This window comes from Diplotaxodon limnothrissa, linkage group LG12 (assembly GCF_057381915.1).
Source record: "Diplotaxodon limnothrissa isolate DT_005_m linkage group LG12, D_limnothrissa_male_GT1.1, whole genome shotgun sequence".
In the NCBI taxonomy this organism is placed as follows: Eukaryota; Metazoa; Chordata; class Actinopteri; order Cichliformes; family Cichlidae; genus Diplotaxodon; species Diplotaxodon limnothrissa.
In genome coordinates, this window is record NC_140607.1 from 8,410,761 (window position 1) to 8,482,849 (window position 72,089).

Here is a 72,089-nt window from a genome sequence, read left to right on the forward strand (position 1 = left end):
TAGACACCTTATTCATTGTATCAATGTGTAATTATGTATCTTTGATAAATAAATAAAATATTTAATCTTGTATTTGTGTACTTTCTGGTGATTCAATAAAAAATTAGTCACATATCGCTCTGATAAACACAGATGGCTGAAAGAAATGTTTGATGGAACAAAGGAAACAAGTGTCTTGCTGCTAAACTTTTAAGTCACCATGGTTTAAATGAGAAAGTCTGTATGTAAAACATGAAAAACTCCATATCAGTGATATCTACAAAGGTGTACTCATTTCTTTGTAATGGTACTTTACTGTTCCAATGAAACAAAAAGAAAATCTCATTTTTAAAGTACATTTTTCGGCCACCCTGACCTATTTTCAGGGGCAAGAATGTTGATGTTAGACTGTGTTTTAAATCAGGTTGTGATCTTAAACTAACTATCACAGCACTGATTTCAGTTGTAATGTCAATTAGAATCCCAATTTGGCTTTTCTCCAGTCAGTGTTATGGTGAAATTTAACTTGTTCTTTTGTGTAATTGCACATGGCCCAGCAAAGGACCCCTTAGTAAACTGTACAGCATAAGTTTTCAATTCACTTTTGTCAGAAAACTTCACAGTATGAGAAGTTACAGCACAGTTTCTCCAAACGTGTGGTTCTTTTTCAGCCAGCGTGCTTTTAGAGCATCTACATTAGCTCATGTAGTAAAAGTACAATCAGTAAGTGTACTTTAACATTTGAGATTCCGAGTCACTCTTGCTTAGATCATGTGAACTATATCATGAACCTTTTTTTGTATAATGCATCAAACGTGTTCAAATCAGTTTATTTTCAATTTATTTTAACTAATCTAGAGACAAGCAACTCCTTTTTAGCTTCTGTTATGTATTTACCTCTCACACCTTAATCTAGATGTTAGTGTTCTCAGAGTTAACATGTCTCATGTTGCCATGTTGTATTTCTAATACCCAGCCTCAGTGTTCGCCCTGTTGACCCTCAAATCCAAACACCAATGATCTAGATATTCACAAAATTCATAAGGAGATTCTTAAGGTCTTAAGTTTTGTTGTTTTTATGTTTTACAAAAAAAAAACTTCACATTTTTTATATTTTTAAACGAAAGTGACATGCAAGGATATTTTTCTTTAGTGATGTTGCTTCAGCAATCTCAAATACTAATTATTCTGGGAATTTTTATGGTCAAACTATGTGATTTTCCAAATGTGTGTGTGTGGAGTAAAATGACCTTGTTCTTATGATGTTGTCACCGTGAATCATTTAGGATTAACAACACAAATTGTATCGATAGCAGAAACAGTCTTATAACTTATAATTCTCACACGTTACCGCTAGTTTTACAAACGCAGTCTTCTTCAGCTCTGTTTATGTAGCTTTTATGAAACTGATTTTCCATAGTACAAGTAGAATTTAATTTTTCTTTGCTCTCCAGTATAAATGCAATAATTTGCAGGCTTTTTACTGAAACTCTCACAATGCAACACTCAATGCTCAGAGCTTCATATATCAACAGCTCTGAAAATATCTTCTTTTTTAAAGTAATGTAGGACAGGATCTCTCACTCTCTGTGTCTCAAAAAAACCCCAACTAAACTGGCAATCACCACTAAACAAATGAAAGTAGTTTATGGCTTTTTTATCAGCTGCATTTCTTTCATTTATGTATTGATCCCATTGTTTATTGGTAATGCTTTTAGGTCACTGTTTTAGCATGTCTGCCTCACACTCCATTTAAACAGTTTAACAGATAGTGGGGTCTGGTAAGGAAGTTGGGGGGAAGCAGACAACTCCACAGGAAGAGTCTTTTTGTCTTTTCTCCACTGTAAAAGATAGCAAGGCAGTGTGAAACTTTCTTTGCGGGAAAGACAAAACTGAGAGCCATGCTAGGCTCAGTGAGAGACTCTGCTCACCCTCTGCCCCAGCGATGACAGTCCCTCACCAAGCTTGATTTCTGTTCTTTGTCTTGATTAAAGAATGTTAGCTACCGCTCATCGCTTGTCTGCAGGCTTTATTAAACGGAAAACTTCCACAACAACCTCTAAACAGTGGTTTATGGCTTTTTGTCACCTGCAACACCATGTAACACTTGGATGTTAGATTCTTTTACCAGTCAGTGTTGTTAGCCCCAACCCCCAGGCTCCAGGTGTCTGAGCTCTAACCCTGGCTGCCAAATGTCCCCCTGAGGCCTTTGTGCCTTTTACCACCAGACTAAGTTTGTAGTCCTATCTACTAATATTATTTTATTTTTTTATTATAGCACAAGTTTCAGTTAGGTTACTACTTTGACTTCCTCAATTTGAGCACATTTCTGACCCGATACTTTATCAAGCTTTTACTCGAGTGTTTTTGACACTAGCAGCTGTACTTCTACTTAAGTGAAAATTGCCTGCAATTTTGCCACCTCAGTTGCCACTTTTCTGGAGTTTGTACACTTTTTATATTGAAACGTTCAACGTTTTACGTGTTATCCTTGATCACAGTTCTAAACAAGTTAACTTTCTTCACTTCAAAGTAACCCAAAAAAGAAACTATATGTCCAGTTCTCTTTACTCCAAACCTGGTTTAAGGCTATGCTGTTGTTGTGATATGGCCATACAAATAATATTACGTTTAATTAATCTTTTAAAAAAATGGCTGCTTCATGGCTACCTGTTCAGAGAATTTGCAGACTTTTATGGAAACTGTCACAATGTAACACTCTCACTGTCAAAACAGGGTTGATCCATGTTTCTATGAACACTGATTAATATATCAACAGCTCTGAAAATCCTTTTTTTTTTTTTTAAGTAAAGCAGAACAGGATCTCTGTATCTCTAAAAATCCCAACAAAACTGGCAATCACCTCTAAACAAATGGAAGTAGTTTATGGATCTTTATCACCTGCAACACCATGTAACACCTAGATGTTAGACTCTTTTACCATCACATTTGCAAGGGTTTATGTGTTATCCTTGATCACAGTTCTAAATAAGTTAACTTTCTTGACATAAAAGTAGCCCAAAGAAGACAAATATATGTCCAGTTCTTTTTTACTCCAAACCTACTGATCGGAAAACATTATGTGATGCTGGAAGTTTTCATCCTATCCATCTGCAAAACAAGTTTACCTGTAAGCCAACACATTAGACGTAAGCAAATTTGTGAAATTCCTGAACAATGTGCTTTGTGGAGTAGCAGTAGTACTAGAACTAGTACTAGTAGTCCTAGTATTCTGCAGCAACCAGGCTTCAAGAGTGATCACTCTTCTGGCTTTCAAATGGTGAAAACATGTCACAGTCTTAACCGCAAATCAGAAATGTTGGTAAATTTAAAAAGGAATTTAAACGTCAGCTTTGACATAGACACAGACTTTATTAATGCCACACTCAGGAAATTCACATGTTACACATGATTTAGCTCACCTGCTAAATCCCCAGAGCAATAACCACATCAGCATCATTAGCCTGAGTGTTGATCCTCCAGGTGAGTGAGTGGAGTTGAGTGTGTGTGTGTGTGTGTGTGTGTGTGTGTGTGTGTGTGTGTGTGTGTGTGTGTGTGTGTGTGTGTGTGATCAGAGGTGAAGCTGCTTTCTGCAAAGTCTCATCAACAACCAGGAAGAGTCTAAAAGCGCTAAATATGAAACAGACCATTTACCATACCCAACACTGAGCTCCTGCACAGTCAGATGGAGTGAAACATAATGTCCCAGTGGTGTTCTGTTGGATTTAGCAGGTGAGCGTTGTTGCCAGTCAAAACCTTTTTGGAAACTCTTTACAAGAATCAATGTAATTATTTGTTTTACTTGAATCAAATGTATTGGTTTATATACCTGAAATAAAACTTTTTTTTGGAAACCCGTTACATCAAATAAAACTTTCTTGGAAAAGCATTGCAAGAATCAATCGAGTTATTTGTTTTACCCCATTCAAATCTATTGGTTTCATTACATCAAATTAAATAATTTTGGAAACCCGTTACATCAAATAAAACTTTCTTGGAAAAACTTTACAAGAATCAATGTAATTATTTGTTTTACTTGAATCAAATGTAATGGTTTATATACCTGAAATAAAACTTTTTTGGAAACCCTGTACATGAAGTAAAAGGTTTTTGATCTTGTAAGTTCTGGCTTTAATATTTTCAGCTGATAAAGTGAACTTCATACAAACTCTGTGTTAGAAAAATCAAACTGTGTCTCGTGCGGGTGTATTGTGACTGCTCCATCACAATGTATAATTTGACTTGTGAGGTACACACAACAAGGCCAACAAGAAAAAGTGAATTAGAGATTCATTACAAAATACAAAAAATAAAAATAAATAGTGCACAAATTTAAAACAAGCAAAACACCTATGCAAGAGTAACTACTAATGATTTACAAATACTTGTCATATACAACCAATACACTCAGAGAATTTTACCATATCAGTATAAAGCTCTCTGTAATTCCTGGACAGTTCGTGAAATAATTTAAAATTAAATCTGCACTTCAGTTAACTATTCTTTTTTAACAACAGGTTTATGTCTTAGATCTACGGATACAGCTAAAACACTCTGCTTGTATAATGCTGTATTCTCTCCCAGCTTATCCTTTTCTCACAACAGGGTGATTCCCAAAGTACGAGTCAATAAAACAATCACTCTAAAAACCAGAACAGAAAGATAAAGTTGCAAAATAAAAGATTAAGGATTGTGTTTTTATAGCATGTAGTAAACTATCCCCTTTTTCTAACACAGAGTTTGTATGAAGTTCACTTTATCAGCTGAAAATATTAAAGCCAGAACTTACAAGATCAAAAACCTTTTACTTCATGTACAGGGTTTCCAAAAAAGTTTTATTTCAGGTATATAAACCAATACATTTGATTCAAGTAAAACAAATAATTACATTGATTCTTGTAAAGAGTTTCCAAAAAGGTTTTGACTGGCAACAACGCTCACCTGCTAAATCCAACAGAACACCACTGGGACATTATGTTTCACTCCATCTGACTGTGCAGGAGCTCAGTGTTGGGTATGGTAAATGGTCTGTTTCATATTTAGTGCTTTTAGACTCTTCCTGGTTGTTGATGAGACTTTGCAGAAAGCAGCTTCACCTCTGATCACACACACACACACACACACACACACACACACACACACACACACACACACACACACACACACACACACACACACACTCAACTCCACTCACTCACCTGGAGGATCAACACTCAGGCTAATGATGCTGATGTGGTTATTGCTCTGGGGATTTAGCAGGTGAGCTAAATCATGTGTAACATGTGAATTTCCTGAGTGTGGCATTAATAAAGTCTGTGTCTATGTCAAAGCTGACGTTTAAATTCCTTTTTAAATTTACCAACATTTCTGATTTGCGGTTAAGACTGTGACATGTTTTCACCATTTGAAAGCCAGAAGAGTGATCACTCTTGAAGCCTGGTTGCTGCAGAATACTAGGACTACTAGTACTAGTTCTAGTACTACTGCTACTCCACAAAGCACATTGTTCAGGAATTTCACAAATTTGCTTACGTCTAATGTGTTGGCTTACAGGTAAACTTGTTTTGCAGATGGATAGGATGAAAACTTCCAGCATCACATAATGTTTTCCGATCAGTAGGTTTGGAGTAAAAAAGAACTGGACATATATTTGTCTTCTTTGGGCTACTTTTATGTCAAGAAAGTTAACTTATTTAGAACTGTGATCAAGGATAACACATAAACCCTTGCAAATGTGATGGTAAAAGAGTCTAACATCTAGGTGTTACATGGTGTTGCAGGTGATAAAGATCCATAAACTACTTCCATTTGTTTAGAGGTGATTGCCAGTTTTGTTGGGATTTTTAGAGATACAGAGATCCTGTTCTGCTTTACTTAAAAAAAAAAAAAAGGATTTTCAGAGCTGTTGATATATTAATCAGTGTTCATAGAAACATGGATCAACCCTGTTTTGACAGTGAGAGTGTTACATTGTGACAGTTTCCATAAAAGTCTGCAAATTCTCTGAACAGGTAGCCATGAAGCAGCCATTTTTTTAAAAGATTAATTAAACGTAATATTATTTGTATGGCCATATCACAACAACAGCATAGCCTTAAACCAGGTTTGGAGTAAAGAGAACTGGACATATAGTTTCTTTTTTGGGTTACTTTGAAGTGAAGAAAGTTAACTTGTTTAGAACTGTGATCAAGGATAACACGTAAAACGTTGAACGTTTCAATATAAAAAGTGTACAAACTCCAGAAAAGTGGCAACTGAGGTGGCAAAATTGCAGGCAATTTTCACTTAAGTAGAAGTACAGCTGCTAGTGTCAAAAACACTCGAGTAAAAGCTTGATAAAGTATCGGGTCAGAAATGTGCTCAAATTGAGGAAGTCAAAGTAGTAACCTAACTGAAACTTGTGCTATAATAAAAAAATAAAATAATATTAGTAGATAGGACTACAAACTTAGTCTGGTGGTAAAAGGCACAAAGGCCTCAGGGGGACATTTGGCAGCCAGGGTTAGAGCTCAGACACCTGGAGCCTGGGGGTTGGGGCTAACAACACTGACTGGTAAAAGAATCTAACATCCAAGTGTTACATGGTGTTGCAGGTGACAAAAAGCCATAAACCACTGTTTAGAGGTTGTTGTGGAAGCTTTCCGTTTAATAAAGCCTGCAGACAAGTGTAACCCTGGTAAGATTTACAGCAATCAGAAGTACAGGGTTCTTTGAATGCATCGTAGTCCTTGTCTGATAGTTTAATTTCCGGGCTTGCCCTGAAGGCACCATCTGCAGCTCCGTGCGCGTGAAGGTGTGGTGTAGAGGAAAAAGGACGGCAAGGAAAAAAACTCCATGCTGCCGCGGAGCACGGTTTTTTCCAGTTGAAAGAGAGGAAAGAGGTTTAATTAACATTTGTGAGAGAGCTGTCGTTAGCGGTGAACCACAGATGGGTACCTACCTGAAAGGAGTCGGAGTATTTCTTCGAACTTTTTTGAACTATTCTGACTGGTTTTTTTTTTGAGGTACAGTTCCATGGGTGCCAAGTGAGGAGCTGGTATCGTGGGTCTAAGACACTGTTGCTGCTGTGGAGGCCTTCTCTGTGTCAGGACGCTACACGTTGATGCCTGCCGTACCAGGAGGGCGGTAGGAAAAAAAAACCAAAAGGAAGCCCACCTGAGAGATACCTTATCATTTTCTTTTGCTACTTTTTCTCCGCCTGAGATTCAGGTCGTTTTCAGTTCTTAACCCAGGACAGTGGGTAACTGAATAAACTGACACCATAAGGAACTGGACACTCACATGCTATTTTCTTTTCTTTTTCCTTTTCTTTGGGGTGTTGAAATATTGTGTTTCTTGTCTTACATCTATTTTGATTGTTTCAATTATTTTGTGATGCATTTGAGATGGTTACTGCATTTGGAGGTATCCCTACATTGAGGATGAGCAAAGGGAACTGATCCAAAAGGAAATATATAAAGCAAACTTTGTTTCATAAACCTGTGGTCGTGCGTGTTATGTGGGTTGGAAGTCTCATTGCTCTTACAGAGTTGCTACCGCCAATCTCCTTCCCAAACCTAGATTCGGATATTGTAGACATTGCACTTGGGCGAGCAGTATAGATCATCTCTTTATAGATAGAGGGACACACGTCCAGGTTACATAAAAAGTGGCGAGCCAGCCAGGAGATTGGTTAATAGTAGCTTTCTGATCTTCCACCCCACACTACGCACGTTTGAGATTTTTGAGATTTGTTCCACTGAGTCAGGTATGGATATTTGCAATCGTTTTGAGGTTAATGGTCAAAACTCCCTGTATGTAACAGGTATAGGACCAGAATACACAGATGAGGAAATAACTGCTGTGTTCAAAGTTAATGGAGATATTTCTAAATTAGTGAGGATCCCTGACGAATCAGGACAACCAGAGGGTAGAGCCCTGGTCCAGTATGCATCTGACAGGTCTATCTCTAGAATCGACCCCATTACTTTGGGTACCGTACCAAGTCCAAAGGACCCAGCTGTGATGTGGTTTGCGAGGACCATTAGAGATGTTTGTCAGGAAGTGGTGGGGAGGGAGATAGCTTGCAGATACCTGGACGAACTAAAGTCTGTCGCAGGCAGTGGCAGGAAAGGTTTCTTGAATGTGCTTCAGGAGGAACTGCATGGGAACCAGGGCACATCACATGACGTACACAGTAATGCTACACAGCCCTATGCAGCTCAAAATGCTAACACACCTAATAATGATCAAAATGAGCCTGCAGAGCCCACACATGTTTATAGTGCATCTGCTAGTTTACCAACGAGCCCAGTCCACATCAGTGAGGATGTTTTTAACCCCCCCCAGATCCAGAGAGTGATTGTGGAGCATGTCATCCGAAGTGAGTCCACCACTTCACCATCCCCACAAATAAGGTTGCGCACCTTCTCTGGGCGGATGCCAAGGCCAAACGGTGAGGTGGACTACGAAACATGGCACACCCAAGTTGATCTTCTCCTTAACGATCCTTCCTTGAATGATGCTCACAAGGTGAGAAGGATTCTTGAGAGCTTGCTGAGTCCAGCAGCTGATGTTGTGAAGCCTCTTGGCATCTCTTCACCACCAAGTGTCTACATCACTCAACTTGATTCTGCTTTTGGTGTTGTGGAGGATGGAGAGGAGTTGTTTGCGGCATTTCTCGGCTCTAACCAAGATAGTGGAGAGAAGCCATCAACATACTTGAACAGGCTCCATAGCCTCCTCACAAGAGCAATTTCTAGAGGGGGAGCCTCAGCTGGAAATTCCAATGATCATTTGCTCAGACAGTTTTGTAGGGGCTGTTGGGATCAGAGCATCATCATCGGCTTACAGTTAGAGTGCAAAAAGGGAAATCCACCAACATTTCCTGAATTCCTCCTCATGCTGAGAACTGAGGAAGACCGCCGTTCCACAAAGCTAGATAGGATGAAAAAGCATTTAGGTGCTTCGAAAGCTAACATGTATGCCCACCATGTTTTTGATATGCCCTCTTATGACTGTGAGCCTGTCCCACTGCCTAACTCAAAGCCGAATGAGACATCAAAGCTTGAAAAGAAAGTAAATGAGCTAACTAAACAGTTGGAAAAGCTAAACAAAAAGCCACCGAGCCTCACTCATGATAGTAATCCTCCCCTAGTGGTAAAAGCAAAGCGAGATGAAACCTCTGATATTGAGAACAAGATAGCTGAACTGACAAAGCAAGTTGAAAAACTAGCACAAAATCAGAGAGAGAGTACTGAAAAGACCGACTGCTTTGCAATCAGTAGTAGTAACATGAAGAGGGGCCTTAAGGTGCCTGGAATGCCGAGGCCGTGGTTTTGTTTTAAGTGTGGGGAAGACAACCACATTGCTGCTCACTGCTCCAATGAACCCAACCCCGCACTGGTTCGCAAGAAAAATGCAGAACTCCGGGAGAGGCAGGATAAGTTTTTAGCTCAGCAGGCTGCTTCCCCATTCACTTTAAACTAGTAGCAGCTCCTGTTGTGGGACGTCCAGGAGCTGCAGTTGATGATAACCCCTGTCCCAACAGATCAGTTGATGGTGCTGGAACACAGAAGAAAGTCATAACCCACACAATGACTGAAACCTACCGTTGCACAGAGCGATCTATACCTGCAGGGCTTGTAGGTCCTCGTTGTGCGGCTTCTGTCTTTCTTGAGGGTGTACAGTGTGAGTCCATAATGGACACCGGCTCACAAGTTACAACAGTGTCCGAGTGTTTCCATAAGAACCATCTGTCTCACTTACCTATACATCCAATTCATGCCCTTCTTGAAATCGAAGGAGCAGGTAGACAGCAGGTCCCCTATCTTGGTTACATAGAAGCGCGTGTCACTTTCCCGCTGTCTGTTCCTGGCAGGAAAGAGGAGCTAGTCGTGTTAGCACTTGTGGTGCCAGAGTGTCAGTTCAACAGCAGGACCCCCCTGTTGATTGGTACCAATGTGTTATTACGACTTTATGAACAAGTACTTGAACAGGATGGTCCAGAGGTTGTTTGCAGACTCTTCTCTAGAGATTTTGCAGTGATCTTCCAGCATATTGCCCAGATCCATGACCTCAACAACCATGCTCATCCTGTCAGGTTACATGGTGGAAACCCCATCACCATCCCTGCAAAACAAAAGTGCTGCATCACAGGTGATGTCAGGTTGAAAAGGAACAGTCAGACCACATTTGTGCTTGAACCCAATGAACATCACAGGTTGCCAGGTGGCGTGTTCCTTGAAGCTGCTCTGATGGACATTCCATTTAAGTCTAGCTGCAAGGTCCCGGTCGTCCTGCGCAATCTTAGTGACCATGATGTTACGCTGCAGCCAAAATGCATCATTGCTCAAATATGTGCAGCTCAGCAGGTCACATCACTTGGACCAGTGAAAGGTGACTCTCATCACAATAAGCCTGACAGTGACAACCTCGAGTTCAATCTTGATGATTCACCAATATCTGAACAATGGAAAGATCGTATCATCACCAAGCTTAGATCTATTCCAGAAGTCTTTGCTGTGGATGACCTGTCATATGGTCACACCACTGCAGTGAAACATCACATCAGGCTACATGACGAGACTCCTTTTAAGGAGAGGCCAAGGCCTATTCATCCCAGTGACAGGGAGGCAGTCAAGGAGCATCTTAAAGAACTGCTTGATGCAGGAATCATTAAAGAGTCACAGAGCCCTTTTGCATCCCCAGTGGTCTTGGTCCGGAAGAAGAATGGTTCTATCAGGTTATGCATCGACTACAGGAAGCTAAATGCTCGAACCATCAGAGATGCATACGCTCTTCCGAACATTGAGGAGACCTTTGCTGCCCTTAGCGGTGCTAAATGGTTCTCCGTCATGGACCTTAAATCTGGTTATTACCAGGTTGAGATGGCCGAAGAAGACAAGCCTAAAACCGCTTTCACGTGTCCCCTCGGCTTCTTTGAATTCAATCGCATGCCTCAGGGTGTCACGAACGCACCAAGCACTTTTCAGCGCCTTATGGAAAGGTGTGTCGGTGACTTGCATCTCAATGAGGTATTGGTGTTTCTGGACGACTTGATTGTCTTTTCAGACACATTGGAAGAACATGAAGCACGACTCATGAAGGTGCTGAACCGTCTTAAAGATTTCGGTCTAAAGCTTTCTCCGGAGAAATGTCACTTCTTTAAGACGTCAGTAAAGTATCTTGGTCATGTCGTGGATGCACGAGGAGTTCATACTGACCCTGACAAGATATCCGCCTTGAGAGACTGGCCTCGTCCTTCAAATAGGAAAGAGCTTAAATGTTTCTTAGGCTTCGCTGGGTATTATCGGCGGTTTGTCGAAGGATATTCCCAGATAGCCAAACCTCTTAATAGCCTGACAGCAGGCTACTATCCACCAAAGAAAAGGGGCAAAGTGTACAAGAGGGAACGCTTCACGACTCTTGTGAGCCCTAATGCACCGCTCGGTGAGGAGTGGACTTCGGAGTGTGAGAGTGCATTCAGAACCCTGATCAAGAAACTGACGTCTGCGCCCATCCTTGCTTTTGCGAATCCACAACTACCATATGTTGTACATACTGACGCTTGTCGCGATGGATTGGGGGCAGCGCTCTATCAAGAGCAGGAGGGGAAGCTCAGAGTTGTCGCGTATGCCAGTCGAGGTCTTTCCAAGAGCGAGAGAAACTACCCTACGCACAAACTCGAATTCTTGGCCTTAAAGTGGGCCGTTTGTGAAAAGTTCAGTGATTTCCTTTATGGGTCAAGTTTCACTGTGCTTACCGACAACAACCCCCTCACATACGTCTTGACATCTGCGAAGTTAGATGCTGCTGGTCATCGCTGGTTAGCCGCTCTTTCTACTTACCAGTTTACCATCAAGTACAGAGCAGGGCAGGCCAACCGCGATGCAGATGGGTTATCCCGGCGGCCTCAAGGTCCGCCTCTTGAGGATGAAGCTTTCACTAAAGAAAGAGAGAGAATAGAGGACATGAAAAAACGGTTCATGGAAGCAGGAGATGACATGGATCATGAGGTGTTCTCTGCATTATGTCAACGTCATCTTGTGATGGTTAAAGATGAACGTCACCCTCATTCAGAGCAGCCTGTCATTGCGGAGTCTCTTGTTGTCGACCCTTCTGTAGTGCCTGATGTTTTCGATGAGGACACTTTACCATCCATGGCTAACTCTGACTGGTGTAATGCTCAAAATAATGATCCGTCTCTCTCACGTGTCATCACCTTTGTGAGGAGAGCTGTAAAACCCAGTTTCAGAGAGACAAACCTTGAACATCCCGATGTCAAACTTCTTTTTAGGGAGTGGAAAAAACTTGAACTCAGGGATGGTGTCCTGTACAGGAAGTGGTCTGAGCGAGGCGAACTGGTGTATCAGTTGGTCTTACCCGAACAGTTCAGAGAGAGGGCACTGCAAGGAGTGCATGATGATGTTGGCCATCTCGGTTCTGAGCGTGCACTTCAGCTTGCTCGTGCCAGGTTCTACTGGCCGAGAATGGCCAGAGACATCGAGGAGAAGTGCAAAAAGTGCGAACGCTGTTTCAGGCGGAAGGCTGTGCCTCAGAGGGCCGCGCCTTTGGAAAACATTTCTGCTACTTATCCACTTGAACTTCTTTGTATGGATTATCTATCCCTTGAGCCGGATGATAGAGACACGAGAAACATTTTAGTCATCACCGACCACTTTACAAAATTTGCTGTGGCGGTGCCGACTAGGGATCAGAAAGCCAGAACTGTTGCGAAGGCTTTATGGGAGAACTTAATTGTTCACTACGGGTTCCCCAGTCGTCTGCTCAGCGACCAGGGCAGGGACTTTGAGTCTAAGACGATCAGAGAACTCTGCACACTGATTGGAGCAGACAAAGTTCGTACCACCCCGTACCATCCCCGGGGAAACCCAGTGGAACGATTTAACCGGACCCTCCTTGGTATGCTAGGGACCCTGGAAGAGAGAGACAAATATCATTGGAGAGATTTTGTCAAACCTCTGGTCCACGCATACAATTGCACGAGAAACAGTACAACAGGCTATTCGCCTTACGAACTAATGTTTGGTAGGCAGCCCAGACTGCCAATTGATCTTGTCCTGGGAATCCAACCTGATATGGCAAGTCACAAGACCCACTCAGAGTATGTCAAGGGCCTTCGCCAACGCCTACAGGAGAGCTACTCATTAGCTGCTAAAAATGCCAAGAAGATGGGAGAGAAGAACAAGGCTAGGTTTGACAGGGAGGTCAGGGCAGCTGAACTCTTAGAAGGGGATAGGGTCTTAGTGAGAAACGTGAATATCAGGGGGAAACACAAACTGGCAGATCGGTGGGAACAGAAAATCCATGTTGTTGTCAGACGGATTAGCGACAGTCCTGTTTATGTAGTCAAACCTGAGACAGGGGAGGGGCCACACCGTACGTTGCATAGAGACCTTCTTTTGCCGTGCGGGTTCCTACCTGTAACTGAGATCAGAGAGCAAAGTTCTTCCACTGACGCATCGAGGAAAATGAGACTGAGGGGCAAAACAACAAAAGGCGTGCAAGGGGACACTGATTGTCAGGAGGACGAGTCGTACAGTGATGAAGATGAACTGTATCCTAATACATGGATGCCAGAAATCATCACGAAGGGTCCTTTCCTGCAGAGGGAAGGAGGCTTCAATGAGCCTCAGCCAGTTTCCAGGGTATTAAACCCAGACACCCCTTCTTTTGTGCCCCAAAGTTCCGCACACTTACCTGAAAGACCTACTCACGAGCTTCAACCAGGAACTCCTTATGTTAGCTCTGAGAATAGTGGTTCAGTTACACATCCTACTTCACACTGTAGGATTCCGGACCATATTGTCATTGATATTCCTGAACCTGATGTGACACAAATCTCACCTGATGAAGAGAACACAGATTTCATCACCACAGACCCTGTAGTTGCAGACACTGACAATGTAGTATCTGAGAGTCAAGAGTCCGAGAACGCAAGTGTCCGGCGTTCTACTAGGGAGAGACGTCCGCCTCGGAAACTCACCTACGATGAGCTGGGGGAGCCTTTAACCTTGGCCATTAGTTCATTCTTTCAGGCTTTAGGGGCTGCTATTTCACATGTGTCTGTACCGGTAGGGGCAGGTATGCATGCTGGGACTCATGCAGTCTAGAGGGGGAGAATGTAACCCTGGTAAGATTTACAGCAATCAGAAGTACAGGGTTCTTTGAATGCATCGTAGTCCTTGTCTGATAGTTTAATTTCCGGGCTTGCCCTGAAGGCACCATCTGCAGCTCCGTGCGCGTGAAGGTGTGGTGTAGAGGAAAAAGGACGGCAAGGAAAAAAACTCCATGCTGCCGCGGAGCACGGTTTTTTCCAGTTGAAAGAGAGGAAAGAGGTTTAATTAACATTTGTGAGAGAGCTGTCGTTAGCGGTGAACCACAGATGGGTACCTACCTGAAAGGAGTCGGAGTATTTCTTCGAACTTTTTTGAACTATTCTGACTGGTTTTTTTTTTGAGGTACAGTTCCATGGGTGCCAAGTGAGGAGCTGGTATCGTGGGTCTAAGACACTGTTGCTGCTGTGGAGGCCTTCTCTGTGTCAGGACGCTACACGTTGATGCCTGCCGTACCAGGAGGGCGGTAGGAAAAAAAAACCAAAAGGAAGCCCACCTGAGAGATACCTTATCATTTTCTTTTGCTACTTTTTCTCCGCCTGAGATTCAGGTCGTTTTCAGTTCTTAACCCAGGACAGTGGGTAACTGAATAAACTGACACCATAAGGAACTGGACACTCACATGCTATTTTCTTTTCTTTTTCCTTTTCTTTGGGGTGTTGAAATATTGTGTTTCTTGTCTTACATCTATTTTGATTGTTTCAATTATTTTGTGATGCATTTGAGATGGTTACTGCATTTGGAGGTATCCCTACATTGAGGATGAGCAAAGGGAACTGATCCAAAAGGAAATATATAAAGCAAACTTTGTTTCATAAACCTGTGGTCGTGCGTGTTATGTGGGTTGGAAGTCTCATTGCTCTTACAGAGTTGCTACCGCCAATCTCCTTCCCAAACCTAGATTCGGATATTGTAGACATTGCACTTGGGCGAGCAGTATAGATCATCTCTTTATAGATAGAGGGACACACGTCCAGGTTACACAAGCGATGAGCGGTAGCTAACATTCTTTAATCAAGACAAAGAACAGAAATCAAGCTTGGTGAGGGACTGTCATCGCTGGGGCAGAGGGTGAGCAGAGTCTCTCACTGAGCCTAGCATGGCTCTCAGTTTTGTCTTTCCCGCAAAGAAAGTTTCACACTGCCTTGCTATCTTTTACAGTGGAGAAAAGACAAAAAGACTCTTCCTGTGGAGTTGTCTGCTTCCCCCCAACTTCCTTACCAGACCCCACTATCTGTTAAACTGTTTAAATGGAGTGTGAGGCAGACATGCTAAAACAGTGACCTAAAAGCATTACCAATAAACAATGGGATCAATACATAAATGAAAGAAATGCAGCTGATAAAAAAGCCATAAACTACTTTCATTTGTTTAGTGGTGATTGCCAGTTTAGTTGGGGTTTTTTTGAGACACAGAGAGTGAGAGATCCTGTCCTACATTACTTTAAAAAAGAAGATATTTTCAGAGCTGTTGATATATGAAGCTCTGAGCATTGAGTGTTGCATTGTGAGAGTTTCAGTAAAAAGCCTGCAAATTATTGCATTTATACTGGAGAGCAAAGAAAAATTAAATTCTACTTGTACTATGGAAAATCAGTTTCATAAAAGCTACATAAACAGAGCTGAAGAAGACTGCGTTTGTAAAACTAGCGGTAACGTGTGAGAATTATAAGTTATAAGACTGTTTCTGCTATCGATACAATTTGTGTTGTTAATCCTAAATGATTCACGGTGACAACATCATAAGAACAAGGTCATTTTACTCCACACACACACATTTGGAAAATCACATAGTTTGACCATAAAAATTCCCAGAATAATTAGTATTTGAGATTGCTGAAGCAACATCACTAAAGAAAAATATCCTTGCATGTCACTTTCGTTTAAAAATATAAAAAATGTGAAGTTTTTTTTTTGTAAAACATAAAAACAACAAAACTTAAGACCTTAAGAATCTCCTTATGAATTTTGTGAATATCTAGATCATTGGTGTTTGGATTTGAGGGTCAACAGGGCGAACACTGAGGCTGGGTATTAGAAATACAACATGGCAACATGAGACATGTTAACTCTGAGAACACTAACATCTAGATTAAGGTGTGAGAGGTAAATACATAACAGAAGCTAAAAAGGAGTTGCTTGTCTCTAGATTAGTTAAAATAAATTGAAAATAAACTGATTTGAACACGTTTGATGCATTATACAAAAAAAGGTTCATGATATAGTTCACATGATCTAAGCAAGAGTGACTCGGAATCTCAAATGTTAAAGTACACTTACTGATTGTACTTTTACTACATGAGCTAATGTAGATGCTCTAAAAGCACGCTGGCTGAAAAAGAACCACACGTTTGGAGAAACTGTGCTGTAACTTCTCATACTGTGAAGTTTTCTGACAAAAGTGAATTGAAAACTTATGCTGTACAGTTTACTAAGGGGTCCTTTGCTGGGCCATGTGCAATTACACAAAAGAACAAGTTAAATTTCACCATAACACTGACTGGAGAAAAGCCAAATTGGGATTCTAATTGACATTACAACTGAAATCAGTGCTGTGATAGTTAGTTTAAGATCACAACCTGATTTAAAACACAGTCTAACATCAACATTCTTGCCCCTGAAAATAGGTCAGGGTGGCCGAAAAATGTACTTTAAAAATGAGATTTTCTTTTTGTTTCATTGGAACAGTAAAGTACCATTACAAAGAAATGAGTACACCTTTGTAGATATCACTGATATGGAGTTTTTCATGTTTTACATACAGACTTTCTCATTTAAACCATGGTGACTTAAAAGTTTAGCAGCAAGACACTTGTTTCCTTTGTTCCATCAAACATTTCTTTCAGCCATCTGTGTTTATCAGAGCGATATGTGACTAATTTTTTATTGAATCACCAGAAAGTACACAAATACAAGATTAAATATTTTATTTATTTATCAAAGATACATAATTACACATTGATACAATGAATAAGGTGTCTATAAAAATTACACATGGTGTAAGAAAAACATTATAACATACAAATAAGTGTTTTAAGATAATCTGACATACTTTAAAAGCATAAGAATAAAAGTTTTTTTTTTTTTTAAATCATGTTCTTTGATGATCACATTACATGTATCACATTTTTTAAAGCATAACGTAGGGTGTTCACAAAAACAGTTTTATGATTACTTTTTCCACAGTGCTTGTATGCCTCTTGCAAAACTATGTACTTATCACCATATGACATAATAACTCACGATTATGCAAGACCAGCCATGAAATGTCCGTCGCTTCATTACAATCATTTGTCCCCGCTGCTGCCCTCAGACCCAGTCTGTGGGGTAAAATTGCTTTTTTGGTGGTTCATAAAAAATATCTCAAAAAGCGATGTTAGTGAGGGGACCAGAAACACTGGGTTGCAGAGCAGTTGGTAAGGACTTGTATATTTCTGGAGAGTCTGCAAAAGCTGTCTTGCTCGTGCTCCTGATTGGATATGTGGAGCCCGGCTCTGATATCTCACTGGTGGCAGCTAAAGGTAGGCATGCCTTGGAGGCGGAGTTGGTCTCGGGCGCAATCTTTCAAACGAGCCTCAAGGCATTTCAGGCAACCTCAGGCCGGAAACAACATCCGGTCACTCGCGGTCAAAATCCACGCAGAGCTGGTGTTTCGCAGGGATCAGGTTAACACATCTGGGTCTAAAAATATAAAGAAAAACAAAAAGAGTTTTAAAACACGCAAACTAGCAAAATATCAAAGGAGCATAACATAACAATAACAAGATGATATGAGATACCCGATGAGGCCATGATAGGTGATGTAGACATGTAATGTATAAACTTTTACGGGAGTTAAAAGTGGAGCTTATATATATTTTAAAGTGTATTGTACGTGGGATAGGCTCCAGCGCACCGCGCGAGCCTGAGAAAAGGATAAGTGGAGGCGAATGGATGGATGGATGGTGTATTGTACCTGTTACAAACCATTGTGATATTTATTTATTTTTTAAATGAAAGGATTGACAGAATGGTAAAAAGGAAAATGCAAAAATGTAGTTAGAGAGGAAGATTAACACTTACCGAATGATATGCGGATAAGGAAAGAGACGCAAGTTGCTGTTGAAATCGGCTGCTCCCTATGCGAACTCGCAAACAGTCTGAGCGGTTCCAGTTGTTGATATGGCTGAAGGCAGGGGTCTTCTGGGAGCTCGGGGGTAGTCTTAACCTGAGCGGGAGATCATAAAAATCGGACCTGGAGCGGATTGGCTAACCGGGGTGCGAAGGGAGCGGTGCAATAGTTATGTGATTGGCAGCGGGGCGAAGTAAGGGGGGGAGTTGGTCTCCGGCGCAAATTTCGAACGAGGTAAGCAGCGCATTCGGGAGCAGAGCGGGGAGCGAACAAGCAGGAAAAAATTGTGCTCTGCAAGAAGTTGTGGATCGGAGATTAAGAGCGAGGTAGAACTTAGAGTGTGCGTTGAATTTTAGAGCTTGCTAGTAAGAGGGAAGTTTTTGAAGAAAAAAGAGTAAGGAGCTTTCCCAATGTTTTTGGATTATAGCGCTTTTTTTTTTTGGGAATAGAGGGGTAGCTAACAAGTTATTCTAGGGTTTTGGAGAAATCGCGGAGAATTTTTTAAAAGGAGTTTTGGCTTTGTTTGGCTGAGCATGAAGGGAGCCGCGGGGCGCTGAATTTGAGAAAAAAGACTAAGGATTTTTTCAGGATTTCCCCTGTTATGGAATATAAGGTTTTGGGAATAGAGGGGATACCCTAACAAGTTATTGTAGGGTTTTGGAGAAAACGCGGAGGGTTTTTTAAGGAGTTTTCCCTGCTTATGTTTCTAAGGAGGGTTAGGGTTAGGGGATCGCGAGTTTTTTCTGAGTATGAGTTTTATTCTAAATCTACAAATGCATATAAATCGAAATAAAGTTTTCCCCCAAGGCATGCAGCATGTGTTTGTGGCCATACTGAACGTTACAAAAGCACAAGTTTAACTAAACAATTTTAATATGGTTTAATACATTTTTAAACACATGAGCACGGAGCCCGAGAGAGCACGGTCCGGAGACACGACACACAGCCTCGGGCGCGCGCGGGCGCGCGCACACACACACACTGACCCGCCACCAGATGGCGTTTTTTGAGCATAAAAAAATAAAAATTTTTTTTAATTGCTTAAAGAAATAAAAGAATGCTATTTTTTGATATATAAGAAACTTTCTAAATAATCAATTATATTTTTATGAATATCATATTTTTATCAATATCATATTTTTATCAATATCATATTTTTATTACTTAATTACTTCCTACTTCCGGAGCTCATGAATAATTTATTAGGGGTCATAAATCAATTAGGGGGGTCATAAATCACTCAGTTTGACGAAAGGGGTATAATATCACTCTCTGCAATGATAGCATGGCTGTGGTGTCATATCAGTGTATGCTGTCGGTGTTTGCTGATATCAAACTGTGGTATGAGGACCACTGTGGGTTAATCTTTGTAGTGATACTCACTCCTTTTTTTTTATTTAGACCTGGTTTAATTCTGGTATAGTTGAATATTTGTATATAATCCCCGCAGCTGTCAGACTCTACAGGGAGTGCAGAATTATTAGGCAAGTTGTATTTTTGAGGAATAATTTTATTATTGAACAACAACCATGTTCTCAATGAACCCAAAAAACTCATTAATATAAAGGCTGAATGTTTTTGGAAGTAGTTTTTAGTTTGTTTTTAGTTTTAGCTATTTTAGGGGGATATCTGTGTGTGCAGGTGACTATTACTGTGCATAATTATTAGGCAACTTAACAAAAAACAAATATATACCCATTTCAATTATTTATTTTTACCAGTGAAACCAATATAACATCTCCACATTCACAAATATACATTTCTGACATTCAAAAACAAAACAAAAACCAATCAGCGACCAATATAGCCACCTTTCTTTGCAAGGACTGTCACGGACCCGGCTCTGGAGGACTCGGGGGTCCGTGACCAGTTTTGACTGTTGTTATTGTTGTTAGTATTATTATTATTTGGTGATGTGTGTTTTCTCCACAATGCTGTGTTAGTCTGTGTCCCACTCGTATGTATAGGCAGGGTGTGGGTGTATACGTGTGTATGTCTGCGGGTGTGGCTGGAGGATGGAGCACAGCCACCTGCAGGCCTGATGGGTGTGGCCCTGCGAAGGACTGGCCACACCTGAAGTTCCTGCCACACCTGTTGGTGATCAGGGCTCGTCGGGGGAGCTACTTAGGAGAGTGTTGGAGCTCCCACCGGCGCGGGATCATTGAGTTATCGTACCAAGTTAGTGTGTCAGCATATGTCTGTGTTGTTCGTATATGCCCGCCGAGGGTTAGTGTTGACGGCTGCCTCTATGGTTTCCCTGCAGGAGGAAGAGTGGTCCAGAAAGGCAGCACGCACGGGGTATGCGGAAACACAACAGCGGGGAGCACGAGCACGAGCACAGACGTCGGAGGGAAGCACGCACACGGGGTTCAAGGGAGCAACGGGGAGTTATTGTGTTTACAGTTTTTCACTGTGAATAAAGAGCACTGTTTGCATCGCAGAGTCTGCATTTTGGGTCCTCCTTTCCCCACATCTCCACGGTCTGCCAGCCAGACCGTGACAGAATGATCCCGCCCCCAAACACCATGGACCCAGCAAACTCAGGAGTTGCCACGGAGGAGAGATCGCTCGCGCAGCTATGGGATTACTGCCGGAGCGTAATCCAGGCTGTAGACCCACACAAGAGACATATACAGGTAGTGTTCTTTGACAATTATCTCTCATCCACTACCTTCACCATGAACTTTTTGGACATTAACAACCTTAAGCTATTGGTCACTATTTTACGAGAGAGCTCTAGTTTTGAATTATTCGGCTTGGGCGGTCCGAGCAAGGAAGGTTCGGCTGCTCACCTAGAAGCTCTAGCCGCTTGGTTTTTCGCGCATCGGCGGAGGACTTTCCCGTCGATGCTTGCGGCACAATTGTTTGATCCTCCATTACAGAAGGGATGTCGCACTCGCCATCATCACCCCATTACACCTCAACCCACTCCTGCGGTTTCAGTCCGGTCAGCTGGCGACGGACCGACAGCACTCATTACCGCAGTGAGTAAACCAGACTCATTTGTTTCTATTAATCTTGTCATTGAAAATCAAAACACAGATGAACAGCAGAGGACTGTTTCCTTACACCTGGCCCCGCCTTCACGGAGGAGAAGGCGTCCTCGCAAGCAGCGTTCAGCCACCTCTACACTTACTCCTGTGCTGGTCGAAGACTCAGGACCAGCGGCTCTGGACGCCACAGTGAGTAAAATGGACTCTGCCGGTGTCGTAAATTCCCTTCCTGTGAACATGGACATAGAGACTATAGCCACTACGGCGATTAACAATGGAGAAACTGTTAGGGGTGTAACTGAACTCCCAGTGGGGTATTTTGGACCACCGACGGACGAATGTGGCCTGAGTGCTAATGCTGGGGCAGAATTTCGCATAGACAGCCCCGAGGTAGTTAGCTCAGAGTCGGTGGGGTCAGAAACTGTTTGCTTTACGTCCAAAGGCTCAGAAGATGTTCACTCTGAGACTGTAGGCTGGGAGCTAGGGTGTTCAGAGCATACAGACCCAGATGACTTTTTGGCTCAGTCTGGCCTTATGGAGACAGAGGTTCTCCCCAGGGCTTCCCCAGAGGCCGAACTGGAGGCCTCAGTTGCCTCTGGACCCCTGGAATTTGTTGAGCCAGCTGTAGCATTCTCGTCCTCTCCACCCTTCATAATAGCCATATCACCCTCAACTCAGTCCGCTGCCCAGCTAGTAACGGAGTCTGCTGCCCAGCTGGTGACTGAGTCTTCAGTCCGGTCAGCCTCTCACCTTCATCCTCAGTTGGAGGTCGATATGCCTGCTGGACCACCTCTGCCATCATTTCACCCGTCTGTCCCTGCATCGCTGTCCAGTCTACCGGGAGTAGCTGCCGCACCATCATCACCTCCGCCCTCTGCAGCTACTTCTCCACCAGAGTCCCATCAGACTGCAGCGACAGCAGCACTCTTGGCTTCGCCATCTGCATCACCTACTCTACCTTCACCTTCCCCACCTGCAGACACCGCATCACCATCTTCACCTCCAGATCGACCATCAGTAGCTGTAGCGCAGCCGGAGGTGCTCAGGGTGCTCGGAGAGCAGGAGGAGCCCGCACCGCCTGCTGTGGAGCCCTGCGAGCCGGAGCAGGAGCCCGGAGGGCGGGAGGAGCAGCTCAGCGGGGCGGAGCAGGAGCTCAGAGAGCGGGAGGTGCCCGCACCGCCAGCTGTGGAGCCCTGCGAGCCGGAGCAGGAGCCCGGCGAGCCGGAGGAGCGGCTCAGCGAGGCGGAGCAGGAGCCCGGGGAGCGGGAGGAGCAGCTCAGCGAGCGGGGGGAGCCCGCGCCGCAGCCGGAGGAGCCCGCACCGCCAGCTGTGGAGCCCTGCGAGCCGGAGCCGGAGCCCAGCGAGCGGGAGGAGCTCGCTCTGCCCGAGCCGGAGCTCAGCGAGCGGGAGCCGGAGCTCAGCGAGCGGGAGGAGCTCGCTCTGCCCGAGCCGGAGCTCAGCGGGCGGGAGGAGCTCAGCGAGCCGGAGGAGCCCAGCGAGCCGGAGGAGCCCAGCGAGCCGGAGGAGCCCGCGTTGCCAGCTGTGGAGCTCAGCGAACCGGAGGAGCTCAGCATGCCCGAGCTGGAGCTCGGCGAGCCTGTCGAGCCCGCGCTGCCACCGGAGGAGCTCAGCGGGCAGGAGGAGCCCGTGCTGCCCACGCAAGACCTTGGAGAGCCGGAGGGGTCAGCACGACCGCGACCCGCACATCAGGTGCCACACCTCGTGGTTGCTCGTCGGAGCTACGCCGCCGCCACCGGACCCGTGGCCGCCCGCCGGAGTTGCAGCGCCGTAACCCCTGGACGCTTGGCAGGCCACCAGAGATGCAGCACCGCCACCACTGGATCAGTGGCAGGCCCCCAGAACTGTTTCGTTGCTGCTGCTGGACCCGTGGCCGCGAGATCCTGCGCTTCCGCCAATGGACTAGAGGTAGGCCACCTGAACTGTTTTCAGCCTCTGCCTACCCACAGCAGGTCTCGCCCATTTTGCCGCCCACCGGGTCGGCACCCAGAACTATATTTGCTGCCATTAGGGCTGGGGTTGGACTACTGAACTGAGTTCTTCGCTTTTCTTTGTTGTTTAGTGGTGTTGGCGGAGAGGTTTTGGGGCCCTCCGTCCTGGTCCCCCCGCCGCCCGCCCTGGGTTGGTTTTCCTGTTTTTTGCCTTTTTGTTTTAGGGTCGTCGGGAGCCGACCCTTAGAGGGGGGGTACTGTCACAGACCCGGCTCTGGAGGACTCGGGGGTCCGTGACCAGTTTTGACTGTTGTTATTGTTGTTAGTATTATTATTATTTGGTGATGTGTGTTTTCTCCACAATGCTGTGTTAGTCTGTGTCCCACTCGTATGTATAGGCAGGGTGTGGGTGTATACGTGTGTATGTCTGCGGGTGTGGCTGGAGGATGGAGCACAGCCACCTGCAGGCCTGATGGGTGTGGCCCTGCGAAGGACTGGCCACACCTGAAGTTCCTGCCACACCTGTTGGTGATCAGGGCTCGTCGGGGGAGCTACTTAGGAGAGTGTTGGAGCTCCCACCGGCGCGGGATCATTGAGTTATCGTACCAAGTTAGTGTGTCAGCATATGTCTGTGTTGTTCGTATATGCCCGCCGAGGGTTAGTGTTGACGGCTGCCTCTATGGTTTCCCTGCAGGAGGAAGAGTGGTCCAGAAAGGCAGCACGCACGGGGTGTGCGGAAACACAACAGCGGGGAGCACGAGCACGAGCACAGACGTCGGAGGGAAGCACGCACACGGGGTTCAAGGGAGCAACGGGGAGTTATTGTGTTTACAGTTTTCCACTGTGAATAAAGAGCACTGTTTGCATCGCAGAGTCTGCGTTTTGGGTCCTCCTTTCCCCACATCCCCACGGTCTGCCAGCCAGACCGTGACAAGGACACTCAAAAGCCTGCCATCCATGGATTCTGTCAGTGTATTGATCTGTTCACCATCAACATTGCGTGCAGCAGCAACCACAGCCTCCCAGACACTGTTCAGAGAGGTGTACTGTTTTCCCTCCTTGTAAATCTCACATTTGATGATGGACCACAGGTTCTCAATGGGGTTCAGATCAGGTGAACAAGGTGGCCATGTCATTAGTTTTTCTTCTTTTATACCCTTTCTTGCCAGCCACGCTGTAGAGTACTTGGACGCGTGTGATGGAGCATTGTCCTGCATGGAAATCATGTTTTTCTTGAAGGATGCAGACTTCTTCCTGTACCACTGCTTGAAGAAGGTGTCTTCCAGAAACTGGCAGTAGGACTGGGAGTTGAGCTTGACTCCATCCTCAACCCGAAAAGGCCCCACAAGCTCATCTTTGATGATACCAGCCCAAACCAGTACTCCACCTCCACCTTGCTGGCATCTGAGTCGGACTGGAGCTCTCTGCCCTTTACCAATCCAGCCACGGGCCCATCCATCTGGCCCATCAAGACTCACTCTCATTTCATCAGTCCATAAAACCTTAGAAAAATCAGTCTTGAGATATTTCTTGGCCCAGTCTTGACGTTTCAGCTTGTGTGTCTTGTTCAGTGGTGGTCGTCTTTCAGCCTTTCTTACCTTGGCCATGTCTCTGAGTATTGCACACCTTGTGCTTTTGGGCACTCCAGTGATGTTGCAGCTCTGAAATATGGCCAAACTGGTGGCAAGTGGCATCTTGGCAGCTGCACGCTTGACTTTTCTCAGTTCATGGGCAGTTATTTGGCGCCTTGGTTTTTCCACACGCTTCTTGCGACCCTGTTGACTATTTTGAATGAAACGCTTGATTGTTCGATGATCACGCTTCAGAAGCTTTGCAATTTTGAGACTGCTGCATCCCTCTGCAAGATATCTCACTATTTTCGACTTTTCTGAGCCTGTCAAGTCCTTCTTTTGACCCACTTTGCCAAAGGAAAGGAAGTTGCCTAATAATTATGCACACCTGATATAGGGTGTTGATGTCATTAGACCACACCCCTTCTCATTACAGAGATGCACATCACCTAATATGCTTAATTGATAGTAGGCTTTCGAGCCTATACAGCTTGGAGTAAGACAACATGCATGAAGAGGATGAAGTGGACAAAATACTCATTTGCCTAATAATTCTGCACTCCCTGTATAACAGGGGTCACCAGCCTTTCTTAAAACTGAGAGTTAGATAAAATTGTGAACAGTTTGGTTCATCTTTAGTTATATGGTTCTATCCAGCATATTCTATCTTGATATGCTGTCTTATCACAGGTTAATTTTTCAAAAATATTAACAATGATTTATGCAAAGAAAGGGCTACATACAACTCTTTATTTCTGTTAATGTCTTACTTCAATACTACCTGATTGACATGTTTAGGAATTAGGAGTGATTGGCTCACTGTAGTGGTAAAAGTTGCTACCAATCAAATTATGATATGGTAAAGTTAAAAAAAAAACACAACTGACTGTTTTATATTATATCTAATATATATTATGTAATTATCCTTATAATTACAAAATGTTTTATGTAAGATTTATGTTTTGTAATTTAAATCCGACATCACAAAAGTATTTTGGAGTTTGAATAATGTATTTTGTAACTGCAGTACACATAATACTAATTTTGAACAATTTTGTCCAGGTTCCTTGCCACCAGGGATACAGAGAAAGGCAAACAGGAATTAAGCTCTGAAACAAATGCTTCCCAAGAGAAAACTGTAGGCTCGATCGCAAAAATTCTTTTACTGTGAGTGGCAGGAACTTCCAGACTACAACATATTAAATTTTCATGCCTGTAGAGCGTATTATGCTGACGTGGTGACAGTGTAAAGATACCCTCCGATGTTAAATTTGAGCTGAAAATTGAGAGCAGTTTTGGAATGGTTATCTACGGGGGACAGAGAGGGAGGAGGCTGCGCTTTGATGGCATTTGTGAGAAAACCATAAACCTGATCTCAGTGAGGAAGCCACTGGATGAAAGAAGACAACGATAGCTACGTTTTGATGTACAAATTATAGATGTAGGGCAAACGGTTTGGGTGGGACAGGAAGGGAAAGACAAATTTTTAAAACAATCTGGTTTTATGGCAGTTCACAGTGGTGCGAACATTCCGTGAAAAATCTCAATTTTCCTAAAACTTAAACTGCTCTTGTGAAACAACCATAAAAGATATCGCAACATGGATTTGGTCAATAAAAGTCCAAAGTCTTGTGACCAGTATAAAGTTTAAATGATGTTTCTGTGACAAAGTATGGCCAAGTGGTAGGCCTTCAAAGTGGCTTGGGTTGGCGCCTTTTTTCATGCCCTTTCCCATCGAAATGAATGAGGAAAAATGGGGTCTTTTTTGGGGAATTTTGGGTAAGCCGAGCGATGAATCCCTACCAAAAGTCATAGCACACCATTCCCGATCGAGACGCACGAAATGGTGTAACATATGTGAGGGTTGTCGGAAAGCTGCGGGCCGTGATTCGGTTCATAATTTCAGGCGGAAGAAAAATAATACCTGGAAAAATTTGCATTTCCCGCGAAAATGCTGTGTGAATGCTGTAACACTGAAGCTGTCTGCTGAAAACAGCTGAAAACAGCTAAAGAAGCTGAAGAAATCAAAGTCTGTATTTGAAAAGGTGTTGAAATTTCAATAACTTTGCAGAACCATATGAAGTTAACAAAAATTTAATAACTTAGCAGAAATGCAATAACTTAGAAGAAACATAACAATTTACCGGAAATATTGTAGTTTACCAGAAGCTAAGACTTAGCAGAAATGTAATAACTTAGCATAACATAACTTAGCAGAAGTAGTGTAACCTAGCAGAAGTAGGCAGGCTTGCTAGCTTTTGTGCGGCTTCCCCGGGTCAGTCAAAAATGTCAAAAGAGAAATGAATGAACTTACCAGGTTGCCAGTTTCACATATCTTCCTCCAAGCTCGGTCCTTTTTATTCCTGTCTCGGTACAGAAAGCAGCTGGTGTCGTACAGCTCCGGCTGGTTTGCTACGGCGTTGATTAGCCTTTCCTCCATATTGAATGAAGTATGAAGGGCTTTGGCTGGACCTGCCCCTTTGACCTAGGTCAGAGCCACGTCACCAGGCTCCTGATTGGTTGTCGCGGTTTGAATTGACGCTGAAGTTCGGATTTTTCCAACTCGAGCGGTAGACGCGACACGCGCGGGAATGCACAAAATGCAACACAAAAACTGACGCGTGTGCCAGACACGCTACTTTGACGCGCGTTTGACATGTTTTCGCGACGCAAATCTGCTTTGGAATTGTCGCTGGACCCGCAATCGTGCGTCATTGCGCTTTTCCATTGACTTTACATGTAAACCTGACCCTCTGGTCGCGTCTATCACGTTCGGTGTGAACACACCGTTAGACCGTTTTGTTCAGAAGAGATGGGGGAATCTTCAAGTGTTGACCATTGATCATTAAAATATGAATTATTAAAGATATATGACTTGTAATGTACAGCTAAAATGGACATTCCACCAAAAGGTCTCTGAGTGCCTTTGATTTGTTTCACTCTTGCATCCACATAAGCAAAAAGGGGTTTTGAAACCATTGAAATCTCATCAATAACAATAATTTCAGCATTCATAAGCTCAGATCTGACTTCATCCAGTTGGTTACCAAGTCCTTGAATGGGTAGTTTCAGACTCCTGGGTAGTTTGAGCAGGGAATGTAACGTAGAGCCGCCATTGATAGAAAAAGCTGCTGTACCGGTAAATGAAGTCAGTAAAACAGTTGGATTTGATATGTCAGCTTCTTCTGCATTAGTAGGCAGTCTGCTCAGGATCTTTGATGCTTCAGAGTGAATACATTTAATCAGATGTGACTTTCCAGTTCCTGCACCACCGTTGACATAGAAGAACCTCACATGGACCTCAGATGGGACACACACCACATTACCACGTATGAGTCGTTTTCTGCCCTTTGGAAGTGGAATAATCTTAGCAAATGGTATGCATTTGGCAATCAGATGTCTCTCCAGAATGTTGAGATCACACAGTTCAGCTGGAATATCCTGCAGTTCTAAACCATTGACAGCAGCAAGCCTTGGCATGTGTCCACTTTTGAGGGAACTGTGACACATGTGACAGATATACTCCTTTTTTCTCTCAACAGGAAAGCTGCAGGAATCATTACATGCTTCATCACACATATGAGCAAATTTACCAGTTAGACACTGCTGAGCTACAGTTTGGTGTTTTGAGTAATTGTTTCTTTTGCAGATTTTCACTTGATTAGGAAAAGAAGCTTTTAGACAAACAGTACAAACATAAGATGGTGCTGACTTAATGTTTGATCTGAAACAAGATATGGCCTCATTCATTAAAGTGTTATCTGGATGACACTGTAAACTTTCAGCTGGTCGATGCATCTGACGATATTTTTTTTTTATGTTCACTGCACATCTGATATTATGCATCTGTCTAAAAGAAAAACCGTTCCAATATTTTACTCTCATTCGCTCTCATGTTGTCCTTGTGTTGTTGCTGAAATTATCTCTCTTCTCCATAACGTTTAATGATGTAAAATTGTTTTTTCTGTCTAAATTCTTCAATTTCTTTATATAGTCTAGAACAGAGGCGGAGCCAGACGTTTGAAACACCCGGGGGGGGGGGGGGGGGGGGGGTGAAAGATTAATAGGCTCTGTTTTGAGTTTTGTTCAAAAAAGAATGACTTCATATAGGGAAAATTATATATCACATATGCAGGACACCTTAAACTAGTTTTTTAATTAAGCAGCAAGGCAGAACAAGGTCAGGGCTGCATCAAGACACGAGGACTAAACCCCAATTCAACCAGACCCAGAACTGATCCAGAATTAAAACAGGACTACACCAGTTCAAAATCAGGACTACTTGGGATTTAACCAAGACAGAACCACAATCAGAACTAGATGAAAGTAGCACTAAAAATCATCATATACCTGCACTACACTTATTTTTTTAATTCTACCAAAGTCCACTATTTAGATTGAGAAGGGTTTATATAATTATTTAGCCTTGTTGTGCAAACAAGCCTGCATAACTTAATAAATATAGAATTTGAAAAATAGCAAACCTAAAAAGAAACACTAGGTACGAGATACATGAGTACCTATGATACGGTGATACTTCTGGTAAACAACCATTTGACTAACATGTGTGTCTCACCTGCTCTTGTTCCCTCTCTGTTCTGTCCTCATTCTCCTCTCTCTCCCTCTTTGTGCTGACAATCATCAAATATACAGTTGAAACCAGATATTTACAAACTCTTCAGATCAAAACAGAAACACTTTTTTAATTGTAACATCAAATCAGACTAAATGTTTATTTTTTTAGATTGATGAATATAAAAAACATATTTGTTAACTTTAAGAGTAAAGAGAGAAACTATCTGTATTTCTTAATTGCAAATGGCACCAAATTGTATTCAAAATTGAGCCACACTTATGGAGCTCCACAGTTCTTTTTCTGGTGTTTTGGTTGACATCTCTTAATTTTCCCATTTCAAAGAAACAGGCTCTGTGTTTTGCCTTATATGCATCCACAGCTGTGCCACCAATTTACTCACATGGACTCTACTAACCTATCAGAAGCTTCTTCAGCTCAGAATGGAATCGTCTGGAGTTTCTTATTAATTAACAATAAACTTAGTGTATATGTGCTCCTAAATTTGATGAAAGTGATAAAAAATAAACAGCTCTGTCTCTCTTTATTCTGACATTTAAATAATTCAAAAGATATTTCAATATTTATTTATCCAAAAACAAAACAAGTTTACTCTAAATTGATGTTGTACAGTAAAAAAATGTTATTGTGTTTTCCATAAAGTGTATGTAAATATCTGGTTTGAACTGTGGATATACTGCTGTGTATTGAAGGTCCTCTTGTTTTGCATAGAAATATACTGAACAACATACAAAGCATAATATATAAAATACTACCAGAGTTTTTTCTTTGAAAGAAGCCCCTTATCTCCATTCTTGTGTATCAGTGCATTACTGAAACTGATTTATTTAGCCGTGGAGGGTAACAACTGAAAATATGAAATAAACACACATGTAAGCTAAGACTCTCTAAAGAAACAGCTTTGTTGTTGTTCAGCTTTTCATTTCGCCATTTGTTGATTCACTTGAAGAGCAAGTAACGTAATATTGGTCAAGTGATCAGTTTGATTTCGTGATGCACCGTCATATTTACATTATTTGTACGGTACGAATGATTTGCTTTGGTACCTGGTCAAACTTAAGCTCTCCTTAGTATGGCTGACTCCGTTTCTCCAACAGCGCACTCACAGGCAGCAGCTGTCCCGCCCTCTCGCTCAGTCGCTTAGTGCCTGAGCTCGGATCATACCAATATCAGGGGGGATTCACGCACAGTCGTAAATTCCCACAGTGTGCACTATGTGCTTCGAATATTGTGTGTACTTTTTGTTTTATACAGTTGTCAGCCAGACATCTAACTATGAAAAAATTACACTCCAAAAGACCCCGGGCTTCTGACAAAACAACCCGGGCTTAAGCCCAGTAAGCCACCCCCACGCTCCGCCCCTGGTTTGACCTCATGTAAGCTTTATGTTTATCTCTGAATTCAGCACATGTTCTGTATATTCTTCTTATAGGCTCTTTGTGCTTTTCTCTGAACATAGGATTTTTTTATACGTCTTTATGGCACGCTCTTTTTTTCTCTCTCTAATTTTAGCACTTTCTCTATAAATTATTCTCATTCATTCCTTCTGTTTTTCCTTGAATCCATCTCTATAGGACCTTCTCATTTGCTCCTTCTGTTTTTCCTTAAAATCATTGCTTTCTCTATAGATCTTTCTCAAATGTTCTCTCTGTTTCTCTCTATATGTAGCATTTAGTTCATATAGATTTTTTTGTACACTCTTTTCTTCTGTGATCGGGATCATTAGACTTTCCAATGGGATTTTTTTTGGAAGCTTTCATCAAAAGTGTACATCTGCCTTTCTTTCTTTTTCTGATTTTCCTTTCTTTGTGGTAGTTTCTGTTCGGCCAATAATCTTCTCCTCATTTTTCTCCTTTCCTGTTTATTACATTTTAGAAGTTTATGTAAGAGTTCCTCTGTTGTCTTGGTTGAACAGGAGGCAGTGTTTGAATCCTTCTGAGGAACAGAATTTGATGTTACCTGAGTTTCACTCACAGAAGATGCAGAGGTTTGATGGAGCAGAGATGCAGCAGCTGTCTCATTTAAATCCGTGCTGAATGACGTGACTTCAGTGGTTAAAGTTTCCGTCACAGTTTTCCATGTCTGCTCAGTGGATGTCTGGGAGTTTAATTCATGAACAGGTTCATTTAAAGCTGGTGCTAGAACATTTGTAGCGGATTTCCTGTATTCGGAGGTTTGATTAGCATCTCTTTGGTCAGCAGCGTTTTCACTGTGAAACTCAATAGACTGTAGCTCATAAGTGCAGGCTGGCGCAATGCTAAAAATTTGGTATAAGCATTTGAGCCTGTCAATCATGTTGTTAAGACGTGTGAATTTCAACATAACTGCAGTTCCACCATTACACATAGCGACAATGGCATTTCTGTTGACTTACGTGGGTGAGGGTCAAAATATGCGTATTCACCTGAAGTCAGCCTGCATACTGCGATGACTGTTCCTCCCATGACTAGCAAAGCATAGCAAACATCTGAAGTCAAACACTGTAGTAATAATAATAATAATAATAATAATGGATTGGATTTATATAGCGCTTTTCAAGGCACCCAAAGGCACCTTATATGTATTTATACACAAATGTAAACAAAACTCAACCTCGAAACAGGAAAAGCTAATAACTCTTCAAGTTTCTATTAAATTGGAGAAATTTAAAATTATACAAATGTTAAAGAGTTCTTATAAATATGTAATTGATTTAAAAGGCTGACTTAAATACAAACTAAATATTAAAGTTATTTGAAGTTCTCCCTTAAAAACACATCAGTTTTATCGCAGCTTTTTCAAAACCTGTATATTATTACTTCTTATATTTTTTTAACCAGACTGGTTAAAGATTAAATGTAATTTTTCAGATGCTACTTTTGCTGCTTTGAGGCTGAATCAGTCTCACAAACCATCAGCTATCATCTGAGGACTTATTCTATGTGGGCAACAGGTGATGTTTTGGTGCTTCTGATGTATTCACCCGTTGCCTACTGGTGGTGGTCAGAGGGCCTGGTGGCGCCAGTGTCCGGCAGCCTCACCTCTGTCAGTGCGTCTCAGGGTGGCTGTGGCTACAATATAGCTTGCCATCACCAGTGTGTGAATGTGTGTGTGAATGGGTGGATGACTGGACGTGTAAAGCGCTTTGGGGTCCTTAGGGACTAGTAAAGCGCTATACAAATACAGGCCATTTACCATATTCAGTTAAATTTTATTTATATAATGACATCAGCAGTTTCCTCAAGGTGCTTTATAATGTAACAGAAAAAACCCCAACAGTCAGACGACCACCTAAGAGGGAAGGAAAAACTCCCTTTTAACAGGAAGAAGCCTCCAGCAGAACCAGGCTCAGGGAGGGACAGCCAACTGCTGTGATGCATTGGGAGTAAAGGGAAGAAAACGTAGTTTGCAAACATCCTAATAAAACATATCTGGGCTGCATCTTTGCTCCAAACAGACTTCTTCTGACTTATATAAAGCTCCAGTTTGAATTCAAGGGGTTTAAAAAAGCTTTGCACTAAACTGTTTAAGAATTAAAGCTCTTTTAATTCACTTTCCCACATTTTCAGAATCTGACTGAAGTATTTTTATGGCCGGATGAAACCTGCTCGCTTTATGGCCAACTTGGACCCTACAAGAGTGTAAAGACAGCACCTGTAGGTTCACTGGTGATTCTAAATTGGCTCGAAGTGTGAATAGTTCTCTCTTAATGTGTAAACCCTACACTGGGTGTATCCCACCTAACACCCTTTGACAGCTGGGATAGGCTCCATTCCATTGTTGTTCCATTGTTCTGCTTCCAACACATCAGCTTTAAGAACTGTCCATTCACTTGCTATTTAATTGATCTCAGCCCTTATTATGTGCCACCGTGTAACAGGATAAGGTTCTTCATCTGTTAGTCACTTAATCACTTTTATTTAATCATTGTACAGCATGATCCCGCTTTACAAAGTAAGTGCATAGGACAAAGTATACAGCAGGACAATATTATAGTAAAAAAAATATTGGGAAACAACCATAATGCAAATAAATGTAAAACAAAATGTTTCAATATAAGAATTAAGAAGAATTATACAACATCAACATTAAAAAACATCACAGTCGCTCATTTTAATGGTGTGGCAAATGATATGTGTCTTACCACTTGCATGTGAGACCTAATCTTGTATACACGTTTAGTGGTCCAGCTTCAAAAAAGGCACCAATAAGAAGCTCATTGCTTCTGTTCTTTCTCTACTCATGCAGAAGTCTGATTTTGTAAACAAAGTAGATAAATATGTACATTTAGATAAAAATATAAATACAACTCAAATTTTTACAGTGTCATAAGAGAAAGCATGGTTTAAAATATTTAAAAAAAACAGACTCTTAAGGTGCTTCATAATGTTCAGCTGGTGGCTTTGAGTTCTCTGAGTGCATTCACTTTAAAGCAGAGCACTGTAGGGTGCAACAGAGCATCGCACTCCGATTTTTGACTGTCACATCAAAGTCAGCGAAATTTATAAGGATTTTAAAAACACAAATGAAATATGAAACTGTAACAAATTCTGAAAACTGTTATAACATTTTCATTAGGTCATGCACACACACTCATATTCTGTGCCATTACTGTGATAAAAAGAGTTATAAGTCACATTCAGAGTCAGGGATGCCTGTACTTGCACTTGCCTTGTTAGAGATACGAACACTAGTAGAGATACTTGTCTGTATCTCTAACCCTGCAGTATGAAAAAGTGCCTTAGAAAATATAAAGCGATGACGACATCAGCGGATGGCATGCTAGTAACAATCAGAGTCTGGCCTGCTCCTCGTGCAATCTGTGAGTCATTGTAGAAATGTTGCTTCAGCACTGAGAAAGCGGTGACGGCAGCCTCCTACTGAGAGCAATAAGAGCTGCTAAGAGATGGCACCACGCAGACATCAGACCTTTGGTGGAGGAACTGGCCTCAGAGCCTGGAGGACAAAAGAGAGATGGATATGTCCAAAAATGTTAAAGTGACACTGTGCTAATTTTTATGTTTATTTTTATCTTCAGATGACTGTGTGTAATATAAAATGAATCACTTACAGCACTGAGAACAGAATTAGTAAAATGGTCATTAACTTTATGAAATGGTTTAGCATCTTTTAACTCACTTTTTTTTTTGGGAAAGCTAGCCAACAAAGGAGACAACCAACCAATTATATGTGCTTTTTTTGTTATCCAATCAAATTAAAGAGTTGCTGGTTAATCTATGGGGAAGGTTTTTTTTCCAGCTGAAATAGTAAAGAAAACGGGTTAAAGGCTGGTGAGCTCTGGTACCTGCCGTGCAGCTGTGTAGTTTGAAATGGGTGGTGTGGGTTTGTTCCCTGGTGGAGCTGGTGCAGTTCTGTGGATCTGAATGACTGGTTTGGGTTTGGTCCCAGCTGCAGGTGGTGGAGGTGGAGGTCCTTCACGCTTTGGTCTGCCAGCCTACAAATTTCAGGTATCATTAGAAACGTGTCGGAACAGTTTTTAGATCAAATTCCAGCTCCATTCAGAACATCACCTGTTGGCCTGATGCAGGGTAACTGGGTGGAGGCTGTTTGCTGTGGTAAGCCGGGTTCTGCACGGCTATCTGCTTCCTCTGATTTGTTGCACTGCAAACACAGATTGAATCAACAGGTGATGACCCTCATGGAGGCGAGTTTGCAGAAACAGAGGCATACAATGGCCTCCAGTAGTGTCATGATTACTCACGTTGGCAGGATGGGACTTTGTTGCTTTTTCCAGATGATTCCTGCGATGGCAGCAATGATGCCTAGGACTAGTAGTGTAACCGTGACTGCAATGACAATAGTTTTTCCTACAGAGACAGAAGAAAAACCGGTTTGCTTGGGTTGTAGTTGTGCAACATGACACAGTAAATTGAACTTAATCTGTAGACTGAAGTAGATGACTCTTACCAGTACCACTAAAAGCTGTGTCCACTGAGTCACAGTTAGGAAGCGTCCACCCAAGCTCGCACTGGCACTCACTTTTGTGGTTGCACACCTGGAAAGCACAAAGAAGATGTTGCCATTATTAGACTTTAAGTAGAATTTAAGTAATATAAAACACTCAGCCCCAGTATAACTGGTGCCATGTAGTTAACTAGATTTACCCAGTATATAGTTATAGTGTATATTATATTATCGCTTTAGCTTCTGACAAATTGACTCTAGTTAGTTTTATTTCATTTTGCATAGACTATAAGTAAAATATGAATAAGATGCTAGGCTAAATTATATTATTATGATTAACTAAGAGTTGTTGCTTGCTTGAGCCATTTTATAAAATAAAGTTAAATTAAAAATATTTAGAGGTTTTCAAGTTTTTCTCATTTCATTCACATTTCAAAAAGTGAAAAAAGAATTTGTTATATGGTTTTTTTAAAATATTTTTTTCTTTTTAAATTGGACACTTATTTAGTGCATATTTGCAATCACACTGCAGTTGTAAATGTTTACACGTGGTTCTAAAAAAGCCTACACGAGTAAGTTTGGGCATGTCTTGTATATCTCACATCAGCATTTCAGGGATGCCTTAGAAGGGTGTCTTTGTCTTTACAGGGCCTAAACCTTTTAAAACAACTGGAGCTGCATGGCCACCATTGGTGTGGTTATCACATCCACTTCAAATATTTAGGTTATGTTTCACAATTTTTTATTTATTTTATCATTATTTTATGGTGTTATTGTATTGTAGTTTGCTACAGATGAAACTGATTTTTTGGCAGAGGGGGGAAATCCTGTAAAATCCTGGGTTTAAAATTTGCAAAATACACAGAATATTAACAAAATTCCAAAATGATGCATTTTTTCCCCTTATTTCTACGAAGTCGTTACCTCTGGGACTGAACAATAAAGTCAGCAGTGATAAATCCCAAAAGCTGCAGCTGAATGGCTGATTGAAGCTGGCTATCAAATGTGAGTAGACCACAGTGCTAAACTGACCAATTTAACAGTATTAAAATGTGTGCATATAGCCTTGAAAATAAAGTTAACCTCAGAATCTGTCTGCTAGGCCAAACTTCCATTAGTTTGAGTCAGTGAGTGAGACCTCTCATGGATCCAGGTCATTTACCAAAATGCTAGTATTAGCTTACAACTTTACTTTTGGCTCCAAAATGCAAACATGCCATGACCAATATGACCCCATTAAGATTGAAGTTATAAAATGTTAAGTCCAAAAGTCAATGCAGGCTATGACAGTGACTCCATCCACCTTTCACACCTAAGCTACATTTTAAACATGGATATGGTAGATTAGCTGCCCCCGGCTAACAAAGGATTTAGTTAAACTTTGCAGCGAGAAATCACACAAAAACTACTTTTAACCCTTTGATTTTGTAAAGTTGATCTTAAATTTCACTCTCAGTGGCATTAAAGTCTTTAAAAGCTTTAGAACCCTGTTCACAACTATGAGGGTACGCAGCTTCTCCTCTTGATAACCTTTTGAAAACAGATGAACTAATAATGAAAATACCAGAATGTACAGTCCAGCACAAAACTGTTATAAATCAGTTCCACCTCAGTGGATCAGTTTTTGGTGTCATCATATACTCACAGCATGGCCTGGGCATTTTGCTGAACAGTTGGTGTTTCTGTATGCCGTCTGCAGATCCACACACTGATTCTGGCTGCACACCTTGGAAAAGACAAGTCAGACATATATTTAACTTTATTTTGTTCTACACTGTAGATGCAGTAAGCAAAAAGTGGATTCAGGAAGCCTGCTACCTTTCCATCTCCACATTTAGTCCCCGTTTCCACCAGGCCTTGGTCACCGGTGGTGTCTGAGAAGAACACTGCCTTGCATGTGCCGATGGCGACCATCCGGCCATAGTTTGGGTTGTCATTACCGCCTTCACAGAAGAGCTTTCCACAAAGAACATCTCTGCAAAAGAAAGACAGTGTTTGTTTCTGATCATGTTTGGTTAATATGAAGAACGAAGAATCAAAATAAGGGTCGGCTGCAGAGCAACTGTTGCCCTGTACGTTCTACTGGGACTCACTCTTGCTGACAGGGGATGAACTGATTATTTGAGGGGCGTTTGCAGAAGCCATAGTAGACTCCTCTGGTGTTGTAGTTATAGCATCCTTGTTTGGCCTCCTTAGCACCTGATAGCAGCAGAAGATTGCATAAAAACCTAACTCTCCATATGACTTTCACATACATCCATATGCGTATTGACGGGATACTCACCTGATCCATACATCTTGACACACTGCTTAGGTCTCTGTGGACACTGACCGTTGTAGCAGTACCCTTGGCCTCCATCACATGGGAGCCCATTCACAGCAAACACATCCTCCGGACAGGTCGTGCTCTTCCCATCACAGTACTCTGCCAGATCACAGTCATCCTGCTTTGAACGGCACTGTCTGGAGGTAGGCAAGATCTGTGCCGAGCATATACCATCAACGTGTAAGTTATCTGAAACATTGTTTTTCTTAAAGTGTTATATGATTAAAAATTCCAGCGCTATGTCAAACACTCTGACTGCGTGAGCACTGTAAACAAAATATCAAAATGCAATACTGTGGTGTTGGTTCAAGCATTTGCAAGATTCTCTAATTACTTGAGGACTGTAGCTGAGCAAACAACTGGATCACTACAGCCAGAGGAGAGACTTCCAGGGATGAAAATAAGTGACACCAGTTACACTGATCTGTCTTCTTACTGACTCACCTTACAGTTCTCACAGCACTCGCCTTCAGCACACTGTGAACCCTCTTTCAGGGTGCAGGTGGTGGCGTTGCAGCAGGGATTGGTGCACTCCTACGGGGACAAGATATATTAGAACTCATCAGGCTGCTGTTGGGTCTTACTGCTGGGATGCATTATTAAACATCTGTTTGCTCTGCTCCCGTGAGGAATCTTTATCACTAGGTTTGATGGTTTATTGACACATAGAAAAGAACCTGATGAATGATTTCCACTGTGGGTGTCTGCTGGCCTCATGATCACAAATCACGATGTTCAAACTACTAAGAGCAATGTCGAGTGTCACCAATATAGTGTATAATCACTGTTCTCAGTTTCTACTTTCTACTTCCTTATTTCTTGATTTTCAGGAACTTTTGTGGTATAAGACCATTATTGAGTCTGAAGTACAAACATGTAAGAAAGTGTTGTAAACAAAATACCACAAACTTATAATTTAAAATCTGTTTTTTCAATATAACCACAGTTTTGGAAAACAAAAACCCAAACTTCTGTGCGACACAGCTGCCATATTTAATGGATTTCATCTCAAAGTACCACCTAACAAAAGAAAGACTTTGGTAATCAAAAAAAAATGTAAGACACAACGAGCTGTTTTTGCTTATTGCAGCACCCCTGTGGTTGAAAGAGCCAACATCATCCGCATTTGCACATCCTGGTGTTTTGAAACCAGCTGGGGCGAGTGAGGACTCGATGTGCTTGTGAAGTCACGTGCCCGTTTGGGCTTTTCAATCAGTTAATATCCAGTGAGCACATCTGGGGTTGCGCTCCATAAAAGAAACAAAGTTTGCAAAAAGGATACCATGTTTTGTTCAGTATGACGTGGAATGAGTGACTGAGTCCGTAAACTCATCAAGAAGTGTTCAAAGAAGTCAGGGCTGTTCTCCTATGGACTCAACAGGGCCAGTAAAAGAATGCGGCTTTGACTCCACACAACACCTAAAACTATGTTTACCATTCATACTGTCTATGGTCCCCACGTGAGTTAATCTCCGTTGCATTGGTAGTCTATGGGGATGTTAAAATGCATACTCTGTCACTCTCCCCAACAAACTGCTTTTACAATCCTTTCCATATCAGGCATCACCATCGTCTGTATGGGAAGCATAAACAGCATACAGATGTCTTAATCAGCCAACATTCCACCCTGGAAGTGCTGCTTGAGTCTCCACATGTTGGTTTCTGTTATCACTGGCCTCTGCAACATTGTTTCTTCCCTGGGCCATCTTTAATTTCCCAGCTTCCAGTGTTTCTTCTATGCACAAGAATTCAGGAATACTGAAAGGTAAAGTCCAATTTAATTTGCTTCTTGCTGCCGTTCCCAGGATGAGATTTGAGGATAAAAAGAAAAACATATCTTAGATTCCAGAAGCAAAATAGGAAACAAACAGGAGAGACATTTTCTCTAAGTGCAGAAGTGGATCAGTAAACTCATCACACTCATACAATCATCAACACATTTTTGTTGGTTTTGCAGTTTTCAGCAGGGTCATGCGTAAAACTGGGTGAAAGCTGTGACCTGACGAATAACCTGTTTTTAGTTTCAGAGACATGAGGCATACTTCCCAGAGTCTGACCTGCTTAGGCCAGAATCTGCCCCTCCCCCAGTCATGTTGGTTACCAAGATGCTCAAGTACTGTGGAAGTACTGAGCTCTACAAATAATTAAAGTGATCTCAATGCATTAATGTACCATTGCCTGTTTTCGCTCTCTTCTGTCCTTTGACAGCTCTCAGCTTTGTCGCAGGATCTATGCTTGGTCTTCTGGCCTACAGCAGCCTTGAGCCTACAGGCTCTGCTTCTCTCTCTTTACCCCAGTCCACACTCATGCCTTATCTCCCTTGAGCCTTATCACAGTTTCAGTGTTTAGTCTGCTTCGCACTTTCTCTTCACTATCTGGAACCATCTTACAATTTTCTCACTCACCATGCTGCTTTGATGATGGTAGTTTGTGCTGTTGCACTAATTAGCATCATAGCTTGGATTCCGTTCTGCTGTGATGGGCCATCAGAGTCGAATCTATAAACACCACTGAATACTGTTTTGTACATCAATAAATCACGTTCAGTTCCTTCTAATGATCTTTCCTTGTTGAATTCCAGCAGAGGTGAAAACAGGTCTAAACATCACTCTGACTGGAATATTTGTCTCACTGAAAACCACAAGCTGTTCAGCTGTTACACATCGCAAGCAAACAAAAAACTGTTCTCAGACACACTGGAAAAAGTGTTTGCATAACACGGAAGTTCACTTAAAACAATCATTTCTGTTCAGCTACACTATCACTGTCATTCTATAGATATAGTCTTAACACTACATAAAAGTGTTAAGACAACACATAAGCACATACTCCAAGTAATACTGCAAAAAAGAAAAAAATCAGCAGTTCTTCAGCTTCTGGTAGAAGTCAGTTGAATACTGGGCCTTGAAAAAATAAATATCTGTCTGAATGCACAGGCTCAGGCCCATTCGAAGAAGGTACATATCTGGTGTGCATCTGAAAGTTTTTTTTGTCTCAGAGCAAGCACCTCATTAAAGAGTCAAGATCAGACAAAGGAAACATGGAGCTGAATTCCATTCTGAGAAATCAATAGCTGTAAGGCAGAAGCCATTTCAGACCTGAGCATGCACAGACACAGATCAGAATTATGGCATAATAGTAATAAATACATTTGTACTGCTACACTGTTTATCAACTAGTCTCTGTAAGTGAGAGGCCAGCAAGACATAAAGAAATAGAAGTTTGTAAAGCTACAATAGGCCTAGGCTGCTGAGGGCTTTCCTCCTGTTAAAAAGGGGTTTTCGCTCCCACTGTTGCCAAATGTTTGCTCATAGGCAGTTATTTGATTGTTGGGGTTTTCGCTGTGTTGTTATAAGACCTCTATCTTACAAAATCCCTTCAGACAGTTGTTGTTGTGATTTGCTTTTAAATGAATAAAACTCACCAGATTCACCAGATGCGATCATCAACTTGCTACACAATAAAACTTTTAAGCAGCTGATGTGATTACTTACCTGCACCGAACCACAGTCGCACTGCTCTCCTTCCTCTTTGAAGCCGTTTCCACAGACCGCGGGAGCCACGACACTCTTGTAGTCTGGTTTGTCCAGCAGACAGCTGGGGCTGCGGCTTGTTAGGTACTTTTCATATTTGCTGCTGCTGCAGCTACTGAAGCTTCGAGGAGTTTTCCAGCTGAAGAGGAACAAACACATTATTAGTATTATTATCTTTTTTTGTGTTATCTTGATCAGTGTCTGACACTAGGAAGACATGGCTGCACAAAAGCGGTATGGTGGTACATATACAGCACGTACGCACCAAACATGCTCACACACGTTCTTCAGTCTTATAGCCATGTGAGATTAAGAGCTGCACCAGCTGACCTCCTTTTTGGTCCAATACACACAGTTATTATGTTGTTGTACCAAATGAAACATGTTATGATGATCAAAACATTTAGTGAGGTTTGTAAGGCTCGTATTGTTTATTTACGGTCACTTGTTATAGCCTGAATTTATTTGCTAACAGAAAGAATCTGCATTCAACTTGAAGGATGTCTCAAGTCAGCTTTTCTTACCTGAGGGCTGCTGCCATGATGCAGCTATCGTCAGAACATAAACAACCACTGGAGTCATCGTGGTCCATGCCCAGGTTGTGGCCCATCTCATGAGACAGTGTTGCTCCCACTGCTATGGCTGCATCACTGTGATCCTAAGAAAAAAATGAAGCACAAGAAAGCAGCAAAAATTTACTAACAGCAAGAGAGAGCAACACAATAATGTCACATGTTTGTCTCAGTTTTAACATTTTCTCAGTCTATTCAGTCGGGACTTTCAGACTGCATGGATCTATTGACAGAGTTAGTGTAGTGGTCTACAAGTGCAGTGCAAAAAGGAGGAAAATGTTTTAAAGGATTTTGTGAAAAATTCATGATTAGTCAAAGAATGAGTTTTCCACGTTGCACTTATGGAGATGTGTGCATCTCAAATGTGCAAAGAAGACTTTGTAGACCGAGTCTAGTTCTAGATCATAATTTAACTTAGTTTTTCTCTTTTAGCAGGAAGTGGTCACTACATGTTAGTGATAAAGTGATGGAACTGTCATTTATTTTCTCTGGTATTTGGTCATTAATCAAAGTATCAGATAAACAATTAAGTTGATTTTTGAGGGGCAAAGGAATGACTGAACTAAATGGATTTAGGAACATGTTTCCAAAATTCACATTTACCACAGCATGAAGCAAGGGCAGAAGTTATGAAGTCAGTGAGATACATCATCTGGGAAGCATGAACACCTCACCTGTACTACGCCGACAGAGTGACCAGAACAGAGAGTCCCGATGAAAGCAAGACCCACAGTTGGTCCTTCAAAGTCGATACCACTGAAAGAGAAGATCAGAAAGTCTTAAATTCATATACAGGATTCATATCATCCATCTACTCACTAATCTAGCTACTACTAGAGTAGATTAGATTAGATTAGATTAGCTACTGTGAATTTTCCTGAATGTTGAGGTGTGAACATTCAAGCACATTCTTATTTAAGATTCAATAATGGATCTGCTTGTGGTTGTATCTTGTGTATAAAACACAAGTTACACAAGCGTTATGTGGAAGCTTAAAACCTCTTAAGCTGATGTGTCAGGCCGGTTTAACCTGGGAGAAAAAAATATGGATACTCACAACTCAGATTTCTGAAATTAGTTTTCTCTTTCCTGCTCGGTTACTGTTGAAAGTAGGAGACATTTTGCTCCACGTGATTTGAGTCTGACTGATTCTACTTATACAATTTATCCATACCTTATAAGATGTGCATTGTCATGTTTTATCCTCATCACCAGCTCAGAGTTTCTCCACTTCATGAAAGCATCCAGGTTTGCTCCTGCTGGGGGGGTCACAGAGATCAGGTCACCATTCGTCCATATCTCCAACCCCACCAGAGCAATAAAGGTCCTCAGAGGTTTGTAGACCTGAAGAAGACAACATTGGGGATGTAACATTATACTCCAACTGCTAGCAGCTACTGCAGAACAGTGTGTAGTACAGTGCGTCTGTATTGGTATGGAATCTGTATAGAAATAGCAAAAAAACAGACTCACCATGTTGACAAAGTTGACAATCTCAAATATTCTCTGTCTCATCTTCTTTTGATCCCTGTTCATCTTCACATACTGAAACACCACAAGACAAATTTCTCATCCTGCTTCTCACCAGTTTATCTTATAAAAATCAAATTTTGCAAACCAAGGGGAAAAAATTAAAAAGTTAGAAAAGAAGATTAATTTTACCGCGCGATTATCAGCAACAAGGACGAGCTCAACGTATTTCTGCTGCTGTACAATAGAAATACCCTGAAGAAAAAGAACAACACAAATGAAGACTTTTGGGCATGTCTACTTAAACTCTGTCACATTTAACTTAGATAGTTTGAAGACCTAAAAGGTTTCAGAGGTCATGACTTGGAGGAACTCTGGTGAAGAGGACAAAACTAATTGTGTTACCCCTGATCTAGAGCGGCTGCGGCTTGTTGGAGGTTCATAGTCGTCACTCCAGCTGGTGTTAGTGACCCCACACACGGCAGGCGTGAAGTTCTTTTCATTAAAAGTTGTCACTGCATGATCCCCCTCATCGTTACTGGATAGTGGCTCAATCAGGTACCTTTGAGCAGATGTTCTGAAGTAACCCCTAAACCAAATCATGCTGGTTAGTTCATTCATTTTTCAGATGTTGCTTTGAGGCTGACTCAACTCAGGAACCTATCCACTGTCATCTAAAGACTTAATTGGGCCAAACTTCCTCTTGTGTTGTTTTCACTTCAAGATTGTTATTATTGCAGTGTGATTTTAGTGGCTTTTAGCACTTTTGTTTTTGTTTTCCTGAACTTTAACATGCTGACATCATGTTAATCATTATACATGTTAATGTTAATGTAATGTTTTGGTTTAATTAAAGTTAGAGTCACTGTGAGGTGAGGTTTGGTTGAGGGTTAGGATAAGGTTAACATCTAAATAGTAATGAGAGTATTTTCACAACTTGTTTCTGGTGAACCAAGGTGGCCTGAAATCTATTCATCTCATATGAAGGCTTAATACAACAAAGGAATGAAACTGTGAGGTTATTTGAATTATTATGACAGACAGCATGGGTGGGTATCGCTTTGGAAAGATGTCATGACAGTTTAAATAAAGAAAAGATTAAGACGGTGGCTCACCTGAGTCCATCACAGGTACTGATGCTAACAGATGACTCACTGTCGTTCACAATCCTCCCATGATAGAAGCAGTGATCCTGGCAAGGACATGAAAATGGTGACTGTGTTATTAAATGACAACATGTAACTTTCTTTTCATCTGCTTATGTCTCCAGCGTTCACTAACAGCCTTAAAAGCCTTTGAAGCGTTTTAAATCTAGTAAAATGTGCAATTTTACAGCTGTAAGTTTGAGGTAAGTTTGTCTACAAACGCAAACACTTACAATGTCATTCGGTACTGTGGTGACTCGAGTCCCATCTTCTTGGTAGTAAGACTCAGTGTAATCTTTGGTAAATAATTCACTAAATACAGGAAGATAAAGAATAACATAACATTATTTGATGTGAAGAGTGAGTCTAATTCCAGTTTATTCAAAAAAAATTTGCTTATTTTGAAACAGGATATTTTACATTACTTGTATATCCATTTGTCCACTTATTTTCTCACACTGCACAGACACACAGGTTTAGGGAAGTAAAAACTTACTTATTTCTTTCAAGTTGCATTTCTATGTCTTGTCCGCCCACAGTCATTGCATACGTAAGAGTGTCTGGTCTGTGGTACTGTGGGCAAAAAAACAGGAAATTTTGCTTTGAGTCATTCATTTTTATTTTTTCATTTTCCATAATCAGGAGAAAAACAGCAGCTGATTTGATTGTCATCACAGGATTTAAAATAGAAAAGAAAAGAAACCTCTGTGTGTCTTTTTCTGATTGTGTGAAGTCTGACCGGTCGAACCACCTCATAGTGCTTTCCCTCCTCAAATTCAGGACCATGGCTTCCTGTGGAAGTGAATCACATATGTGTGATTAGAAAAAGGATATTAATTTTGGATGCTAGTGTCAACAGGGTCTATTTTGTAATTAGTCGAATGCTTAACTCATTGCTTTCAATATTTGAGCTACCTAATCTCGTCTGTTTACATCCTGCTTTTCTATAAGTTTTATGTATCTATTTATTTTGAACCAAACCAATAAAACAACAACAAAAAAACTAACCTGACTACATAATTTGATATCCCATTCCAAATGTCATTTATGTTGCAAACATGTGATCATCGTGACTTTAAACATTTGATTAAAGTTACATTCTCAAGTTTTTAAGTGCATTCCTGGTAACAAAGCCTTTTGTAAACAGAAAGTTTATAGCCTTATATCAAGTTAGTCACATGAATGCTTTCGCAATCATGTCCCCTGGAGAAAGAGGTGAACCACTTTTATTGCCTGTCCCATTTGGTTCTTTAGCCGTCAGAATTGTTGTCTGAAGACCAACAAGGATACCCAATGGATTTACTTTGCCAAATGGATCATCACGGCCGTATTGGTCCATTTGATCAACCTTTGTTGTTATTATTTATTTTATTTTCAGTTGTTACAGACGGGACAGACATGACTGAGGGATAGGAAAGGGAGAAAGAAAGATGAAGGAAAAGAAAAACAGAAGGGGAGAGGGACAGTGAGAAAGGGCACTTAAAAAGAGAAAGAAGAGAAAAAAAAATGTCCTGGATCACCTGTTGAGAGAAAAAGAAGAGAAAACAAGAAAAAAAAAAGGGCAACATACTAAACACAACACCATCGCGTTAATCTAGCTAAGTGTAAACAGCAGTAAATACTAAATATTGAATGTTGTTGTGTAGCAAACAGAACCGACAGCGCACAATGTGCTTGGAAATAGCAGCCAATAAAGGTGTAGTTTATGTCTATGAACAGTGAACACCCGTGTGCACACCTGTGTGGATCAGCGCGCTTGTATTCAAAAGGTTTCCCCATGTAATGGTCTGCTAGAGGATGTAGAGAGCCATAGCCCCGTCCCCCAGGGCATGAAGCAGGCATGGAGGAGATCCAGGCTCCAGACATCCAGAGGCCCCAGAGTGCGAGAGCCCAAGGAGGACCACCAGAGGGGCATCTGTGCCACCTTCCTGGGAAGAGCTGAGGAGAGCCCCAGGTGAGGGGTCACCCAGTAGCCACGGAGCAGAAGCCAGAGGGGCTGCAGTGGTGTGTCCGCCGGCTCTGCCGGCAGCCAGCTGTGCCAGAGCCGCAGGCCCAGAGGCTGGAGGCCCGAGGGCCCCCTTTGCCCCGGAAGAGGCCTGACCGAGCAACAGGCACCAGGCCCTGCCAAGTAGGCACCGGGAGTGAGCTGGTACATACCTGAGCGCCCAGCCCCGGACACCAAGAACCACCAACGCACCGACCCCTGAGGGCATCAGTTACCGGCAGGGAGTGTGGTGAGGGGAGATAGGCCTTTGGAGGGCCTGGGATTCCAGGCCCATCCAGACCGGGGCCTACGGCAGCAGGACCGCCCAGCCCCACAGGACCCGGGGCAGCCCACCCGACCCCACCGCAGAGGAAACTGTACCCACCCTAACATTCAATCATCTCCCAGACTGTACAAGACAGTAGACACCCAGGTTAAGTTTATTCTCCACCTCTCCTGTGACTCTCCCCCACCTGCAGAGTGGACTCCTACAAGGATGGAACAAACTTCCTGTCAGTTGAAGAGCCCCCTAGTTAGGCCGATGCACCAGAGGCCCCCTGCGCCAGGGCTGAGCCCCCGTGCACCCATCCGCCCACAACCTCGGCAACACACCAAGGAGGACCGAAGCCCCCAAGGCCCAGCCAGAGCCCTAGCACAGAGGCGAAGCACCCCAGAACCCCAAGCCCCCACGCCTGACCTGGATCCACTTAGGGGCAGCCAGGCTACCAGGCCAGTAACCTACGTCCGCCAGCACAGACCCTCCTCCAGCCCTACTGTACGCGGCCACAAGGAGAACAACCTCTAAGAGCGACCAGAGCCACTAACAAGGTTATGACCACAACCCCTGGGTTAAGCCCTCCAGGGATAACGTCCCTAGGGATTCTCCAGACGCCCTAAGCCCGTCCCACCTCCACATCAACCACAATGGCGAAGGCGGGACCAAACCACGACCCCCCATCCCCGCTAGGTGATGAAGCCGATCAAAGTAGCCCAGAGGGATTGATCTAATGTGGTGGCAGAGGCTGTCTCGAGACTAATGTGATCTATTAGATGGTTTCTATATTGGCTTGAATTAAGATTATTTTTATTTTTCCAGTTCATGAGGACCGTTTTCTTGTCGATGCATAGGGCAGTAAAAACCATGTGGACTGTATTAGTTTCTGTAGTGACATCATCCAATTTGCCCAACAAGCACACTAAAGGGGAGGTTGGAATTTTTCATTTCAGACACTTTGATAAGTCTTCACATATCCTGCGCCAAAACTTCTGCACTGGTGGACAGAACCAAAGAGCGTGGATGTAATTGTCTGGTGCATTGCCTTGACAGTGTGAGCAGTTGTTGGAAGATGTAAACCCCATCTAGAACATCCGATGACCTGTATAGTGCACTCTATGTAGTGTTTTGTGTTGTAAGATTAATCATATTATTGTTTTGTAATATGTCAGGGTTGTTCCAGATAGGTGTACGTCTGCATGGGATTAATGAAGACTCTGTTATTTTTAGAAACTCCCACCATGCTGTCAGAGAAGAGCTGATGTTAATACTTTTAAAGCATTCATGTCTTTTGATGTTTGAGCTGATAAATGGTAGGTCTGAAATTTCTGAATTTAATACCTAAATATTTAATATTTCCAGATTGTAGTGGGGCAGGAGAAGAATTATGGAAGGAGCAGTTAATGGGAAGAACTGTAGATTTTGACCAGTTAATTGAATAATCTGAAACTCTTGAAAACCAGTTTATTAGAGCAATTACCTCAGAAAGTTTGGTTTGTGAGTTTTGGAGAAAAAGTAACACATTATCCGCATAGAGACTGCTTTTATGTTCTACTTTCTTACATTTTATGCCCTTAATTGTTGTAGCCTAATTGCTGCTGCTAATGGTTAGATAAAAAGAGCAAACAGTGAAGGGGAGAGTGGGCATCCCTGTCTGGTGCCCCTCAGGAGAGAGAAGCTGGAGGATGTCTGGTCATTTGTTCTGACACAAGCTGTTGGGGAATTATATAACAATCTTAGCCAGTTTATGAAAGAGTTTCCAAAACCAAATTTGTGTAAATTTGCAAATAAAAATTTCCAGTTAGCTCTGTCAAACGCTTTTTCTGCATCTAGAGATAATATTGTGGTTTCTGTCATGGTCGGCTGTGTGGCAGGCAGGATGAGGACCCAATCGCAAAACTCACGGACTCAAGGGATGAACTCAAAAGGCAGCTTTATTGCTGACAAGATGACAGGAAAATACAAAACTTAAACTGGGCACAATAAACTAATACTTGGAGAGAGACACAGGGAAATCCATGCAGCATGAGGGAGACTACGACACAGAACTGAGGGAGACGCAGACATAAATACACAGAGGGTTAACGAGGGAAGTGGGAGCACACGGGGAACACAGCTGACACAGATAATCATAACGAGACAGGGCAGGAGTGAACACAACATGACGCATACTGACGAGAGACTGTCAAAGTAAAACAGGAAGTACAGAGGTTCAGACAGGAGGAGAGAGCACGGGGAGAACACAGACATAACAGGCTGGGGAAAACATGGAATAAAACACGAAAGGGGACAAGGGCTCATGAATACATAGAGGGGCACACAGGGGGTGAGAGTCACAAAGGGAAAGCACACAGGGAACCACATAACAGGGCAACTCAGGAAACAGAACCTAAACAGGGAACTGAATACAAAAATACAAGAGAACTAAGAATACTGGGCCAACACGGCCCAGGACCATGACAGTTTCAGTGTTTTTACTGTATGAGTAGTCTATTAAATTAAGTAATCTACGAGTGTTTGTTGATGAGTGCCTACCTTTTATGAAACCAGTTTGGTCAGGATGAATTAAGAGGGGGGTTATTTTCTCTAATCTTTTTGAGAGGGCTTTGCAGATTATTTTTATGTCTACATTTATAAGGGATATTGGACGATAGCTTGAGGGAAATAAAGGGTCTTTGCCTGGTTTTAGCAGGAGACTAATGTTGGCAGAATTCATATTTTTTTAAGCTCACGGGTATAGTTTCTTATTGTCCACATAGAAATATTGACATACTACCTAACCTGCATTAATGGGTGGTGCAGAGGTTGCTCTTTGATTCCCCCCCCAGGCTACCAAGAGGTCGTTTTAGGGTTTTACTACCATCTTTGCGTTATCCTGACACAAAAAAGAATTGACATCAGCTGATTTTTTTTTTTGCCCTAACTCACAAATCCATGCAGTATTTAGAATGTTCCACATCACATTCACAAGGCGGGGATTTTTACTCAATTATTACTGGTATTGACGTAAAACAAAGTGAAAATCAGGTGTGATTTACAGAGCCTGCAGAAGTAGCGTGATTAAATAAAAGGGCAACTTCTCAAATTATAATCACATTTGTAAAAAAAACCTCTACCTGCCACCGGTAGAGGTTTGAATAAACAGAAGGTAGGACAAAACTAGGTTTTAGTTATTAAGTTGATTTCAACTTAAGCTAGAAAATATTATTAGTTCCTTTTTATGGGAATTATTTCTGCATTCCAGATTTTCTCATAAAATCATCATTCTCAGTGTAGCATTTTTCTTGACTAAGACTCCCACCCAGTAGCCAGTTCTGTAAATTTCTGACCATTCTGTACCATAACTTGCTCCAGGAACCAGATGCAGTATATTTAATTAAATAATTAACCATTATTTTCATCTTTTTTTCTTTTGCTTAATTCTCTTCTCACTTTGTGGAGAAACATTTACAAAATTAAAGTCCTTTGCTTCACCAAGAACATTTGTGACTCAAGATTGTATTTCCCAGTCTGCAAAACCTGCCTGGAATAAATGATTAAGTGACTCTGAGTCACGGTTACCTGATAACCTGGTACATAGTAGCAACTGAGAGGGTGTTGGCTTTGTTGTTTTCCATAACTTAACTCTGAGGGAGCGTCACAACACTAGCAGTGTGTTTACAGTAATTCTTTCTCTTTCTGTTATTTGACTGTAATGAGTGTGCACAAAACGTGTTTTCAACAGGCGTGAGACACAGCCACTGTGTTTTAATGTTCCCTTTATAATCACATGTCTAGTAAACAAATGCAAAAGGCTGAGAGGCAAATTCATCTGAGCACGAAACATGAAACAGACCAGAGTTAAAGCATAGTGTCTTTAATTCCGGACAAAATACATCGTCCTTGGCTAGGAGATTTAGAGGACTACTTGAGGAAAAGAAACCTGCCACCGGTAGAGGTTTGAATAAACAGAAGGTAGGACAAAACTAGGTTTTAGTTATTAAGTAGCCAGTGTGCTGGTGGATGTAAAAGTATCCAGTGACTTACCGGAGAGCTCGAGAGAGGCATATAGGATGAGGACCCACAATAGGAGGTTTCGTGTCATTGTCCAAGTGCAAACTGAGTGTGACAGAGCAGACCAGCATTGTAATGACAATTTATAAACTAGGAGTTCCTGTTCTGTTAACCACGCCTACCTCTTACAAACATTCACTTCTACAAACTGGCTCAAACACGCCACTGCTTGTGTTGTGACATGTAGAACATGCTCCATGCTCTTACTTAATTATTAAGTGGCAAATTTTCACGTCCTATAAACCTTAAGCTTTATCAGTTCTCATTTAGACATGTACATGGAATGAGGTTGTAAACCTCCCACCTTTTTTATGAATGATACTTAAAATACCTCACCTTAAAAGCCATAAATAAGCAGTATGACTCACTGTGTGTTGTGGTTTAAGCTTTGCTGTTTCCGTTGTCGCACTTGTCACACACATGTAGAAACATCATAAAGTTTCACAGTTTTTTCCAAATATAGATATTGTCTTGTAAGCTCTACAAGAAAAATGTTCGCGCCCCCCTCCCGCGCGCGCGCACACGCACGCACACGCACAAACACATCCTCCAACCACACACACCCATATTTTGCTCCATTGCGGTTTATTTCACACCTCGAACATTTAGTAAACAATTAAGCAAATACAAGTAATCTGCAATAAATTACAGGTAATAAGAAAATAAACTACTAACTCTTTTACGCTACGTCCACACCTACGTGGGTATTTTTGAAAACCCAGCTGTTTCGTCCACATGTAAACGGCATTTCGAATCACCGAAAACTGAGATTTTTTAAAACTCCTTTTTTGCGTTTACCTGTGGACAAGGAATACAGAGTTCCTCAGGACCCAACGTGAAAGGTATGTGCCTTTTTTCACGTCATGCTGTGCGCCACGTTATTGTTTACATGAGAGGAATTGAAAAATGGCAGATAGTCAGATTAAAAGTATTTTGTCTCTATCTTCAGGTTTTACAGGCTTACACATGCAGTTACTGTCCCTCCATTTAGATAGGCAGAGGCATCACTGTGTGATTATTTTATGTGTAGTTGTTTTTTCCCCCCCTGTGTAATAATATTCAACATTGCTATCAATACATTTTTTAAAAAATGCCTCTCTGTGCAAAATGGGTTTAAAAACATAAACAACTGTGGGATACTGTTTGTCCGTGATTTGAACCGAGGGAACAAATCGTGGCAGGATCAGCCTGATGTTATTTGTATCCCACTGTAACTTTACTGTATAAAGAGCTAACATCTCCAAAATGTCAGGAGTAGTTAGTCATTACAACAAGTGTTTGTGAACTAAAAATCAAGAATGTGGGATACTGTTTGTCCGTGATTTGAAGAGCCCAGTGCTGCTCCCGACACAGGGAAAACCAATTCTGCAGGGGAGACCTACTTGTGCAGGTGAAGGGAAGATATGCTTCACCATATTTTCTAGTCTTTGGCTTAGAATGAAGTTGGTTTGGAAACATATTCAGCGATGCTTCATCTCCTGCTTTGCATTTCTGTGGCTGCCCAGTGCTAGCAGTGTCCAAGCGTTTTGTCCCCCCCCCACCCTCCCTTTCATACCGCGCCCCCTGCAATGGCTCTGCGCCCCCCCCCTAGGGGGCGGGCCCCACACTTTGGGAAGGTCTGAGCTAAGTGAACATCAACAAAAACTGTCAGAAAAAAAGACCTAATTTTAAATCAGTAATAATCCAATCGGTTGACAGTCTGTGTATGGAGTAGCTATGGGTTGGCTAGATTTGTGCCCATGCAAATCTTAGGAACAAAAAGTCTTTTTGTAATTTTTACGACTCTCGTTAATTTATGAAGTTCCATTCACTGACACTAAAACCACTAAAGTGAATGACTGTCTCACAGTGACTGAGGTGACTTAACCCAAAAGTGAGAAGCAGCAGTTGTAAGTGGTAGACAATAAATCTTTAAAATGAAGCCAGAGATTAATTTTGTAATGATAAAATGCTTCATTACATGAAAGTCACAGCTTTATTAAGATTCAATACTTGATGCTAACCACTTCAAGGTTGTCGTCTAATACATCACTCTCAAAGATCGCTGTCTGGAAGTATTATTCAGACAACATGAAATTGTTCATGTAATTTCTTCAACATCAATATCAAACTGAGTCATTGTTTGGTGTTGGCACAGTTATGCATCAGTTAATACTCTTGCTACAAGGTGAGAAGGTACAGTGTGAGAAGGAACACTTCTGGGTGGAATTTGCATGGTGTCCCTGTGCTTGCTTGCGTTTCCAATTGGCACTCCACAATACAAAGATATGTTCATGTTCGGTTAACTGATTATTCTAAATTGGCTATATGTCCGTGTACCGTATAAGTAAATGCCAAAAGAGCAAATGTGACTTTTACTGTAAAGCACTTACACTGGTCAGAGTAGACACCAAACAGTCTTAAGTGGAAGATCCTGTAACGTTTAAGCCCCCAGCTGATGCAGCATGATCATCAGAATTTGCTCCCCATGGAGTTTTTCTACAGTACTAACATGAAAGAACACGTTTTTGGCAACATGAACAAAATCTACACTCACCCCTTTCCCAGTTTATTAGATATGGCTGTCCTCTTTCTTAAAACAATTTCAAGTCACAGAATCTCAGTTTTGATAAAGTTCACAAGGATGGACTTTGGTGGCATATTTCTGTAAGAGGAGACGACCCTGAACAGCAGCTGCAGCCAATACTAGATTCAGTCTGAATGTCTTGACCACTAGAATCATCGTATGCTTACTAAACCAAGAGTAGCACATATTAGCCTCTTATCAAGCTAACCAGTGCAGTGAGTAACTTTTTGAACAACGGAAATTTTTTTGATGCATCACCAATATTTCAAATAGGTTTTGCCAGAATTGTGTCAGGGCCAAGAACAAATTGTGCTGATTCACAACATGTTCATATCACTGACAGCATCAGTTAAGTAATCAAACATCCTTCCTCTTCCTGTAGGAAAAAAACTACTTATGGCAGTACTTTTTCTCGATTTGAACACACAGTTTACAGAGCTGCCAGTGGAACACATATACATCTTTAACTGATAGATTAAAAGGACAACTGTGTGGCATGAAATACACTGATCACAGAATCAATCACTGTCAATCAGACCAGTGATTGTGTCATTCTGTGATCCACTAAGGATACAATACGCTGACCTAACAGCTGTGACTCCATCACCCAGAAGTAATGACTCAACCTGCTGTTGAGTAAACTGGTCATGAAAACCCCAATAAAAAGGCTTTGACATTTCCATATCAGGGGTACCAAAGTGATCATCAAGGTCACAACATCCTTCCTATGAACAAGCACTTGGCAATAGTGAGAACCAGGAACCAGGCTCAGGGAGGAGCAACCATATGCCACCAGTAGTTGGGAGTGAGGTGAAAGAGAAGCAGAGAGACACAATGAGAAGTAAGGAATCAATGGCTCTTTCCTTACTTATCATTTGATGACTTAAAGCAGACTTGAAAATAAATAATCATTAAAACAAAATGTTCACCCAAACATCAGCTAAGAGGCACTGCATAAAAACAAGAAATAGGAGTGCAAGTGGAACTTTGCTCTTGTGATGCAAAGTTTTAAGTAGAGGAAGCAGTCTGTCAAACCACATTTCTCAGATACTACATATCTTCCTTAATCTGCAGAATTACATTTGCTGAAGACTAGCTATAGAGAGTCATTACAGTATGGGACTCTCCAGTTCCCTAAAATTTGGAGGGTAAAGAAAAACAGATCAAGGACAAGAGGAGGCATACAAATGAAATCCATAAAACCAGAATTTAAGAATTATGTGATTTGGATAACCTTATGTTGAAGTGCCTCTCATCCAGTAACCACTGGAATACGCTGACGACTTCCTGTCACCCTTCATTGAATATGGGTGTACATCAATTTATCAGGAATATACATGTAGGACCAGTTCTGATTATCATATCGTATATGCTCCCCTTAGGTAATAGCATTAGAAGGCATGGCATACATTTTCAAGGCTATGATGCCGACAGTGGTGGTCCTAGCCTGTTTAGCGCCCTGGGCGAACACCCCCTCTGGTGCCCCCCCACCCACACATAAAACATATTAAGGATTGTACATTAACATATTTTATTGTAAAAACTGTTGTCAGAACAATACTGAATTTAAGCAGAGAAACACACACACACACACACACACACACACACACACACACACACACACACACACATATGAAGAGAGTATGCATAGTGTGCAAACGGCTAACAACCTGCCATCACAATTCGTGATAGCTACATCAGTGTCTACTGTTTAATATCATAGCCAAGTGTCTAACAAACGTAAACAGAAGTTTTCACTATCCGGACTAATTAATGTTATGTTGTTCTATCTCTGGTGTGGTCAGTGCTATCCTCTATGCTGTTGCATGCTGGGGCAGCGGGTTGAGGGCAGTGGCGTGTCCAGCGGGGTGGCCTGTGGGGCCACCCCCCCCCCCCAACCAGACTGGCCACCCCAGGTGCCACCCCAAAGGCAAAACAATAAAATTCAATCAAATATCAAATGTACGATTATGTGTTCACGGTGAAGCTCAGATATCCGAGTGTAAGTGTGTTATGCCCCCAGAAATGTGTTCTTTGTGTTCTCTTTATCTCGCTATCGTAGCTTAGAGCGGTGTGTGTATTTTCGTAATCATGACAACGCAAGAGCAGTTTACGCTGAGAGTCAGGAAGTGAATCTACTGTGTGACTCGGGATATTAGCGTGTGGGCTCATTCAACCGCCAGCTCCGCCGTTACAGGATTAATCCTTTTCTCTTCGCTAAGGCATAGTCTGTGAGTATAATTCATTTTGTACAATTAAGCGGTGAAGCGTTTTGAACCGTTGTCTGTTATTCGGTTAGCTTTATTGTGTCTCATATAAGCTATGCGGCTAGGCTGTCAAGCTGTGATAATTAGCCAGATGCTTTGAGCTTATTGCATCTATAATACATTTCATATATTTCATTGTATTGTGTTTACAGTATATTTCATTGTATTGTGTTTACAGTTTCACAAAAAAGTGCCCAGTAAAAACTTCTGGAATCCAATCATCTGAGTCCTGGAGATTTTCTTGGGAGTGTTTAAGCTGAATGGAAACTTAGCCCATAACAGTGAAAAGACTGCAACGCAGCTAATAGGGATACGAGGATCGCCGCTGTACGGAGCTACTCATTATCGAGAGATAAGCAGCCTCCAATATAGCCTCGGAAAACTTCGCTGCAGCCCACATCTCCTGATACTGGAGACCCAACGACACGCAATGTCACAACGTAGCAATGCTGACAAAGGAAATGGAGACAACCAGTCAGAGTGTGTGCGCTCAAGGAGCAGTCGCTCATCTGGTACATCGTCTGGCTCAAAAATCAGCATAGCCATTGCCATGGCAAAAGCAAAGGCTGAAGCCGCGCAAGCTAGAGCGGCACATTCAAAAAGAGAAATCGAGCTTAAAGTGGAGCAAGCACGTATTCAAGCCAGCCTCGACGCACTAATCGATGAAAAAGAAAGGGATGCCGCCGTTGCTGAGGCGAACTCCCTAGTAGCTGGTCTGCAGGATATGGGTCTCGAAGTACGCAGCGAAGTTAACAGCCTGGTCCGCCAGTCTGTCAAAGACCAGCGCGTAGCCGCCTTTGTCTCCGAACAGGCCAGCCTGAGCGCCAAGGGTCTATCGGCTACAGAAAATAACCTTCCCCCTTCTCAGCCAGTCACTCACCCGCATAACGCGGCTCAGACCCAAGCTGCCGCTCCTGCTGCTATTACGCCACACCAAGCTCTTCAGGGCCCTTGGAGAAGCGACGCACCAACACGACAGAGCTCCAAGTCACCCTTCTACCCCCCTCCAACTCCACTCCTACAGCAGAACCCCAAACGAGATTCTACGTTTCCCACGCATCAGCCCGTCCACGGGACACTCTACGGAGGTGATTACGACCATTCTACAACCACTGACCTCATCAAATATCTCGCTCGTAACCACTTGGTGACTTCAGGTCTCACCGCATATGACGACCAGCCAATAAACTATTGGGCCTGGAAAACATCATTCCAGAACGCCATTGCCAATCTAGACCTGTCTGCTGCAGAAGAACTCGACCTCCTAACCAGACACCTGGGAAAGGAGTCAACAGAGCAGGTAAGAAGAATAAAAACGGTCAACATCAGGAATCCAACTATTGGACTGTGCTCAGCATGGGGGCGCCTCGACGAACTATATGGCTCCCCAGAAGCCGTCGAACAAGCTCTGTTCAGCAAACTAGAAAGCTTCCCAAAGCTCACGACAAAAGATCCACGGAGACTCCGGGATCTAGCCGACCTGTTGTCAGAGCTACAAGCCGCTAAAGAAGATGGCTACCTCGCGGGCATGTCGTACTTGGATACCTCCAGAGGAATTAAGCCCATCATCGAGAAACTTCCATACAGCATACAAGAAAAGTGGCTATACCACGGGACGAGATACAAACAAGAACATTTCGTCAGCTTCCCACCTTTCTCCGTGTTGGTGAACTTCATCCGCACCGAGGCGAAAGCACGTACGGACCCAAGTTTCAACCTCTTCACGCCAAGCCCCCCAACCGAGAGAATGAATAAATGGGAGAGGCCCACGAAGACGTCCGTTCACACCCACAAAACACAAGTCTCAGGCACTGCCAAGTTCGAGTCTAAGGAAAGCAGGGAACGTATTGACCCGAATAAACATTGCCCCCTGCACAAAAAACCCCATCCTCTGAGGAAATGCAGAGGTTTCCGCGAGAAGAGCTTAGACGGTCGCAAACAGCTTCTGAAAGAACACTATGTCTGCTTTCGCTGTTGCTCGTCAACAGATCACTTTGCAAAGAACTGCACAGCCAAGATAACATGCACCGAGTGTGGTAGCGCTGCCCACGTGACAGCCCTCCACCCTCACCCACCTACCTGGAAATCTAAATCGTTCCCCTCCATCTCAGAGGATAGCGGGGAGGAGGACAAAGCTGATAACCAGGAGGTCAACGCAACGTGCACACAGGTATGTGGGGAAGGTCTGAGTGCTAGAGCGTGTGCTAAGATCTGTCTCGTCAGGGTGTTCCCAAACGGACGAAGAGAGGAAGCCAAGAGAATGTACGCTATATTGGATGAGCAGAGTAATCGCTCCCTCGCGCGGTCAGAGTTCTTCGAAGCCTTCAAGATCTCCGGGCGCTCGTACTCATACACACTAAAGACCTGCGCGGGACGTACGGAGACATCAGGAAGGAGAGCCAGCGGCTACACCGTAGAGCCATTGGACGAGAAACTGAGTATCTCTCTGCCTACACTCCTCGAGTGTAACCAAATTCCCAACGTCCGCGCGGAGATTCCCACCCCCCGGTGCGGCCTATCATCATACCCACCTAAAACGCATCGCTGACAAGATACCACCTCCGGACCCAGACGCCAGCATTCTTCTCTTACTGGGCAGAGATATCTTACGGGTCCACAAGGTCCGAGAGCAAATAAGCGGCCCAGGAGATGCTCCCTTCGCCCAAAGGCTTGAGCTGGGATGGGTCATCGTCGGAGACGTGTGCCTCGGAGGTGCTCACAGACCACCGGAGGTGAGAAGCTACAAAACGGCCGTTCTAGGGAACGGTCGTACAAGCCATCTCCAGCCATGTAACAACCAGATCAAAGTGACAGAGGTGTTTGAACAAGCACGTGACTATCAACAACATCCAGCGCGAACCCCGACGACGCTAATCGGAGACAATTTGGGGCAAACCGTCTTCGCTCGCACTCCCAACGACCACAAACTTGCTCCATCCAGGGAAGATTTGGAGTTTCTAAGAATAATGGAAGCTGAGTGTTGCCAAGACAGCTCCAACAGTTGGGTCGCACCTTTGCCGTTTAGGTCACCGAGGCAGCGACTCCCTAACAACAGGAAACAGGCTCTCGAACGCCTCGTCTCACTTCGGCGCTCACTGGAAAAACGACCACGGATGAAAGCCGACTTCCTAGAGTTTATGGAGAAGACACTCAAGAAGGCGCACGCAGAAGCTGCCCCTCCCTTGCAACCCGGTCAGGAGCGTTGGTACTTGCCCCTGTTCGGCGTGTACCACCCCCGGAAGCCGGACAAGATCCGCGTGGTCTTCGACAGCAGTGCATCCTATGAGGGAGTATCGCTCAACGATGTCTTACTCAGTGGTCCCGATCTTAATAACAGCCTACTAGGTGTTCTTATGAGGTTTAGGAAGGAACAGGTTGCGATCACCGCCGACATCGAGCACATTTTCCACTGCTTCATCGTGAAAGAAGACCACCGGGATTTTCTCCGCTTCCTGTGGTATAGAGACAATGACCCTACCTCTGACGTCGTGGATTACAGGATGCGGGTGCATCTCTTTGGTAACAGCCCCTCGCCTGCCGTCGCAGTGTATTGCCTGCGGCGGGCGGCTAAGGCAGCAGAGGCCGACTACGGCAGCGATGCTAGGAGATTCGTCGACCGCGATTTCTACGTCGACGATGCCTTAAAGTCTTTCAGTACAGAGGAAGAAGGCATCGCAGTTCTCCAGCGAGCGCAGAAGATGCTCACGGCTTCCAACCTCAGGCTGCACAAGGTTGCATCAAATCGTTCCGCGGTCATCAGAGCATTCCCCTCCCAGGATCGCTCTCAGGATTTCAATGGCCTGGATCTCTCCATCGATGATCTGCCTATCCAGCGTAGCCTGGGACTGTTCTGGAATATGCGCACGGACACTTTCACGTTCAAGATCGAGATCGATCAGAAGCCGTTCACCCGCAGAGGGGTACTCTCGACCGTGAACAGTCTATACGACCCCCTAGGGTTTCTAGCACCCATCACAGTTGATGGAAGACGGATCCTAAGAGAACTCACCTTGCAAGCGGAAGACTGGGACGCACCCCTTCCCAAAGACATGGAGACCGAGTGGACTAGATGGAAACAGTCTCTTCAAGACCTGGAGGGGCTCCAAATACCACGGCCTTATATGTCCCTCTCCACCACAGGCGCCCTAAGGAGAGAACTCTGCGTCTTCGCCGACGCATCGGTCAGAGCAATAGCGGCCGTAGCCTACATCAGGGTAACTGGCAAGCAGGGACAAACTGAGATTGGGTTTGTCTTTGGGAAATCGAAGTTGGCTCCCCAACCTAGCCTAACTGTCCCTAGACTTGAACTTTGTGCTGCTGTGCTCGCCGTCGAGATCGCCGAGATGATAGTCGCAGAGATGGACACAACGTACGACAACATCACCTACTACACAGACAGTAAGGTCGTACTGGAATACATCCATAACCAGTCAAGGAGATTTTATGTCTACGTACACAATAGGGTCCAACGTATCCTTCAGTCACCCTGTCCCGGCCAGTGGAAGTACGTTCCAATGCATCTTAACCCAGCTGACGTTGGGTCAAGAGCTGTAGCATCAGCCCTGCTCAGCAGTACACCATGGCTCAAAGGACCAGCCTTTCTTTGCGACGCATCAGGGCATCCATCCGAGCTTCAAGAGACGTACAATCTTGTCGACCCCGACATCGACGCCGAAGTGCGTCCACAGGTGACGACGAAACTCACCCATGTCGCTAAAGGCGTGGTACGCCCTCAACGCTTTGAACGCTTCTCCAAGTTCAGCACACTCCATGCAGCCATTGCAGATTTGATCCACGTAGCTAGCTCCTTCGCTCGCTCGACGCAGGGCGAATGTCGAGGCTGGCACATCTGTCGTCCTACAGAAGAGGAGCTGCTGAAAGCCAAAGTGTGCATCGTAAAGAGTGTCCAGGGTGAGTGCTACGCGGAAGAGCTCAAGTGTATCGGCTCTGGAGTCGACATACCATCTTCCAGCAGCTTGTGGAGATTGCATCCCATTATGGACCAGGATCGACTACTCAGGGTAGGAGGTCGGATCGAGCAGTCAGGCTTAGGCATGAACGAGACTCATCCCATCATCATTCCTGGCCGGCATCACCTCGCTACTCTGCTTGTGTCCCACTATCACGAAGCAGTAAAACACCAGGGGAGACATCTTACCGAGGGTGCCGTTCGGGCCGCAGGTTTTTGGCTCGTGGGAGCCAAACGCTGTATCAGCAGTCTGCTCTACGGATGCATCACTTGTAAGAAGCTGCGAGGGAAGGCCGAACATCAACGGATGGCAGCCCTGCCGGCAGAACGGTTACAAGTAGCACCTCCCCTCACCTACATAGGTGTCGATGTCTTTGGACCGTGGGGCATCGTTTCACGCCGCACAAGAGGAGGAGTTTCGAACTCCAAGCGATGGGCGGTGATGTTCTCGTGTATGTGTTCCAGGGCAGTGCACATTGAGGTGATCGAAGCCATGAGTGCCAGCAGCTTTATCAACGCCTTGAGGAGATTCTTTGCGGTCAGGGGCCCCGCGAAGCAGATATGCTCGGACTGCGGAACTAACTTCGTCGGCACTTCCCGTGAGCTGGGGATGGACAAGGAAAACTCAGGGTTCGACAGGGTGGAGAAGTACCTCAGTAAACAGAGCTGCACCTGGGTGTTTAACCCACCCCATGCATCCCATATGGGTGGCGCATGGGAGAGGATGATCGGCATTGCCCGCCGTATCTTGGACTGCATGCTGCTTGAACAGAGAAAGTCTCGCCTGACGCACGAGGTTCTGACCACGCTTATGGCCGAGGTAGCAGCAATTATGAATGCAAGGCCGATCATTCCAGTGTCATCCGACCCCGAGTCGCCCTGCATCCTCACACCAGCCATGCTCCTGACTCTCAAAACAGGCTCCGCGCCTCCTTTGCCGTCAGGCAAGTTCGAGGAAGCAGATCTCTTCAGGGAGGAGTGGAAACAAGTTCAGGGCCTGGCAGACATGTTTTGGAACAGATGGAGGCGTGAATGCCTCAAAACACTGCAACTTCGACACAAGTGGCAAGGGAAACAGCCGAATCTTCAAGAAGGGGACGTAGTTCTCTTAAAGGATGATCGGGCAGAGAGAAATGAGTGGCCCATGGGCATCATCACGAAAGCCTTTCCAGGGAAGGACGGTCTGGTCCGGAGAGTCGAAGTGGAGGTCGTTAAAGATGGAAATAGAAGAGGATTCTCTCGTCCCATTACAGAAGTAGTTCTGCTTCTTTCTCCAAAGTCTGACTCTGCCAATTGATGTGGGCTCTTAAAGACCCCAAGCGGGGAGTGTTATGCCCCCAGAAATGTGTTCTTTGTGTTCTCTTTATCTCGCTATCGTAGCTTAGAGCGGTGTGTGTATTTTCGTAACCATGACAACGCAAGAGCAGTTTACGCTGAGAGTCAGGAAGTGAATCTACTGTGTGACTCGGGATATTAGCGTGTGGGCTCATTCAACCGCCAGCTCCGCCGTTACAGGATTAATCCTTTTCTCTTCGCTAAGGCATAGTCTGTGAGTATAATTCATTTTGTACAATTAAGCGGTGAAGCGTTTTGAACCGTTGTCTGTTATTCGGTTAGCTTTATTGTGTCTCATATAAGCTATGCGGCTAGGCTGTCAAGCTGTGATAATTAGCCAGATGCTTTGAGCTTATTGCATCTATAATACATTTCATATATTTCATTGTATTGTGTTTACAGTATATTTCATTGTATTGTGTTTACAGTTTCACAAAACAGTGCCCAGTAAAAACTTCTGGAATCCAATCATCTGAGTCCTGGAGATTTTCTTGGGAGTGTTTAAGCTGAATGGAAACTTAGCCCATTACAAAGTGAATGCAGCATCGGCTTCTGCGCCATGTGCATCACGTTAGCAAAGGTAGGAGCACGAAAGACGGCACCGCAGGAAACAATTTTTCAGTGAAAGAAAATGAGGACAGAATAAATGTCCCGGTAAGTAATATTAAGTTTGTTGAGTTTAGTAAACTTTGGTGAAATTAGAATACCAAGGAAAAAATAACACTTAAAGAATTATTGCAGCCGTCGAATATTTCGGACAGTATGCTACTGAAGGGAGCTAACATAAGAGTTATGAGTTATAAGATGTAATCTAAGTCGTAACATTGCTGTATGGAGCTGCATACCGCAATGCAGCTCCATACAGCAGTGCTGATTTTCTAACACTGGAAAATAACTCAAAATGTTAGAAATATTCCAGTGTTAGAAAATCAGCACTGCTCAGTGTTAGCCATTGTTCATCTTCAAAACTGACTAGGTTACTTTTAAACATATAACACTGTCAAAAGTGTTAATTTAACACTCAACGGTGTTGTATTTAACACTCAGAGGTGTGGACCCATATAGACACTCTCTAGTGTTAATTTAACACTGGAGATTTTGCTGTGTACATTTTTCAAAAAATGCCTCTCTGTGCAAAATGGGTTCAAAAACATAAACAACTGTGGGATACTGTTTGTCCGTGATTTGAACAGCGGGAACAAATTGTGGCAGGATCAGCCTGATATTATTTGTATCCTACTGTAACTTTACTGTATAAAGAGCTAAGATCTCAAAAATGTTAGGAGTAAATGGACTGATTCTTATATAGCAGTTTTCTACTCTCCCGGAGTACTCAAAGCGTGCCAACATGCCACAATCACTTTCTCTATACTTAATGCTTTCTAACTACATTCACACCTCGATGGATGCATCAGAGAGGGTTAGTATCTTGCCCAAGGATACTTGACATGTAGACTGGAGACAGGGATCGAACCACCAACCTTCCAATCAGTAGGTGACCTGCGCTTCCTCCTGAGCTACAGCCACCCCACATGGGTATTGTTGTCGGTGAGGCCAGTGAGTCCAGTGAGTCTTAGAGACTTCCTGTAGGGTTGGAATAGCTAGCAGGTGCTATTGTGGAGTATTACCAAATGAACAGCATCATTGTGGTGGGGTGTGCATATTGCATCTCTGAACCACAAGTGCAGTGACGAATGTGTGAGTAAAAAGACACCGAACAAAGAAATACCGTGTGCCAGGCACATATGTGGGGATTTCTGTAGTGGCACACACACACACACACACACACACACACACACACACACACACACACAAATATACACACACCATAGTTGCCACACACCTTGAGGAGCTGCAGAGTGTGTATTAATTTACTTCTCAACAAGAAAAGAATTTTCTTGCCACCTAATATCAATTCATACCAAAGCTGCATGATACTTTCATGATACTCTATCTATGATCATTTATCTTCAAGTTCAAAAAATGGCTTGTGTCATGTCTGTGTGGATTGGTTGCATGTTATTGTGTGTATCCTGAATGTGTGGTACCATCAACATGAGCTGAGTTTCTCCTAAACCCCTTCCCAGCCTCATTCCGTCTTTCCATAGCTATCACCAGCAGCATTGTCCTCATTAGGGCAATTTTTAGCTAATGCCAGTATCTCTGCCCCTGCGACTTCATCCTCTAGTGCTTGGACGGCCTCTTCCTCCACCAGGAGTTTTGATACATGGTTAGGCTTGCCTTTTTTCTATTTCTCATTTTTCTTGATTTGCTGGGCTTTAAGGTCATTATCAACATGAACGTGATGCCTGACCTTTCCTAGTCTGTAGTTTTTCCAGGAAATAAAATTTCTCTCAACCTTTGCTGCCATCTCCTCCCAGAGACCTTTGATAAAGCCATTTTTCAGATCAGCTTCCCAGGCTGTTATCTCATTGCCCAGGTCTGCAGGGTGGTCAGTGCTATTGTGTACAGTGAAAACATCAGTCAGGCAAACATAAAATTCCTGGATAGTCTCATCATCCTTTTGTTTGCATGCAGAGATTTTTGTATCCATACAGTATTCATTGTATCCGTTTCAGTATCCGCACATGGAGGAAAAGTCTCCAACTAATTACATCTTACGTCTTTACTATATGCCTGACTGGCATCACAATGTTGTCTGCAGATTCTCCTGTAGGTGTAGGATAGTTGCTAGGAATTTTGCCCAGTGTCTGGAGGGTCTGCATGTTCCTGCTAGGTATGGTGGGCTACGGGAGAAAAAGTGGAGGTGGCTGTTTTCTGATGTCTCATCTTTCTGATTCGCTCTCGCTCTGCAGGCCTACTTGTTGTTCCTAGCGTATTTAAAAGTAGAATGGGAGGGAGAGCCTGCAGTTTTCAGGCCCCTCTTCTGTGGAACCAGCTTCCAGTTTGGATTTGGGAGACAGACACTATCTCTACCTTCAAGACTAGGCTTAAAACTTTCCTTTTTGTTAAAGCATATAGTTAGGGCTGGACCAGGTGACCCTGAATCCTCCTTTAGCTATGCTGCAATAGACGTAGGCTGCCGGGGATTCCAATGATGCATTGAGTTTTTCCTTTCCAGTCACCTTTCTCACTCACTATGTGTTAATAGACCTCTCTGCATTGAATCATATCTGTTATTAATCTCTGTCTTTCTTCCACAGCATGTCTTTATCCTGTTTTCCTTCTCTCACCCCAACCGGTCACAGCAGATGGCCCCGCCCCTCCCTGAGCCTGGTTCTGCCGGAGGTTTCTTCCTGTTAAAAGGGAGTTTTTCCTTCCCACTGTCGCCAAAGTGCTTGCTCATAGGGGGTCATATGATTGTTGGGTTTTTCTCTGTATCTAATGTACAAAATAAAGCACCTTGAGGCGACTTTTTTTGTGATTTGGCGCTATATAAATAAATTGAATTGAATTGATGTGAAAGCTCTGATGATGAATGTGCTGTGGTCAGTACACTGGATATCAAGTCACTAGAAAAATCTGTCTCTGCCACATGGTGTTCATCTCTTTTGTATGGTGGCAGTGGAGGTGGATGTTGAGCAGGTGTAGCCAGTGAGGGGTCACAGTCGAGGTCATGATCCACTCTGACACACTGCCATAAGGAAGGATACAAAGGACACTTTCTCTGGGAAGATTTGTTTCATCCTTCTTTTCTCCAGCTGTCTTCTGTCTCTGGATTAGCGTCATTTTTCCACACTATAGCACGGACCCAAGACAACCAAGGTGTATGTCACTGTTAATGTCTTATTTTGTGATTTCAAACACATGTCTGTTGTTGCTGTTAGACGCTGACTCCACTTTCTAATGTCTCTACGTCAACTCCTCTCCTCCTCCAACTACTGTAAAAGGGGATGCATGATTAGAATGATGGACACCAGCTGAACCGACCGCACCAACCCTCCCCTTGCTGACCACACAAACATGAAATCCCTCTTTTTTAAAAAACACAAAACAAAAAAACTGTCACCTCATCTCTCATCATTGTTCCTACAAGAGGAGATAATCTGGCTTGAAAGGTTACCTTGCACCACTGTTTAAACTCCAGAATCGGCAAAGGGATCACACTTCTGACAGTGCAGCCCCACTTCTACTTTAGCACCAAGAAGAGCCAAAGCCTGTAGGGTTTTGGAATCTTTACATGCTCAGCCTGTTGTGCTGCAAGTTTTGCAACCTGGTCTTACAATGTGTCACAGACCTGGTTGTACAACTGCCAAAAAAACCAAAAAACAAGACTTTCAGATGGCATACATGGCATGAATCAGCTAGGCAGAAACTACCCGAAAAACTCAAGGAAAAAGGAAATGGAACTAAAAGTTCTGGTCTGTGCTGTTAGGCAGCCTGCAGGATATGCAAATGCTCTGGTTTTATGGTGTACTTTGAGAAAGATGGGGGAGGAAAAAAACGCCATGGTCTGTTTTTCAGAGAAGAATTTGCATTTCTTGGAATAGAGTCTTTTTTGTGTGTTAAAAAACGATGGCATTTAAATCTTAACTCAACATAACAGCTTGTTAGTCATTTCTTACCATAACCACATATTTCTCTATTAAACTAGTCTCCATGCTTCAGGTAAACTTGATGATACTGTTATTTCTTAAAATGAACAGCAAAGTAAGTCCATAAATGGCAGGCAGGACACAGAAAGCCCTTGTCTGGTTGGCGTTCTCACACGCCCATGCTAAATTAATCTCCTGTCACCGTCACTGTTCTATGATGATATGTAAAGATGAACAACATGACGCTATTCTAGAGGTTAAGCCAAAAATATTTTGGCAGGAACGTGTGCAGGGAAGAAAATAATGTCAACTTGCTTACAAAGTAGTGACGGGCGTAGACGTGGTCTCGAGGTTTGATGCTTGAGACCAACCTCAGAGTGCGATCATTATCTAAAAAAACTAGTTGGTGGTGGCATGTAAAAGCCTGTCATAGTTGCAAAGAGACGATTTATGAAATTTTCTTTGCTAAAAACGTCCTCCCAGTTAATTTTTGTCCTCTTTTCGGGACATGAGTCTGAGACCTCTAAGTCAGTCTATATGAGTCCTACTGTACTATGAAGTGGACATCCTGGAGTTTCTATTCATGCCACACTTCTGGGGGTTTGGCTAACAGAGCACAGGGACTTTCTTGCTCTTACATTTTATGGTCATAACCAGAGATGGGCAGTAACGCGTTACTTGTAACAAGTTACTGTAATCCGATTACTTTATTCAAGTAACGAGTAAAGTAAGGGATTACTATTGCAAAAACGGTAATTAGATTACTGTTACTTTCCCGTAGGAACACTGCGTTACTGCGTTACTAAAACCGTGATTTTTTTGCGAGAATGTCTCATGACAGTGACGTAAGCAAGTGCGACGTTCGTGACAACAGCTGTGTGCAGATCAACAATGGATCATAAATCGAGTGCAGGAGAGAGTATGAGCGTGCAGCGTTTAAAGCGTGGAAGTACTGACCTTACTTTAAGTTTGATTCCATAAAAAGTGACAAAAACATTAGTGTCCGGTGTGCGTGGGAAGACAACTTCTTTTTACAGCGAAACCCCCCCCCAAAAAAACTTCCAAGCAAGCACCGAGTGCGCTACGACGTAATGGGATACTCACAGAGAAACTCGTGGATTCTTCCACTGACCGCTGCGGCACACCTGCACCAGGGTAAACCTCCGCCTAACCCACTCCTGCTTTACAGGTGAAAATAGAGCAAAAGGACCGCTAGTCTTTGATTTTATTTATTTTCTGCTGTGTTTTACTTGCATCTATTTGAAAGAGTGAGTGTAAACACAAAAAAATATATATTTTATGTGCTGGAATGTGCAGAAAATAGGTTTAAATATTAAACAAATTTCTTCCAGTCAGAGAATGTTGCATATAATTAAATTTTTGCTTGATGCATAAAGTTAAAAGATTAAAACTAAGAAAACAAGTTTTAAAAAGAGACTTTTCCATTTGATTACATTTTGTATGATGGATTATGTAGAAAAAGTAGAATTGGGCTGAAGGATCTATCGCTTTATCACCTCTTCAGGTTGTAAATCGTGTTTTTAAAAAGTAACTAAGTAACTAGGTGATTAATTACTTTTGAAAATAAGTAATCAGTAAAGTAACAGGATTACTTTTTTGGGGAAGTAATCAGTAATTAGTTACTGATTACTTTTTTCAAGTAACTTGACCAACACTGGTCATAACAGAGGTTAAGTGATACAATACTATGACCCTGTTGCTATAAATCTATTTGTTTCTTCAATGTGAGCGTACTAACATGGATTTTCTAGTATTTCACGAATAGTTTTATACCTTCCAAAATAAAGCTTTTATTCAATGTTCTTTGCAGGACTTACAACCTCCCAGTTTCAACCTGTGTCCAGACTTCAGGAAGTATGATCCTATGATCATATGATTCTAATCTGACTTTCCATTAACAAGCCAAAGAACAAATTTGTATATGACTTTGGGAATTGTATAAAATATTTGTATCTGCCACATAAATGCAGGCAATGGTCCTGTAGGCAATGTTTATGTAAATGCTGACCACAATCTCCTCCTCTGAGCTGTCACTTTCCTGCTCGAATGCCTGACCCTCCTCCACCTCATCTCATGACAGCACTGAGTCATCTCGCCACTGATTCCATAGAGTGAAATCAATCAGCCCTCGGTCATAATCCATACATGATCACTGTTAGAGTGAAATAGAAACAATATCATATCTCATCATTCAACAAGCCACAGCCACAGTGTTCACTACAAAAGGGGCAGAAGATAAAAAATAAATAACTTACAATTGAACACAGAAAAATCTAAATATCAAAACATTTTTTCTTCCGAGTCTCACGAGGTTATTCTGTGTGTGGTATTAGGCACAGGAACTGCCCCACGCTGCCTACCCATCACAGCTGGGGAGGAGCTGCTCAGCCGTGTAAACACCACCTTCATCGCTGAGCAGCTCCTCCCCAGCTGTGATGGGTTGGCAGCGTGGGGCTTTTATCCATATAATGCATCACACATTCTCTATTTCCTGCTTCTTCACTATTTGTTGATTTTAGTTGGTTTTTTTTCCAGTTTGAATGAATGAAGTATGTGGTTGGTGTAGGCTGAGATTAAGAAATACAATAAAAAACAGTTTTTCAGCGTATCTGAGCATTCAGAAACAGATTGTTCTCTGAAGTCATCTTTTGTTCTCCAGGAATTTTGATTAGTGAAGAACCTAAAAGTCAAAAAATTGACCTCAGCAGTGACCTCTTACCAAATTCCTTAAAATTCAACAATACTCAAAGGCCTCTAATATTCACACGTGTACTTATTTGAGTTTCACACACAAATCCCAGCTACATACAAAAACAACCAAGCAATGACATAATCAAGAAGATCTGGACTTTCCAGTATTTCAGAGTTTGTGATCTTCACTGTGCAAATCCCTCTTGAAACTGAGTCTGAAAATGTAGTTTATCATTAACTTCTGATGCGTTAAATGCAAATAAAATTGTTCTTTGTCAAGCAAATCTCGGCTACGAGGGGAAAGCCCTGGCTGGAGTCCTTGTGGCAATAACAATGATCTGCGGTTTCCTGTGAAACTGGTGGAGTTTTTAATCAGAAGTTTAATCATTTACAATTGTGTTATGTAACAAATGTGTTACAACTGGCTATTTATCTATTTGCATCATTGCTAATCTATCATAATTCAAAGAATGGACACAGTTTGGCATCTTGAGATTAAAAATTCATACAACATAAACAGAGATAGAAAAATTAAATCATTTTTTGCATGCAAAACGTCTAAGTTTTCCTAACACATGTCATATGTTAATGGAGTAAAGCTGAAATAGGAAGACAAACCAATTCATTGTAATCTCTTATCCAACTGGAGTTGAACGTGAGGTGGAGACTATTACAGCTGATATGGGGCAAGAAGCCAGATTAAATAAAAGCAATGAAAAAATAGGAAAATATAAAGTTAAATTTCTACCCTAAATGTAAAAATGTCAAATTAAAAAGTGCAAGTGCAGACAGGTGGAAAAGACACTTTCAGCTCATTTCATGTGTTTACAGCAGCTGAGTGTTTATGAAGTGAATATGCTGCTCTCTGCTGATGGTGTTTGAAACTGCAAACAACAGAGTCTTTCAATTTGAAATCTGAGGTGGAGGGACAATTTGGTTAATTTACGAAGAACAAATGTTGAGGTGGTATAACGAGAAGTGCCACTTCGGGGGTATTTCCTATTTTCATTTCCCTACTTATGCCAAAGACAAGCGGGACACATAATAGAAATGCATAAGCATAAACACATAAACAAACTGGCTAAATATGCATAGTAATAATTAATTTATTTCTGTCACTTTTTTTCTTACAAATTGGCTTGAATGGCGATGTTAGAAATTCAAGTAGCACAATAATAATAATAATAATAATAATAATAATAATAATAATAATAATACCCCAAATAATTAAGTCATTAATTACTAGGATATCTACTGACATGTTGTCTTAGTTCCTGATTTTTAAAGAGGCCACACTTTTGAGTCTGTCTCTGGACTGGTTGTTTGCTGCTGCTATGAGTTCAGCAAGGTTCGGTGAACCCACAGCTGGGAGTGGTTCCCTGGTGGGTGGAAGGATCATACTTCAGCTTTTATAGGTATGTTGTTCCTGGTTTGAATGTCAGGAAAGAGCTGGTCAGGGGAATTGATTCAGCATTTTGAAGTTGTGCTAGATGATGATAATGATTTGTCTTCTCAGTGTTGAAATAATATTTAGTCCAAAAAACAAATAAAGAGATATATTTCACAACAATCAGAATTACGAGAGTTTGCAGAACTACCTACTGTAACTTGGTTTATGTGGTTTATTGTGTGAAGACTGCAGTAAGACATCTGTAGGGATGTTTTTATGTGCACATATATTGAGACAGAAATTGCAGTAATACATTTTAAAGGGCCTAATGACTAAAATACACTCACTGGACACTGTGTTAGGTACACTTGCTCAACTTCTCATTAGCAGAAATAATCAGCCAGTCACATGGCTGGAAATCAGTGAATTTAGGCATGTAGACATGGTCAAGATGACCCAATGAAATTCAAACTGAGCATCAGAATAGTAGGAAGTGATTTAAGTTACTTTGAGCAAGGCATCGCTGTGGGTGCAAAATGGGCTGATTGGAGTAATTCAGAAAATGCTGATCTGGGATTTTCCCACACAACCATCTCTGGAGGTGAAGGAGAAAAGAAGAGGTAGCAAGCCTGAAAAACACCCACCATTAGCAGACAAGAAGCCTACAGTCTGTCTGGACTGTGTGAAGAAAAAGAAAATATAATTTTTCAGCCTCACTACCTCACTTTCCTTTATGTGCCTTAACCTGCGTGATATGTGTCTACTACTTTAATGTATTCATGATTTAAAAGTTCAATTTCAGTCTTTCTGTACTGACCTCTTGTGGCAAGATCTAATGATGTAACTGCTGTGCTGTCTTATTTATCAGTTACTGCATTTAGGTGGCACTGAATGTCTATAAGACAGCAACATTTAGGTATTTGTAATTTTCCATTCATCTCTATCTCTATATTTGATCAGTCTGCAAAGGCAGAGTTACGCCTGTACTCTGTGTATGTCAACAGAGCACTTATCTTTTCTGCCATTTCACATCTACTGTGTTTAGAGTTCAATATATGATTTTCCATATGATGTTCCATACTTAACATTGTTGGATCCTTTTATGTTGTTGGGTAGCATAACGGGATTACATTGAATTTTTGTTGTGTTAAAAAAAGTGACTGATTTTCATGTAAACAAATAAAATGTCAAGGGACCAAACTGACTCAAGCACAGACCAGCTCTTTAGAATAAAAGTCAGGTTATTTACAAAAAACACCAAAATGTCGGGGTTTCCGGAGAAGGAGAGGAACAGGTCCCTGCACACAATTCAATCCACACTGCTCTCATGAATATTCCACGCTCCTGTTCAGTCACTCACGCTTTCACTAGGTCCGCACCACACCACACTACCAGAAACAGGGACAGGTCCAGGGAACCTATATACAAAGCAAACACGATCCTAGAATTAAAAGTAGAATGGGAGGGAGAGCCTGCAGTTTTCAGGCCCCTCTTCTGTGGAACCAGCTTCCAGTTTGGATTCGGGAGACAGACACTATCTCTACTTTCAAGATTAGGCTTCAAACTTTCCTTTTTGCTAAAGCATATAGTTAGGGCTGGACCAGGTGACCCTGAATCCTCCCTTAGTTATGCTGCAGTAGGCATACGCTGCTGGGGGATTCCAATGATGCATTGAGTTTTTCTTCTTCAGTCACCTTTCTCAATCACTATGTGTTAATAGACCTCTCCGCATTGAATCATACTTGTTATTAATCTCTGTCTCTCTTCCACAGCATGTCTT

At 42.6% G+C, this 72,089-nt stretch overlaps 2 protein-coding genes across 2 annotated transcripts; one reads left to right on the forward strand and one right to left on the reverse strand.

Annotated features, from left to right (window-relative positions):
• Positions 1-20,719: 20,719 nt before the first annotated feature.
• LOC146620835 (uncharacterized) lies at positions 20,720-23,248 on the forward strand. The gene is made up of 3 exons (XM_085367718.1): positions 20,720-21,444; positions 21,616-22,680; positions 22,771-23,248. The coding sequence occupies exons 1-3, from the start codon at positions 20,732-20,734 to the stop codon at positions 23,246-23,248; spliced, it is 2,256 nt and encodes a 751-aa protein (XP_085223844.1). The 5' UTR covers positions 20,720-20,731.
• Positions 23,249-34,215: 10,967 nt separating this feature from the next.
• On the reverse strand, positions 34,216-50,605 carry LOC146620836 (zinc metalloproteinase-disintegrin-like VLAIP-A). Its single transcript, XM_085367896.1, has 22 exons — positions 50,548-50,605; positions 44,967-45,055; positions 44,760-44,836; positions 44,497-44,575; positions 44,234-44,310; positions 43,524-43,707; positions 43,311-43,373; positions 43,122-43,193; positions 42,823-42,992; positions 42,323-42,404; positions 41,601-41,734; positions 41,038-41,215; positions 37,988-38,077; positions 37,502-37,697; positions 37,311-37,416; positions 37,036-37,192; positions 36,863-36,943; positions 35,221-35,308; positions 35,015-35,120; positions 34,824-34,914; positions 34,598-34,747; positions 34,216-34,248 (listed from the first exon to the last, which is right to left on the reverse strand). Exons 1-22 carry the CDS (start codon positions 50,603-50,605, stop codon positions 34,216-34,218), a joined length of 2,361 nt encoding a protein of 786 aa, XP_085224022.1.
• Positions 50,606-72,089: the final 21,484 nt, after the last annotated feature.

What these genes read in the sequence shown, in the direction of transcription:
- LOC146620835 (XM_085367718.1), top strand. Translation starts at nt 20,732, where the DNA reads ATGGACCCAGCAAACTCAGGAGTTGCCACGGAGGAGAGATCGCTCGCG. An exon ending in CTTCCTGTGAACATGGACAT is followed by an intron (nt 21,445 to 21,615) that starts AGAGACTATAGC and finishes GTCGGTGGGGTC; the next exon opens with AGAAACTGTTTGCTTTACGT. An exon ending in GGGCGGGAGGAGCTCAGCGA is followed by an intron (nt 22,681 to 22,770) that starts GCCGGAGGAGCC and finishes GGAGGAGCTCAG; the next exon opens with CATGCCCGAGCTGGAGCTCG.
- LOC146620836 (XM_085367896.1), bottom strand. Translation starts at nt 50,605, where the DNA reads ATGACACGAAACCTCCTATTGTGGGTCCTCATCCTATATGCCTCTCTC. An exon ending in TGCCTCTCTCGAGCTCTCCG is followed by an intron (nt 45,056 to 50,547) that starts GTAAGTCACTGG and finishes TCACTTCCACAG; the next exon opens with GAAGCCATGGTCCTGAATTT. An exon ending in AGTGCTGTGAGAACTGTAAG is followed by an intron (nt 37,698 to 37,987) that starts GTGAGTCAGTAA and finishes TGCTCGGCACAG; the next exon opens with ATCTTGCCTACCTCCAGACA.